At 44.7% G+C, this 72,089-nt stretch overlaps 2 protein-coding genes across 4 annotated transcripts in view; both read right to left on the bottom strand.

Moving 5' to 3' along the window:
- Positions 1–25,961, bottom strand: part of LOC139566501 (vang-like protein 1) — a 47,675-nt gene extending 21,714 nt beyond the window's left edge. Inside the window, exons 1-3 of one of the 3 annotated variants that reach the window (XM_071387781.1) lie at positions 25,760–25,961; positions 17,987–18,261; positions 5,620–5,749 (exon numbers count right to left, since the gene is read on the bottom strand). In XM_071387781.1, the coding sequence (XP_071243882.1) occupies positions 5,620–5,749; positions 17,987–18,057 (201 nt within the window). In that variant the 5' untranslated portion in view covers positions 18,058–18,261; positions 25,760–25,961. Of the gene's footprint in view, positions 1–5,619; positions 5,750–17,986; positions 18,262–25,627; positions 25,728–25,759 lie in introns of those variants that run through there. The other 2 variants (XM_071387783.1, XM_071387782.1) reach the window with 2 other exon arrangements.
- Positions 25,962–35,438: 9,477 nt separating this feature from the next.
- Positions 35,439–38,460, bottom strand: LOC139566382 (helix-loop-helix protein 2-like). Its single transcript, XM_071387507.1, has 2 exons — positions 37,819–38,460; positions 35,439–37,050 (listed from the first exon to the last, which is right to left on the bottom strand). The coding sequence occupies exon 2, from the start codon at positions 37,020–37,022 to the stop codon at positions 36,639–36,641; it is 384 nt and encodes a 127-aa protein (XP_071243608.1). The 5' UTR covers positions 37,023–37,050; positions 37,819–38,460; the 3' UTR covers positions 35,439–36,638.
- Between the last annotated feature and the right edge of the window lie 33,629 nt (positions 38,461–72,089).

The following is a 72,089-nucleotide window of genomic DNA, read 5'->3' as shown; positions in this document are numbered from 1 at the left end:
TTGTCAAACCAAAGTGTAGAAATATTAATGTCGCCAACCATTCAGTGAGTGTGTGTGTGTGTTACTTACGTGTTCATCGATGGGAATCTTTCTCCACGTACAAAGTAAGTGAAATACAGTAACACTATGCGTGACTATAAATACAAGCTATTGTCTCCAATGTTAAATCACATGTCCATAAAAAGGGCTGTGTGCTGCTGTGGTCTGTGGGGTAGATCAAACAGGGCCCTTTGCTCAGAGACGGAGCATAAGCACTCAACAGACTCCCGGGAAATGAGCGGTGTGTGGTTCTGTAAATATAGCAACGTACAGGGGGCATTCCTAGAAGCTGTTAACATTCAGCCCCAACCACAGCTGTGACAAGCAACGCAAAGCAAACAAAGCTGCCAATTACATGTGAAGACAGAGAAGGTGGGCAGTAGCAATGTTCTACACTAACATGGAGGAAATAGGTGGAACAGCCAGGAACAAGGTGGAAGTTCAGACTGCCAGAAAGAGAGTCAGTAGGGATAAATAGGAGTTCTCCAGGGGAAATGACTTCTATGTAAACTAAACACTTGTCCTCTAACCCTCCTATCACATCGTGAGATACAGCTCATTTTGAACTTCATGTAAAATGACCATAAGATTCCAGCTTTGTCATCACCGCCATCATCACAGAGCAGATGTCTCCCTCCAAAAAGACAGCCATTTTTAAATCACTTCTAAAACAGTGGTCTCACAGACAACAGCTACACCAAAAACACTGTCTCTCACTGTATTTAACACATGCATGCACACTACTTGAACACGGATGGCTTGCCAGTTGCATGCATGTCAACTCCTTGGATCCAGACCTCGAACATCCACTTAGATAGAAGGAAATGTTACAGCCCTTGGCCATCCAACAGTCCGTGGTTACTGTGTCTTACCTGGCCTGACTCTGTGCATGGCCCTGGGCTGAGAGCAGGAGTGTCCCCAGGTGGAGAGTTGGAGTCTTCCTCTTCCTTGGAGGTCTCCACCACCATCACCACCTCCACAGTCTCCATCAAAGCGAAGAGCTCATGTCGAAACGGCAAACTTTAACGTGTAACAGCGTCGCCCGGCCAGGACAGGGAGAAGCTTGGCCATAAAGATCCTAGTGCATCTCTCCACTCTGAGACAACCTCTCTGCCTCCACCGCTACCCTGCTGCAGCCTCACCACTAGATCTCCATCACGCCCCGAGAGAGATCGTACTGTATATGGGCTGTGTGTCTCTGGGTTTAATGTACAGGCTTTGAAAAGCAACACACACACACAGAGACAGAGAGAAATCACATGGGATGTCCTAATAGCAGCAAGATGGGGGGGGGGGGGGGTGAAAGGGCCAGTGGAGGATGAAGGGGGGGGGGGTCCATTAAACAAACAGCTGTGCCCCCCAGAGAGAGAGATAGCAAACAAAATACTAAACCAATTAGGCTCAGAGGGCTCCTGCCTGCCACCCCTATTATATCCCCCACCCTCCCATCTTTAAACGCTCTTTTCTATTCCTTCACTGCCCTGGGGCAACTTCTCTCATTCTCTCTCTGCTCATCTTTGCTCCAGTGAAAACCACTCTCCGTCCATTCCTTCTGAGCCACTGAGCACTACGGTGATGGTGTTACAACTTCCCAGATCCCTCGTCAGCAAAGGGCCTGACGAGGGATCTGGGCGGTTTGGGCCAACAAATGAACACACAGTGACGATGACAGTCTTTGTACGGATGAACTGTTCATAGACATTGGATTGCAGGCTTATAGCAGCCTCTATGTAGGATGACAATACAACCACACAGTCACACCAACGTTAGAAGAGCCCTAAAAAAGACGGAGACGTCCTTAAAAGAAACATAGATACTCGTCAGATTCAAGTAAAACGCAGATCTCCAAAAGGACTGGAGTGGACACAGTAACTCACTTCCTGTGTGAAGAAGCGACGTCATCAGGGTTGCACATTTTGGGGAATATTCAGAGGTGGAACATTTCAGTGGGAATTAATGGAAATATATGGGAATTAATATTAATACCATTTAAATGTAGATGTTTTTGCATTGGATATAAATACCATATCATATGGGAGACAGAAACATACACCTTTTACCTTATCATAAGTAGACATAATTGCGGATGATTAAATCCTTCCAATAGAAATAACATGTAAAAAAAAAAAATGTTATGAATTGAACTTTAATTAAATGATTTGACTCTTCACATGGGATGATTTCACTGAACAACAAAAGGGAATATTGAATGATCCCCAATGATCCATCGCATCTCCCAAAAATGTTTTCAACATATGTCTGTAAAATGATAGTCTAGAAACTAAAGCTTTGGTTGTCTTCCTCTCATGCTTCCATGTCTTCTCTCTGGACCTCCTCAATGTCCACCTCTTGAACATCAGACTCTGAGGCCTCATCTTCACTGTCAATTTCCAACCTTGCTGAGGATGGCTCGTTGTCAGGCTCAAAAAGCCTCAAATTTTCTGCCCCCCTTTGGATTCTGCCTGCAGTAAACTACAACAAAGACCGATTGGTGGCCGAAAACTAATTTTTTTTGCCACTTTAAGCCGGATTCTCATTCACTTCAATGCCGAGGTTAGGTAGTACACGATCATCACACAGACGTGAACACGTGCACTGGGGAGTACATGTGCAGCACACTGTGTAATGTGCCTTTACAAAACAGAATTAGCCTACATGACACAAACAAGCTTTGAGGTGGAGGCCTGGAATGAGTCACACACACACACACACACACACACACACACACACACACACACACACACACACACACACACACACACACACACACACACACACACACACGAGTACCATGTCTAATGGTTGGGTTCTAAGGATTCTGATTTCATTGACATCCCGTGAACTATAAATAAAGTTAGATCCACTTTCTCTTTTCAAACAGCCCTCTGTCTGTGTAAGCAGGAAAGGTGGGAGGTGGAGGGCTGTTCATTCTCAAAGAATGCTTCCTTGCTTTTACATATCATGTTTCTCCTGGGTGCCACTTCACATCATGGTGGAGCAGTGAGGAACTAGAGTGCATTCCTCAGATACACAACTCTTATACCCGAGACGAGTACTTCAGAAGTCCCCATTCCACATCTATGGTCTACCGTTACAACACTGATATAATGTATCATACGTGTATGCGAGTAGTCGAGACGAATAGGGACCGCTACTGTTCTCTCGACTGGAGAGGGTTGAGAGTCAGCGCACTAGCATAGCCTGGAGGCTGGAGCTTTGGACTGGTTCCCTCAATGGCAGCCGTTCAATATTGTAGCAAACAGCTCTGTTCAAACATCACTGCAGAATCACCTAGAGCTGCAAGCTCATAAAACTGTCAAGGCAAATGATGAGAAAATGGAGCATATTGAGACCAACGCCCTGATTCGCCGATTCAAATACTGTACCCAAACACACAATGACAAACATACTGAGTAAATACTTTATACTGTGTCACACAAGTTTTCCTGACAAGCTCAACAGCAAACAACCCGAAACACACACAGTCACACACACATGCACCCTGACACACACAGTTCTTTCTGGAAGGCTGGTTATAGCAGAGTAACAGAGGGACACAGCTACACTGAGAGGTCACAGCTTGCTGAGGGCTGGCACCCTCCTGACAAACACAGCCCCTGCATCTGGGCTCACACACCGTGTCAAAGACACCACACAGTACACACACACACAGTGTCAAAACACAGAAGATACTCACATACACAGCGCTACAGCCAACCCCCAGACACATGTGAGTATGTCTGGATACATATTTCCAGAAAATAAACCTCCAAATTCAAAAGGACAGTCCAATGCATTGTTAAAAAGTCGTGCAGCCGGCCACATATGAATGTCTGTACTAGGGATATGCACGGTTATTTGAATATTCGAATATCCGAACGGACGTTAGTATCAAATACTTGTACGAGTATTCATTTTAGCAAGCATAAAAATATTATCGGCCTATGTTAACACTGAAAAGGCTCTCTAAATGAAATTAAAATATCCATTTGATGTGACATTGTTACATACAAGGATATACCATGACATTTCAAATTATTCATTTAATAAAACAAAAATTTCAATGTAGTTTTTATGGCCCGACCCACAAAAAGACCAGTACCCATCCGGTAGCCTTCACGTATGTAGCCTGTTGTTTATGCCTTTCACTAATGCAAGATGGAATAAAATAACAGAATTAAAAGCTAGCAAAATGAAAAGTAGTAGGCTACAACGAACTACCAACAGGTAGGCTGTTGTTTTATCTGAATGGGGTTGTGGAGAAAGCGTAGCATGTGGCCTCAATTAGCCTAGCTAGCTATAGTTGGCTAGCTTAGCTAGCTTCTCTAGGCTACTCCAGTCAAGATAGATATGGGAGGCTGCTACAAATTAGCTAGACTTGGCTATAGCCGAGTTGCATTGGCTACTGCTTCTTGCTCTCCTCCCCTCCCCCCGCACAGACGTCACACACACACACCGCCTTAGCCACCTTAGTGAGTGGTAACGAGCGCAGCCCTGTACTGTGGGACGGTGAGACCGGCATGGCATAGCTTTTAACACAGCAGCTCCTCTCCATCTCTCTCTGAGGAGATTCCCAGAGAGCCTGTATTATTCTGACTGATGCCTATAGTACGCCCGTCAGCATTACCGCAGGCAGGCTGGGCCACAACATGAACACATATACTGAGTGAGTACTGCTGTACCCTAGCAAATCCTGTTGAGGCGCTTAATATATCACACACACGCACGTTCGTACATACATGAACAGTACTAAATACACACCCTGTGTCGTGCACACAAGTCTTGTTCATCCGAGTAAGGGAGTTTGCCAAGTGGGTCAGTAAGGGTTAGTGTAATGGTGAGAGACGGGCTGGTAGTGGTAGTGTTGCTCTGGGCTATACTCTACTGTAGTGAAGATAGAATTTGCACGTGGACGGCAAAATCTCTTGTCCTCCAGTCTGTGTATAAGCCATAACATCTGGATCTGTCCAACTGTCTGTCTTGCTGTTAACATCTATTTTTATATCCCTCCCTCCATCTCTTCAAGGGCCAGGCAGATCTAGCACTCAAAGCCCACTTTCAGCAGTACTTTATCAGCCAAAGCCTGAAACCCTTGAAGCCAGAGTGCCCAGTGTTGAACACCAGAGACTATGTGCACATTGATCAGCTAGCTGTACAACACAAAGGGACATAAACACACTGTGTGTAATCTGAAAGCCTCAATCAGGCCTGTGAAGTCCTCAGCTCAACCAGAAAGGCACAGGGCTTATCCGGACGGTAGATAGACTCGCTCCCATGAGTGGATTTACACATTTGTATTACAAAGAAGTTGTTTACCATAAATCCAACTACAAGCACTGATAAACAGCCACGTGAGCTGAGCTGTCCACCGGTACATACTGTATGTTCCCGTGCCTTTATGATTAAATTACCATCATAATGAGGCATCGCACAATAAATACAAAACAACATAGGAATACAGAAATGTAAAAGTTAAGGAGTTGTCATGTGAGAAAAAGGTCAAGTTCATATTTGGAGGGTTTCCAGCAATGTGGTTTTCTTCCCTGTCTGGGCAGAGTAGTTGCGGAGAGATTGGCCTACCTGGACCTCCTCCCCCAGTACAGACGAGTCTCCCAGCAGCGGTTCTGCTGGCGGTGCGTTGATGGTGACAGACTTCTCCGAGCGGCTGCCATCCTTGCTGCGTGACTTGTGGTGGTCGCGGATGCGCTCCCTGAGAAACAACGACAGGTACACCGGGTGAGTCGACGGGTACGGGGTTACCATGACAACCAGCAGACCGGAGGAGAGAATAGGAAGAAAGCATGTCGGCGTGGCAATAGCAATGGACTGCCACACACTGGATTTCCAGTAAAACCTTGTGTTATTTCTCTCTCTTTGGTTCTCATTCTCTCCCTGTTTCCTCCATAGCGTCAGCAACAACAGGGTTATAGGAGCCATCATCCCCTACGACCTTAATCCTGCTGGATTTTACTTTGAATTTCTTTAATTAGTCTTTTCTCACAGTGAACGTCTGCAGGGGCTTAGCTGAAAAAAATCTGACACACGAAAATGCTAGAACAGGCAGACGCTGTTTGAGTCAGAAAAGAGGACTAGGGGACCAGGGGAATAGAAGACTAGTGGACCAGGGGAATAGAGGACGAGTGCACCAGGGGAATAGAGGACTAGTGGAATAGAGGACTAGGGGAATAGAGGACTAGGGGAATAGAGGACTAGGGGACTAGTGGACCAGGGGAAAGGAGGACTAGTGGACCAGGGGAATAGAGGACCAGGGGACCAGGGGAATAGAGGACTAGGGGACCAGAGGAAAGGAGGATTTGTGGACCAGGGGAATAGAGGATTTGTGGACCAGGGGAATAGAGGACTAGTGGACCAGGGGAATAGAGGACTAGTGGAATAGAAGACTAGTGGACCAGGGGAATAGAAGACAATGGGAATAGAGGACTAGGGGACCAGGGGAATAGAGGACTAGTGGACAAGGGGAATAGAAGACAAGGGGACTAGGGGACCAGGTGAATAGAGGACTAGGGGACCAGGTGAATAGAGGACTAGGGGACCAGGTGAATAGAGGACTAGGGGACCAGGTGAATAGAGGACTAGGGGACCAGGTGAATAGAGGACTAGGGGACCAGGTGAATAGAGGACTAGTGGACCAGGTGAATAGAGGACTAGTGGACCAGGGGAAAGGAGGACTAGTGGACCAGGGGAAAGGAGGACTAGTGGACCAGGGGAAAGGAGGACTAGTGGACCAGGGGAAAGGAGAACTAGGGGACCAGGGGAAAGGAGAACTAGGGGACCAGGGGAAAGGAGAACTAGGGGACCAGGGGAAAGGAGAACTAGGGGACCAGGGGAAAGGAGAACTAGGGGACCAGGGGAAAGGATAACTAGTGGACCAGGGGAAAGGAGAACTAGGGGACCAGGGGAAAGGAGAACTAGGGGACCAGGGGAAAGGAGAACTAGGGGACCAGGGGAAAGGAGAACTAGGGGACCAGGGGAATAGGGGACCAGGGGAATATAGGACCATTAATATAACTTAACCCTTATTTTACCAGGTAAATTGACTGAGAACACATTCTCATTTACAGCAATGACCTGGGGAATAGTTATATGGGAGGGGGGGGGGGGGTGAATGAGCAAATAAGAAGCTGGGGATGATTAGGTGGCCATGATGGTATGAGGGCCAGATTGGGAATTTAGCCAGGACACCGGGGTTAACACCCCTACTCTTACAATAAGTGTCATGGGATCTTTAGTGACCACAGAGTCAGGACACCCGTTTAACGTCCCATCTGAAAGACGGCACCCTACATTTACATTTACATTTAAGTCATTTAGCAGACGCTCTTATCCAGAGCGACTTACAAATTGGTGCATTCACCTTATGATATCCAGTGGAACAACCACTGCACAGGGCAATGTCCACAATCACTGCCATGGGTTATTGGGATTACACATTTTTTGACAAGAGAAAATAGTGTCTCCTACTGGCCCTCCAACACCACTTCCAGCAGCATCTAGTCTCCCAACCAGGGATCGACCAGGACCAACCCTGCTTAGCTTCAAAGGCAAGACAGCAGTGGGAAACTAGGGGAGCAGAAGACTAGGGGATCGGGGACCAGGACTAGGAGAGTAGAGGACTGGGGGACCAGAAGACTAGGGGATTGGGGAGCGGGACAAGGGGAGTTGAGGACTGATGCGTCTAAAGGTGGCAAAGCATATTCCATTCCTTGCCTCCCTCATGACCCAACTGCTGCCAACTACCAACCAAACCGTTGTGAACTCTCCACTATTTCACCTCCCTTCCTCCCATGTTAACCCCCCCCCCCCCGAGGCCCATTAGCGTACCGACCCCAGCACTGACCCTCTTCACCTCCCCGCTCCCCAGATCCCTGATCTCAAATCCTGTGTGGGAGTGAGTGACAGACAGGGTTTCTCCATCCATCCACATACAGTACTACACATGGTCTGTGCCCACTGCAGCTCCGTCATGGCTCTACTACCCCAGACACTGAGGAGGCTCATCGCCCTCCCAGCCTCCACTAATCTGATCTCTAGTCAATCCCATTCTATTTCCAATTGCCCTCAGCCATGATACTGTGATGTAGCTAGATACTCATGATCTGGTCTGTTAGAGGGATAGCCATGGTACTGTATTGTATAGTAGCTAGATACTGCACCTTCTGGTCTGTTACAGAGGGGCAGTGTGAGAATAGAAGAGAGATGGAGGAGAGAAAGAGAGAGAGAGAGAAACAGGCTAGTGTGGAGATATCAGGACAGGCTCGGTCTGATCTAATTTATCGAAGAGGGATTACGGGGGAAACAAACAAGTTACAGAATGAAATTGTGTTACACGACTTTATTAAAACCTGCAGGAATTGTAAATGCTAGACAACAAGGGCTGAATTCTAACAGGAGTGCCACCCAGTGACATCTACAAACAACTTCTGGGACAACCATGATTTAAAACACACGCAAACCTCTAGTTATGATGAAGACCAAGTACAGTTCAAGATATTGCTGCCATTCTTCTTTTGACCCAAGATGTTAATTTCTTGTCCTCTGAGCTTATCTCCGTGTTAGGAATCTTTTGTGAAGACTAGGGTTGCAACGGGTCGGAAACGTTCCGGGAAATTTCCCTAATTTCTTCAGAAAATTTTCCATGGGAAGTTAAGCCCGGGAATTTTGCTTAAAGTTAGTTTACAACAGTGAAACTGTTTTTGTGGGATACACATACGGCAATTCTAGGTCTTGTGGCATATTTTGGTTAAACTATCCCCAATTCAATGGAATTGCAACCCTCTGCATGCACAGTGCATTCTTCCATCACATGTACAGCTGATTCTCAAGATCTTGCACACTAATGAGATGCTATTGAGCCCAAATTACTACACTGTCTGAGCCAAGGACTACATGCTTTCTGGTAAGTTTTGATTACAATACTGGGTGGGGTGAATATATTTTATATGACATGCATTATTTTTTGTTAACTAGTAAATGGTAGCCTACAGCAAAGTGTGTTTAAATCATTTCTAACTTGTTAACAATTTCTGCTAGTTCGTTTTGGGGTTTTAGCTTGCTTGACCCTGCTAACTGAGTGTTAATTCACCTGTTTCCATACATGTTTCATTTTAAAACATTTATCTTACAAAGAAGTTGTTTAATCTAACTGCTTAACTATTTAATTATATGGAATTGTATTTGGTTTTTTTTTACTCCTTTTTTTCTTTGCAGGAAAATGCCACGGGCACTATCTGATGTGTGGAGACATTTCACTGCAGCTAATGTAGAAGGAAAAGCTGTGTACATTTGCAAATACTGTGCCAAATCATGTGAAGAATGCAACAAAGATGCAGAATCATCTGGCAAGTGCATAAAGTTTCCTCAGCACTCACAATAAGCAACTTCTGACCAAAGTCCCTCTACTTCTATTAGAGATGAAAATAATGAATCAGAAACCTTATCAATAGCAACAGCTCATGGTTCTCCTGGAATCAGAAGTTTTTTTGACTCGATGGAGGAACGTAGTCAGAGAAATGCTGATGAATGTCTTTCTCCAGCTGTGTATGTAACTGGTTCACCTCTGATGCTCACAGGCAATGTGTATTGGAAGAGATTTCTGAATGTTCTTCGCCCAGCATACACCTCTCCAACCAGACATGCTTGATCTACTCTTTTGCTGGATGCAGAGTTCAACAGAGTTCAAGTGAAGGTCAAGCAAATCATAGAGAATGCAGACTGTATTGCAATCATCTCTGATGGGTGGTTGAATGTTTGTGGGCAAGAAATAATTAACTACATCATCTCCACCCCTCAACCAGTATTCTACAAGAGAACAGACACAAGGGACAACAGACATACCGGTCTCTACATTGCAGATGAGCTGAAGACAGTCATCAATGACCTTGGACCACAGAAGGTATTTGCACTGGGTGACAGACAATGCTGCGAACATGAAGGTTGCTTGGTCTAAAGTGGAGGAGTCCTACCCTCACATCACACCCATTGGCTGTGCTGCTCATGCATTGAATCTGCTCATGCATTGAATCTGCTCCTCAATGACATCATGGCACTGAAAACAATGGATACACTACAAGAGAGCCAAGGAAATGCTTAGGTATGTGAAGAGTCATCAAGTTATAGCAGCAATCTACCTCACCAAGCAAAGTGAGAAGAATATGAGCACCACATTGAAGCTGCCCAACAACATCCGTTGGGGTGGTGTTGTCATCATGTTTGAAAATCTCCTGGAGGGGAAGGAGTCTCTCCAAGAAATGGCCACATCACAGTCTGCCGATATGGACAGCCCCATCAAGAGGATCCTCCTGGATGATGTATTTTGGGAGAGAGTGGAAAAGCAGCCTGAAACTCCTGAAACCTATAGCGGTAGCCATTGAACAGATTGAGGGAGACAATGCCATCCAGTCTGATGTTGAGACTCTGCTTGCAGATGTAAGAGAAGAAATCCGTACCGCCCTGCCCACTTCACTGTTGCTCCAAGCAGAGGAAACTGCAGTTCTGAAATACATAAAAAAGCGTGAAGACTTCTGCCTGAAGCCCATACATGCCGCAGCATACATGTTGGACCCCAAGTATGCTGGCAAGAGATCAGCAAGGCCTGTGGTGTCATCACGACAGTGTCTCGCCACCTTGGCCTGGATGAGGGCAAGGTTCTTGGCAGGCTGGCGAAGTACACTTCCAAGTAAGGGCTTTGGGATGGAGATGCAATATGGCAGTCATGCCAACATATCTCATCAGCCACCAGGTGGAAGGGACTGTGGATCTGAGGCTCTTTCCCCTGTTGCCTCCATCATCCTCCAAATCCCACCAATATCAGGTGCCTCAGAGCGCAACGGGTCCTTGTTTGGGAACACACACACCAAAGCACGCAACAGGCTGACCAATACAAGGGTTGAACAATTAGTGGCCATCCGGGAAGATTTGAGGCTTTTTGAGCCTGACAAATAGCCATCCTCAGCAAGGTTGGAAATTGACAGTGAAGATGAGGCCTCAGAGTCTGATGTTCAAGAGGTGGACATTGAGGAGGTCCAGAGAGAAGACATGGAAGCATGAGAGGAAGACAACCAAAGCTTTAGTTTCTAGACTATCATTTTACAGACATATGTTGAAAACATTTTTGGGAGATGCGATGGATCATTCAATATTCCCTTTCTTTTGTTATTCAGTGAAATCATCCTATGTGAAGAGTCAACTCATTTAATTAAAGTTCAATTCATAACTACATTATTTATTTTGTATATATTGGAAGGATTTAATAATTTGCAATTATGTCTACTTATGATAAGGTAAAAGGTGTATGTTTCTGTCTCCATATGATATGGTAAATATTTCCAATGCAAAAGACATCTGCATTTAAATGGTATTAATATTAATTCCTATATATTCCCACGGAAAGTTTCCACCTCAGAATATTCCCCAAAATGTGCAACCCTAGTTAAGACTATAAAATGGAGGGGATTTTCTTGTATCTTTCTTTCACTGCAGGCAGTAACGTGGCCACCTCAGTCTCAGACAGAGGACCCTGGTGTGTTACAGTATGCCTTGTTTAGGAATGTTCAAATCCTTTAGAATACCTCACGTTGTCATATCAGATTCACTTTTTGGTGCGTAGCACTGTAGATATGTATTCCTTATGCATTAGGATAAATGCCACAAACAAAGTGGTTCAATAGGTGTTACTGGCACATTTTACCCAGCCGTTATGGAACATAGCGATGGATTTGGTTGTGAGAGCTCGACGCCAGGACATGAAATGCAAGCTTAAGAAAAGTGCAATGTGGATATTCAATGACATACACTATTGATCTCATAGATCCATTATTGATTGACCGAAAGCAATCAAACAGCAATCAGTTTCAACTAAATAGATGAGTCACACTTCAGAGTGCCGCTTACGCATACAGCATAGATAAAAGTGGTTGGAGGATCAATGCTGATAGGACAGCCCATCAGAATATCCTGACATTAGGCTCTTCAGGGAAGTGGTGTGATCGGCTGCTATGGAAGTAATGGACCTCTATAGAAGCCAATGTGTTGTGATAGAAGGGTGTTCACCTCTCCGTTTCCTGCCTCTATTCTGGTGTTTCCTTTTTGAACAGGACACGGTTTCACACTGAAAATGACCACAGCCAACTTCCCAACCACAAACTCAGGTAAATACCCAAAAAAGGCATTATTTAACAATTGCTTAAAAGAAAGTTCAACATTCAAAGCAAAGATAATTGGAACAAAGTGGTGCCGGATTTTTATGAAACATGTTTATTCATTGACACTGGGAAATCTGAAGTCAGTCATAGTGGATTGGCATTTTGTACCATTCATTTTCACTGGCGACTCCCAGAGAGAACATTGACATTACATTACTTCCAACACTGCATGGTCCTCCAGAAATAACAGGAGAGGCACCAAGGGCCATTCAGAACTAATACATTCAATCTAGAAGGAAGTGGAGATCGAAGTAATCCTTAAATACATGATGGATATCATTACTAGTGCTACAATTAGTCCAGCGAGGAGCATAATCATCATTCACACTGACAGTGATGATGATTAGTAACTGGAGGAGCCCTATTGGGAGATACAGTTGAAGTCGGAGGTTTACATACACCTTAGCCAAATACATTTAAACTCAGTTTTTCACAATTCCTGACATTTAATCCTAGTAAAAATTCCATGTCTTAGGTCAGTTAGGATCACCACTTTATTTTAAGAATGTGAAATGTCAGAATAATAGTTGAGAGGATGATTTATTTCAGCTTTTATTTCTTTCATCACATTCCCAGTGGGTCAGAAGTTTACATACACTCAATTAGTATTTAGTAGCATTGCCTTTAAATTGTTTAACTTGGGTCAAACGTTTTGGGTAGCCTTCCACAAGCTTCCCACAATAAGTTGGGTGAATTTTGTCCCATTCCTCCTGACAGAGCTGGTGTAACTGAGTCAGGTTTGTAGGCCTCCTTGCTCGCACACGCTTCTTCAGTTCTGCCCACAAATTCTCTATAGGGTTGAGGTCAGGGCTTTGTGATGGCCACTCCAATACCTTGACTTTGTTGTCCTTAAGCCATTTTGCCACAACTTTGGAAGTATGCGTGGGGTCATTGTCCATTTGGAAGACACATTAGCGACCAAGCTTTAACTTCCTGACTGATGTCTTGAGATGTTGCTTCAATATATCCACATAATTTTCCATCCTCATGATGCCATCTATTTTGTGAAGTGCACCAGTCCCTCCTGCAGCAAAGCACCCCCACATCATGATGCTGCCAACCCCGTGCTTCAGGGTTGGGATGATGTTCTTGCAAGCCTCCCCGTTTTTCCTCCAGACAAAACGATGGTCATTATGGCCAAACAGTTCTGTTTTTGTTTAATCATACCAGAAGACATTTCTACAAAAAGTACGATCTTTGTCCTTATGTGCAGTTGCAAATGGTAGTCTGGCTTTTTTTAATGGCGGTTTTGGAGCAGTGGCTTCTTCCTTGCTGAGCGGCCTTTCAGGTTATGTCGATATAGGACTTGTTTTACTGTGGCTATAGATACTTTTGTACCTGTTTCCTCCAGCATCTTCACAAGGTCCTTTGCTGTTGTTCTGGGATTGATTTGCACTTTTCGCACCAAAGTACGTTCATCTCTAGGAGACAGAACGCGTCTCCTTCCTGAGCGGTATGACGGCTGGGTGGTCCCATGGTGTTTATACTTGCGTACTATTGTTTGTACAGATTAACGTGGTACCTTCATGCATTTGGAAATTGCTCCCAAGGATGAACCAGACTTGTGGAGGTCTACAAAAAATTTTCTGAGGTCTTGGCTGATTTCTTTTGATTTTCCCATGATGTCAATCAAAGAGGCACTGAGTTTGAAGGTAGGCCTTTGAAATACATCCACAGGTACAGCTCCAATTAACTCAAATTATGTCAATTAGCCTATCAGAAGCTTCTAAAGCCATGACATCATTTTCTGGAATTTTCCAAGCTGTTTAAAGGCACAGTCAACTTAGTGTATGTAAAGTTCTGCCCCACTGGAATTGTGATACAGTGAATTATAAGTGAAATAATCTGTCTGTAAACAATTGTTAAAAAATTACTTGTGTCATGCACACAGTAGATGTCCTAACCGACTTGCCAAAACTATAGTTTGTTAACAAGAAATTTGTGGAGTGGTTGAAAAACTAGTTTTAAATGACTCCAACCTAAGTGTATGTTACCTTCCGACTTCAACTGTAGATGATGGTGAGGAGAGTGGGTGAGGGACCTATTACAGTACTCATTAATATGGTATGGTACTGTACTGCTGCACAGGCCAGGGTTGGGTAGAGGGGTATACTACAAAGCAGGATCAAGGAGTTAGCCTGCTAACTTGCCTAAATATTCTGGAAATAAATTATTATTAGAAAGATAAGTAGACCCCTTTTAAGCTTAACCCAACAACCAAAAAGTCATATCTAAGTTTAGCTTTATGAACAAAAAAATAACTAGTTATTTCTAGTTGTTAATCAAAGTTAGCTGGCTAACTCATTGATATTCCTTTCTTGTATACCCCTCTATCCAATACCAGGTCGTGTGAAACATAGGGGTTGTAAGTTAGATACGGGTAGGATCAGTTAAGCCGTTTACATGGGAGTCGATATAAAGATTGGATGACTCATACACTGGTGCATCTGGAGGCAGCTGCTTATGACTGGTGTGATTGTTGAAAATCAATGTAGGATGGAAGATGAAGGAGAGAGTCTCAAGCACCCTTTTTATATCTCCGCCTGCATTTCAGAAACAGACTTCAGGAAAGCAGAAAGTAGCTTGTGGGCAAATCAATGTGCATCTCTTCCTCCTCTCATCCTCCTCCTCCTGCATCATTAACACACAACGCCAGCCAGCCTCATTGCTATTCTACAGCCCTCCTCTGGTATCATTTGATTAAAAGGAATTTGACTTCCAGCGTGGCTTCCTAAAGCAGATCTGGCTTTTAGATGGAGGATGGAAGCCTGGCAAGCTAGGGCAGAGCCAAACCTGGGAGCGATTTCCACCGCAACACCCGCAGCTAAGTCTGACACTGTCTGTGCACCCCCTCTCACTGACACACAGGGCTGCGGGAAACGGGGCCAATTTACACCTCCTCCGCCAAGAGTCTGGATGAATTTGCTCGCTTTCCACATGGCTGGCCAGCCAAACCACACACCTGTGTAAAATAGGCCCCGTGTCAATGCAGAGCTCAGAGCCCGAGAAGCTAGGTACTTACTGCCAGTGTCAGCTAACAGGAGGATGACGAGAAGCCAAATACATAACCACACTCTCAGAACAATCATATTACAGAGAGAGAGAGAGAGAGAGGCCGTTTTCACTTCACTTTGAGAGTGGCCGTGCTCAATGACACTGGCAGCTCTGCTCACTCTGTGTAACTGTAATGAGGAAGGGGGGCGAACAGGCAAAGAGGTGTGGCTGATAGAAAGACAACATTAAACTAACAAATGCCATTTACTCAAGCCTAGGTCAACACAGCCAAGGTCTCTATAGCTTCATGCCTGGCCATAGAACATTCATTTGCCCATCCCTCATATTGACTGGGAGAATCCATGGCGGCAGCATTGCTCAATGACATTTCTCCACACAGTGTTGAGCCAGTGAGAGAGGCCCAGGGAGCCGTGTGTGATAGGAGCCGTGGTGAGGCCAGACTGTTGGCTAGGATTAGCTCCACTATCAGGTGACAGAGTACACACTGTATGACATGTACCAGTGTTTCCACTATAGCATTAGTCAGGCAAGGCGGGTCCCTCTTCTTGACTTGATCTGTAGCCCCATGACTAAAATAAATGTAGTTTCAGTTAGAAAGTTAAAAAGCAGCATGTGGGTAGGGGGCCTTTTCACTCCACTTGGCTTTTCCATAAGCATCACTCTAATCAGAAAGTTCCAGAAATAGGGCATCTCTCCAAAATGTGGCCTGCCTCAGAAAGGGGAACAGTTTGGGGAACCATAATACCCAAGCAGCAAAGGGATTAAAAGTTTGGCATGAGATAGTGTAATTCATTCAATTCCCTGTGTTAAAAAGAGTGTGCCGCCATATAATTGGAGTTCTACCAATCAAAAAGAGCCAATTTTCCACATGACTGACTACCACTAGTCAATGATCATTGGCACGCTCCACAGCCACAGAAGAAGAGCCCCTCTCTGGAGAAGAGAAAGAAGCCTCAGAAGTTACTGTCGTAACTCAACACCACCATTACAGCGGATGCAGAAAGGCAGGTGATCTTGGTCTGGGAGAATCGTCAGTAGGTAGCAAACTACTCTGATGTCCTTCAAAAGACCAAGCACCACTGTCTACAGAGGCACAGTGGCTTACAATGGGGACTGACTGGGTTCCCTGTGTATAAATCGCGCTAGAGACAACACTGCAAAAACAACACAAGGCAGTGACCCGGAGTCAGTGGGAGAGACGTTTAACACGGTATAGTAGCACGCAGCTTGAGCCATGGTAATATCTTGGAAATCCACCTCCTGCTGTGGACCATCAATGTTAATTCTGTAGTTTGTTTTTTAGCTTTAGTTGTGTACCAAGGCCAGACACGGGATCTCAGAGAGGCACACAGCTGTTTACATGTCTGCTTGTGTGTGTGTGTTTGTGTGTATCCGTCAAAGTCTGCCACAGATGCAATTAGACAATGGCAACCTAAAGCCTCCTCATGCATGGCACCCGTCGTAGTAAAAGGATTATACTTCAGATGAGACAGGGGGTTTTCAAAGCCACGCGTTTCTCTTTGTCTATTGAATTAGAGGCCAGCCAGTTGCCTTAGCATAGTGGGAGAGAGAGGAGCGAGTGGAAAGGAGTTTGGCAAGGAGGCCCTGTATCGCCATCACTCACTTCCTGCATCCCAAACGGCACCCTATTCCTTACATAGTGCACTACTTTTGACTAGAGCCCTGTGAGCCCTGGCCAGAAACAGTGCACTATATAGGGAATAAGGTGATCTTTAGGACACAGTCACTCTCTCCAGAGTTACAGATACAGGAAGAGAGGGAATAGGGTGATCTTTAGGACACAGTCACTCTCTCCAGAGTTACAGATACAGGAAGAGAGGTGATTGGGTGGGAAAGTTAGTGCCCCCTCCCCCACATCCAACCCCACTTTCATTTACAACAGTGTCCCCAGTTTTCATTGCCTAGCTTCAGACTACAAGGTCAAATTTCCCCCCCGGGAGAACGTGAGAGGAGCGCTGGGGCAGGGGAGCGGAGAGGCCTCTCCATCCAGTGATACGCCTGTCCCCGTCTATCCCATGGGAGTGACACCACTGGAGAGAGGGAGCGAGGGAGGAGGTCAAGTGGAGATTAACGAGGGAGGGCAGCTGCTGGCTTTTCAACACGTCCGGGGCTTGGGAGCGAGGGATCGGCGACTGACTGGAGCTGAGTGGGCGCGTGAGAGACAAGAGAGCATAGAGAAAAAGGAAATGAGCGAGAGATAGCGAGCGAGGGAGAGGTAGAGCGAGAGAGATATTAAGCACATGAGGGTTTCAGGGGGTCCCACCAGATTCAGCCATAGAGCGATCCTTTCCCCTGGGTAACAGGTCCCAGAGAGAGAGAGGGAAGGAAGAGGGAGAGAGAGAAGGATGTGCTGGCTGGATAAAGAAGGGGCTGTGTGGAACAGGAGCCCCTTGCTTGTGGCCCTCCACGTATCAGCTGAGCCATCAGTCAGGCCTCTTCAGCACCTGTCCCCCTCTCCCTTCCTGAGCCTGTCAGACACTGCTATTCCACTAATGACAGACAAATAACCCCACACTGCCCTGTGGTGGACAGATGGAGGGAGGGGAAAGAGGGGATAGAGACCGAGTGGAATGAGGGAGAGAAAGAGAGGAAACAAAGGCGAGGAAGAGAGGACAATTGATTAGAGGTTCCGTGACTGTCTATCCTTCAAACTAGAGAGGGTATGAAAGCCAAGAACTTGTTCCTCTTACCCGTGTCTGTGGGATCCCCGGGAGCGACCAGAGTAGTACGAGTACCCTGAGTAGGTGGACTCCGTGTCCATGGCGACGAGGTCCTTCCTCCCTGGCGATTGGCCAAGGGCCTCGCGGAGGTTGCTGGGCTTTGCAGCAGGCAGACGCAGTGGGAGCTTGTGGGCAGTCTTGTCCGGTGGCAGGCGGAGCTCGCTCAGGAGATTGGCAGAGGCCGCAAGCTGTCGGGGGTCAATCTTGAAAGTAACCCTGGGGGTTCCCGACTAGGAAACATCAACCTGGGGAGGAGACAGAGACAGAGAGACAGCCAGGTGTGGTCAGAGGACAGACTATGGACAGAGTTTTGGGTTGAAATGGCGATCTACTACAGCCCAGTTGATACTGAAAAGCATGGATGTGTGTTGCAGATATCTCTGCACATAGCTTCCACTTTGCCTTTTCCTCTGGAATGAACATTCCAGGAGATAAATATGAAAAAAACACAACCGCTTCATTGAAGCAGCATTTTCTACATTCCCATTACACAGAACCCAAACCGGTTGCGCGCGTGCGCCATCGTGCATACATTTATTTTGTCCCCCTACACCAAACGTGATCACGACACGCAGGTTAAAATATCAAAACAAACTCTGAACCAATGACATTAATTTGGGGACAGCTCGAAAAGCATTAAACATGTATGGCAATTTAGCTAGTTAGCTTGCACCTGCTAGCTAACGTTAATTTGTCCTATTTAGCTAGCTTGCTGTTGCTAGCTAATTTGTCCTGGGATATAAACATTGAGTTGTTATTTTACCTGAAATGCACAAGGACCTCTACTCCGACAATTAATCCACACATAAAAACGGCCAACCGAATCGTTTCTAGTCATCTCTCCTCCTTCCAGGCTTTTTCATCTTTGAACTTATATGGTGATCGCATCTAAACTTTCATAGTATTACCACGACAACCGGCAACAAAGTTCGTCTTTCAATCACCCACGTGGGTATAACCAATGAGGAGATGGCACGTGGGTACCTGCTTCTATAAACCAATGAGGAGATGGTAGAGGCAGGACTTCCAGCGCGATCTGCGTCAGAAATAGAAAGGAGTTCTATTTTAGCCCTTGGCGTCGCAGACGCTTGTTGGCGCGCGCGAGCAGTGTGGGTGCAATAATTTAATTACATGGATTTCTAAATTTTAGTTTTTCTGTGGCTATGTACTGAGCTAACATAATTGTTTGGTGTGCTTTCCCCGTAAATCGATTTTTGAAATCAGACATGTTGGCTGGATTCACAACGTGTGTAGCTTTAATTTGGTGTCTTTCATGTGTGATTTCATGAAAGATTGATTTTTATAGTATTATATTTGAATTTGGCGCGCTACATTTTTTCTGGATTTTGGCCAAGTGGGACGCTACTGTCCCACCTATCCTAGAGAAGTTAAAGAAGAATTCAATGAAAATGTAGCATTTCAGAACAGAGCTTTGACAAAGTGATAACACATGTTGTATTGTAACACTGGTGATAAATAATGTATACAGCACAGGAGGCTGGTGTCACCTTAATTGGGGAGAACAGGCTCGTGGTAATGATTGGAGCGGAATCAATGGAATGGTATCAAAAACATCAGAACGCATGGTTTCCACGTGTTTGAAGCCATTCAAATTTGCCCCATTCCAGCCATTATTATGAGCCGTCCTCCCCTCAGCAGCCTCCTGTGGTATACAGCTTCTATTGGGCCAAAATCCCTAGTGAAATCTTCAATGTAAACAAAGAGCTGAAGGAGAGAGGTTAAGGTGAACATTGTTTAATTTACAAACATATCCCAGAAACGAGCACACTCACTGGGCTGTACACTTAATGCATGCCATCTCCCATGACCCCTTGCAGCAGAGGAAGTCCACTAACTGACCCAGATCTGTTGTGAAATTAACCAGAGGGCTACAGTCACCACTCTCCGTCTCCACCACAGTCACGTCCGGCTGTCCTGACGTGTTTGGAGTTAGCAGTATGTGTGCTCATTCAAACACTTTTGGAATATCACAAGTGTAACCATTTTTCTTCCGTCCCTCTCCTAGCCCCTACCTGGGCTCGAACCAGGGACCCTCGGCACACATCAACAACTGCCTCCCATGAAGCATCGTTACCCATCGCTCCACAAAAGCCGCGGAAACAACTACTTCATAGTCTCGGTGCCAGTGACAACTGAAACGCTATTAGTGTGCACCCCGCTAACTAGCTAGCTATTTCACACCGATTACACAAGCAAAGCACACTTGTGCACACATTAACTACCGCAGCAGTCACAACGGAAGCCATGGGAAGTAGAGCGGGGCTCGAACTCTCCCTTGGGGCACTCCCTCTGTTTTCATCCTGTTGCTGCTGCTTTCAGAACCACATGTTCAAGTCTTTTAATTGGAAAGAGTTGCTCATCCAAGATACTGCCCCGTGCCATCTTATCTGCCACTTAGAAGGGAAAACTAGAGAAATACTAGAAACTAGTGGCAGTTGGGGGGAATGTAAACAATGACCCATATAGTGTGTGTGTGTCTGTGTGTGCATGCTTGCACATGGGGATTGAAAAAGCTAGTTCTATCAAACAAAGTCTAAATATTTCATTTTTAAAAACAGCAGCACTCTTGCTGACACGCTTTTAAACGTCTGAATCATCGGAGGGAATACTGAACAACATGATGACAAACCTCTCTAAAGCTGTTTTATTCTACTGAAGAGCCAGCTGCCAGCTCAGTCAGTGCCAGATAGGCAAGCAAAATAGCTCTCGTGTGAGAGACAGAAAGGCTGCTTTTAGACAGGTAGCACAATTCTGATCTTTTTTTAAACTAATTAACCAATCAGATCAGCACTGAAATATCTGATGTGATTGGTCAAAAGACCAGGCTGGACAATCCAGACTCTGGCCAGATTAAGGCAGGGCTACAGACAGACAACAGACACTCTGACCAGGGTAAGGCAAAGCTACATACGCTGTGGCTAGGATAAGGCAGAGGGCCTGGGTTGAGGACTACAGATACTGCTACAGGAGCAGACAGAGCACAGACAGAGGCCAGAGTAAATAAGGCTGGTTCTACAGAGAGTATCACAGAGGTATTTCCATCTTCTGTGCTAATCCTTTTAAGAATGAGGGATGAAACAGGGATTAACAGGGTTAAATAGATGGGGGTCAGGTCCCTGTCAGGATAGGCGTCAGAGAGAGAATACCACAACCACCTTGCCAGTCACCTCCTGCCCAACAGCCCAGCTAAACTGCTTTATGTCAACGAATTAGGCCGAAATGGGTTTCAATTGAAGATGTTGGTGACTGAAGTCGGCTTTGAGGGCTGTATTCAACAGATCTATAAGGGAAACACTAATCTGGTCCCTGGTCTTTACTTAGTGGTGCCAGTGGCCGTGCAGCACTAAAGCTGAAGCCGCTGTGCCCCCCCTACTTAGGGAAGCCGTCAGGTTATCCGCGGCAGCCGAAGCCAGCAGTGTTTGCCTGCCTCTGATTTGGTCTATGGCGGGACAAGCTGGCAGCGGCCCAGAGCCTGCCAATGAGAGCCTGCTTGTTTATCTTCCTCCATTCAGTCGCTCTTTTCCTTTTTACACTGGATAAACATCCTCTCACTATGAAGGACCACACCCTCAGAGAGCCGGGAGAGAGAGGCATGGGGACTGATCTGCAGGGTAGACACACACACACACACACACAGCCGCATGCACACAGGTGTGACTCTGAGACTCATGCTTGAGGAACCGCGGGAGTGTAAATACCCACAAATGAAACGCACAGGATGACAAACATGCGGCAGCACACCATCAGAGCAGAGAAACAAGAAAACAACCATCTAACCAGCAAGCTCATTAACAAAGAGCGTTAAGTGCCTGCTCACCAAATCCAAACCCTGACAGATCCTCAAGACCCCCCACATCCTTCTTCCTCCAGAGCAGGTTGTAGTAACAGTCTGTTGATAACAGAGCAAACAAAACGACAACAGACCAACACAGGAACGATAAGGTGAGGTCCTGTAGTTCATTCTTTGTGAAAAAAACTAACATTTGTATTGCCTTTTTCTTCTTTACGTAAAAGGTAGTTTCTTCATTCATGGTTTCCACAGCGACAGTGAGTCCACAGATTGGTTGGAATTAGAAGACCAAGCTTCCGGCTCCAAAGACGGTAATCTAATCCCACTGTATATGACAGCCTAATTTACAGATCCTTCACTACTCACAGCCTTTAATAGGAGATGGGACTCTCTCCCAAACTGGGGAAGAGACAAACTAGGCTACTGTACTTTCCCAAAAGGATAGCTTAATTCTCTCTAGTGACCGAGTCTAAGCACAAGGCTCTGCCAACTGGGGCAGGTATTCAGGAACAAAGGCTGACTGAAGCCATCTCCTGTGCTAGCCTGTGACCAGGAAGTACAGCTGTGCCGTGTGCCCAACAGAGCTCATCATCATTACCAGCCAATGATATGTCTGACCTTCATTAGTCAAAGATGGTCTCTAACCCATCTCCTCTGACAGAGTGAATAGAACAGTCGTTGCACTGGCCTGGTATTCCAGCTAGGCCATACGCATCAGAGGCAAACAGCTGTGTTGTGGTGGTGCGGATGTGAGGAACTAAGACCTTCAGCTGAGATACAGAGAGGAGCGTTCCAATCACTGGAGGACAAAATGACAACACTGACATTTGTACAAGCAGCTCCCAACGAGGCACGCCCTTCCTGCCCTGTTTTTTTCACATGAAACAATATTCATTGAGTATGCATGCACACGCATACCTGCACATACTGTACACACACACACACGTCCAATCATACTTCTCACTGTAAAATCTACTTGGACTCTATTAACTCCAAGCGTAATGAAAGACAAGCTGAACACGGGAGAGATGACGACTTATTAAGGTAACATGATTCATCTGAGACGCCGGAGGGGTGGGGGAGGGGGGGTGGGGGGGGGATTTCGACCGAGGAAAGAAACACGAGTCAGCGACTAAATGTGTTCCTCGGGAATCACATGGTGATCGAGATGCTGTCCATGGAGCAAATGAACCCATTAATTGTATCAACATTCCAGAATGTCACCCTCTCCCCCGGCCATTCATTAGTGTCAGAGATGCAGAGAAACAAATCGCCCAAATGAAACCCTATTCCCTTTATACTACACTACCTTTGACCAGGACACATACGGCTCTGGTCAAACGTAGTGGGCTATATAGGGAATACAGCATCCTATGTGCCCTGGTCAAAAGTACTACTATAAAAGGGAAGAGGGTGCCATTTTGGGACTCACAAGAGATGCAGACACCACAGGTTATTAAGGCTGAGTTCAGACAGGCGGCTCTATTCTGATCTTTTTTTCCCACTAATTGGTCTTTCGACCAATCAGATCAGCTCTGAAAAATATCTGATCTGGGCTGCCTGCCTAAACACAGCCTTAGAGCCAAAAGAGACAGCTCTCATAGTGCATGAGGAGCATAACAATTAAGCTGGGATTTCTATATATAAAATGATAAGCTCAAAAAGAGGAGAAAGCACTGCGTAATAAAAGAGCTAGATTCCAAGGTGTTGCCTGCTACTGTAATGTTGCAGCAGTGTTACCGTTTGTTGCAGCACTTTGGCATCCAAACATACTGGATTCAAATAAGATAAGATGAAGAACCCCCTTGCTGTTGTATGTACTTTGTATGTCGCACATTATCTAAGATTATGGCGAAAGATGTCCTCTTGGACTTTTTCCCAGGATGCAGCTGTCTCTCTGTACTTCTGTAGCTGAGCAGAGGCACTTGATCTGTGATTACTCCTTCAAGCAATTCCCACCTGGTTTGCAATCACATCTCTCTTGATCACCGACACAAAGACCACAATACTACACCTAAAGCTCTCACAGGGACAGTATCGCTCCCCATCCATGTTGACGATCACTCACATGAGGAGCTTTTGACAGTTATCATGTCATCAGCTTTAAAATATTCTCTTTGCAAATGTGAAAAGACACACAAACTGAAGCCATTTAGCCTACCAGAATGGAGAGCGCTACAGGAGGATGTCATGTTCAAATCCCACAAGGAAACCACCTATAATCACATTTCCCTGACATTAGGCTCGGTGTAAAGATAAAAGAGATGATAATGGCTTCAGTGAATTATTCATGGTCAGACAGGAAGATATTTACATTTTCACTAGTGAGTGTATTCTCTTGTCTGAGACAAGTCAGTCATGTTGAACAACACAAAGGGAGTTTCATTGTTCAGCATTTCCTAAGCACTACCACCAACCAACCATCCTGGTTCCTTACTGCAACTGGGGGAGGGGGAGCAAGACTGCTAGTCTGTACAATGCTCATAGCCATGGAGTTTCAATAGAGCTGTATATTGGAGTCAATTCCTTCTGAGCATCTAGAGAATTTAGGAAGGTTAGCTACATCGTATTCACACAGTCTGCAATTTATTCTTATGAAATCATCTTAAACACTGAGTAAATGAGTTGGTTTGGGTTTGTTTATTCAACACAGAGGTGTACCATCTACTGTGGTCCGTCACGGTCCGTTCAGCTTAATTACCATACCGGTCTATTATATGTTTTGGGATTTTCAGGTCTGGGTGACACTCAATGGGACCACTATGTAACATATTCCAAGTTCAGTGTAGTTTAGAACGCCCAAATGAAATGTTGGATTATTATAAAATGTATTCGTTTGAACAACATTGTCTTGAACAATGTTTCAACAAAATCCTACCTCATTGGCGAGAAGTTCTTAAAATGTCCAGATTACATTCAGAATACAAAACACTGACAGTCCATAAGGTTCAGGTAGCGCTTTACATTACATTGTTACACCTATACTACAGCCTGGCTAACACCAAGCATGTGGTGAAGGCAAATCATGTGAATACTACTCATTTATTCCGTACTCTACCTAATACAAAGTGCTAGTTTTCGGATTGGACTGTCATTTTCATACAACAGCATAATCAGACTGTAGTAGAGCTATACAGCTGTTTCTCTGCCCGACCCTACCTGTAACCCAAATGGCTGACTTCCATAGGAAACTCCCTGGTCTCTGCTAGGCCTCCTGAGCCCTGCCCAGACAGTTGGTTCGATAACTAAAATATAAAAAAAGAGCAAGCTAATGTTTAAGGATAAATGTTTATGAAATGAAACTGTCAGCACGCGAGTGAATGACATCAACGAACCATTGTGCAACATTGTTTCTGGAGACGCAACGCTGTCGCTGATGGTAACAAGATAACCAGACTGAACTACAAACGAATTCCGTCAACCGTGTGCAGAAAGTGGTTCAAAGTTAAGTCAGAAAATGTGTTTGAGACTTTTGAGTTAGGTTATTATTGAAGCAATTGAATTGAACAACAAGCGACTATTGTCATTCTATTTGTAACGCTTTAGAAAACATTAACTCCTGCTTTAGATGACTTTAAAGGGTTAACTTTACACCCTACGTTGGCTGACTGCAGTCCTTTGGGTTGAGGGAATTCTAAATCACATTTTCTCTCCACATGTAGCCTACAGCTCATGTAGCGTATTAGAAAACACAAACGGTTACTCGTAGGTTGTACTGTTGTAATACAATATAGGCCTGTCTACCTGTAAAACAAAAAACGAATTTTCACCGAAGAAAAATAAGTAGTAGTGTAGCTTACATGAAGCAGGAACAAGCCAACCAAACTCTCAATTTACATCGGGCTCAATCGCACTCATACAATACAACGAACAACTCCTCAACGTGGGATGCAGACGTTGGAATTCTGACTGTTTCGCGCACGGCTACTCACCTTCACTGGAGGTAAACCATTCCAAGAAGAGATTTCATCCAGAAATGTAAATGAAATATTTCTCCCTTCGAGCACACGGTACAGTCAGGGACCAGCCCGGGTTCAAGCCGTTGTACAGGGGGCAGCACTTACATGATGAGAGAAAGGGAAATGTGTAGTGCGACAATGGTGCGCTAGGGGGTAATGGTGATGACTGTGAACTGTCAAGTGTTTACAGTAGGCTGTACAATGCAAATATAGTAAAATTGGATAAAACTGCAGGACCAAATGACTTGGCAAAATCTTCTTTACTTGTCTGACAGGTAGACTACAGGTGTTTGCAATTAATTTCTGATTCAGAGTCCAGTTCACACCCACATTTCAAAGTTGTGTTTTGCGCTGACCAAACATATAACACCTTCAGTGAGTGTCAGAAACACCGGCAGCTAGGCTCTGTTAGGGGGACGTGTCACAAATGGCTGAAGTGGGACAAGTGACAGGAGAGTGCAAATAGCTTAGGGTTTGGTGCCATGGAAACCAGGCAAAGTAAAACAACATTCACCCTCCTGTCTCCGGTGGATGTTTTCAGTGAAGTGCACATAGTGAAGTGCACATTACATGCATTTCTTTCTTATAAGTCATATATGCACTTAGCCTTGCCTAACTGGTATTTATTAATCCGAATATGAACCTTCAAATCAAATCAAATTGTATTGGTCACATACACATGGTTAGCAGATGTTATTGTGAGTGTAGCGAAATGCTTGTGCATCTAGTCCTGACAGTGCAGCAATATCTAACAAGTAATATCAAACAATTCCACAACAGATAGCTAATACGCACAAATCTGAGTAAAGGAATGGAATAATAATATTTAAATATAATTATATGGATGAGCAATGACAGAGCAGGTTTAGGCTAAGATGCAATAGATAGTATAGAATACAGTATATACGTATGAGATGAGTAATGAAAGGCAGCAACTGTAGGCAGCAACTTCTCTGTGCTAGTGATGGCTGTTTAACAGTCTGATGGCCTTGAGATAGAAGCTGTTTTTCAGTCTCTCAGTCCCAGCTTTGATGCACCTGTACTGACCTTACCTTCTGGATGGTAGCGGGTGAACAGGCAGTGGCTCGGGTGGTTGTTGTCCTTGAGGATCTTTATGGCCTTCCTGTGACATTGGGTGGTGTAGGCGTCCTGGAGGGCAGGTAAATTGCCCCCACGTGATGCGTTGTGCAGACCTCACTACCCTCTGGAGAGCCCTGTGTTTGTGGGCGGTGCATTCACGAGGCTTATCCCATTATATAGATTCTAGAATAATGAAATGTATCCTGTAATATAAAGTGCCATCCTCTTGCTTGAGTACCATCATGGTTTATCTCATTGCAACATGAACAAAGCAGATGAGTGATTAGCATCATGTGTTATCAGTGCAGTCCATCGGACCTTAGAGAGATATAGTAGGGTGCTTGGTTCCAGTCAGTGAAAGACAACAATGAGCTCAGTGAAGCCTTAGAGCTGGCTCTTAAAGGGGAATGTAAATAATGTGGGGGTTTTTCTTCCCTCAGACCTCCAGAGCCTCTATGCTAGTCAAGGTCAGATGATGTCAATGATGTGTCAGTCTGCAAAATACCCTCAGAGCACCTCATTGGCAAGGAGTCTGCTCTGAAGACCAATCGATTCTCAACTATTTCACCTCTACCCCACCCAGGTGCGTGGAACAGGAAATACTAGGAACTGTTACAAACGGGTTTAGTGTATTATTCATTTATAATACAAATATAAATCAAATCTTACACAACAAAGCTGCTGAGCAGGGAGATGACATCATGTGATGACATGTGTATTTTGGCCTCTTCAGCCCCCTCACCCCCAAAAATATCTCCTCCCCTCAGCAGAGAATAAAGGTCATGACCGGGACATGACCCCTTGCCCCTCCTTTCTGTCCCTCCCCACTGAGGGCCATGCAAACACAGAGGCTGGGGAAAGGAGGTTTAACTGACCAAATAACTATCCATTACTAACAAGTACATAAGGTTATTCTAAGGTTCAATGAATGGTGAGGCTGATAAAAGTGGATCATCGAGGTTATTTATCTGTATGTTGATAGAAACATTAGGTGAAAACAAGAAAACATAAGACTACCAATATGCTCCTAAAACTCACTCATCACACAGTTACATCCTTTAGCAGACAGTCTTATCCAGAGCAATTTACAGGAGAAATTAGGGTTAAGTGCCTTGCTCAAGAGTACAGACAGATTTTTCACCTAGTTGGTTCTGAGATTCAAACCAGCAACCTTTCAGTTATTGGCCCAAAGCTCTTAACTACTAGGCTACCTGCCGCATATTAGTCAAGGTCGATTCCTGAGACTATATGACATGTTTGGTCAATAGCCTGGATACCTCATTATAACAGAACATTAAGTTGAGCATTGGTTTTTCTCAGATTTTAAGGTTAGTGCGCCCCGCTCTGGCCATATAAGAGTAGTACAGTTTCATTACAGTATAACGTGCAGCACTGCACAAGCTGTTTCGTTCCAAAGGAGGTGCCTTTGTGAATTGCCTTTGGGATACTGAGACCACCTTATGTTGTTGTTTTTAAAATATATTGGGGTTTGAGATAATGTTTTTGTTTTATGTTGGCAAGGATAGATAAATAACATGACCTTTAGAATAGAATAGTTTGTTTTACTTTAGTTTTATACTTTGATAATCAACACGTGAAACATTTTGTGTCATATTTTGCAATATTTTTGCATATAGTCCTACCGGCCATCTTCAACTAATTCTAAACACTGGCTAACAGCAACAAGAACAAGCTATATTGGCAATTTATTATCATTGCAAGTTTGCAAACAACATTTTCTTGATGTTCTCAAGTAAGCATTACTTCATTAAATGGGACAGCATAAGTTGACAAAAGAGACCCGTCCCCTCACCAATCAATCATTTTGAGTGAAAGCAGTTCATCTGATTAGACAGTTCTATGGATGTGCGAGACAAGCTCTCGCATTTAACTAGGCACGCGTGTGGTGTGAGTCACAGCACCCACTATCAGATTTTACTTTTATTCATGAAGGTAAGCGTCGCGTGCAGATGGTCTCTATTGAGCATGCAAGGTGGGCCCATGAGATCATTAAATTTAGTGTCCGGAAGATGGATGGATCCCTCTCCGAAGACACACAGTTTATGAGTTTAGGGATTTTGGTAAAAAGAAAAAAGAGAAATGAAGGCATGTAAAATGAAGACGAAGTGAAAAGAGATGCAGCTTATGAGACCACACACACAGACACACACACACACACACACACAGACACACACACACGAACACACATCAACAAGGATGTTATTTGGGCTGATTTGGATTCTCCAAATCATTTTTTACCTAAATGAGAGATTCTCACTGCAATTTCATTCAGTGTGTGTGACAAATTATTTGTATTTGCTTATTTTGAATTTAGTTTGCCTGCTGAACCATCAAAATGTGACAAATGGTTGTGCTCCTTTTTTATTGGTCTGGGCAGGTGTGCGGGCAAAAGCAAGAAAAATTCTATTGAGATACATCTATGAGGTTTTTTTCAGTTTTTCTAACCTCCATGTCATTTTAGATTGAACATTTCACATTTCTATTTCGAAGGCCTCAAATGCACCATCAGGACTGAAAAAGCATTATTTGTGGTCAGAAATAATCAAAGTATTGTTTATCCTTTTAAAGAGACACAACAATTGGAAAACAAATCGTAAACAAATTCAAAGCTCATGAATATGGCATATTAATGTGCCAGATTGGGACGTGTAGTTTTGTATAATGAATGCATTGCACACACACCTTATGACATGTCCACTGTACAGATGGTAGGAGCGTGAGTCTGAATGAGAGCGGGACCATCCAGGGCTGCTGACGCATTGTGAGGTCCGCGACGCCTTCAATACCCAGAGTTAATGAGAACAGACTGACTCGCCCCCCCCCCCCCCGTTTCCATTCATCTCTTCCCGTGTCTCTCCTCCTCCTCTCCTCTTCGCCTCTCTGCCCGTTTCCATCTGTTTGGAGACAAAGGGCCACGAGCCAGCTCGAGCCCTGGGACCCTGCTGGTGAAGTGCGCAGGGATAATGCGTCCCATCCCGTGGGTCGCATTTCAACACATGGACCTGCCTTTGTCCTGCTGTGTGCTGCTCGCTGCTTCAAGGACCCACACACACTTCACAACACACACCTCACATGGGGAGGACGAGAAGAGGAGAGGAGGAAGCAGGAGTGGAGGTGGAGGATGGGAGGGGGGGTGCCTTGAACATTGATAATTGTTATAATATCCAGACTGGAGAGAAAAAAGGTAAAGGATAAAAAAACGAGCAGTACAAAACCCTCAAATGCTGTTCCTCTATTCCTCACACAGGGAACATATGGCTGTTTGTTGTCATATTTTTTGTCCTTAGCAAATTCACACAAAGCTATCAAGCCCCTTAGAATGAAAGAATGTGTGTGTTGTCCTACTCCAGGCTTTAAAGGAGTCTACCTGAATGATGAACGGGAGAGGACGGCCAAATGTTGATAATGGTCATAGTCATCCCAGGCCGTCTGCACACTTCCTGACATATGGTCACTTGTAGGCCTCTGCCATTACATAATCCACGGTGAAAAGGGGGAAGCAATATGGCTCTTTCTCACACACAAACACATATGCACCGGTCACACTCGCAGTCTGTTCACTGCCCACAGCAGTTTGAGCCATGGTTGCCTGTCTGTTGGTTTCTCCCCTCTCATGAGTTTGTAAAGAATAAATTGAAGGGGGCCGATGGCGGTGCAACAGAACCTTTTGGGATGGGGAAGGGAACACAAATGGTCTTACAGTTTATGGCAAGTACAGATGGACTGTCTACTTAATAAGCTTGAACAGGAGTCTGAGGCTAAGGTTGGCCAGAATGATGCTGGTTGGTTTACTATCTGGGGAGAAGAGAATATATTCACTATGTGAAATATCTCTGTTGGGAGACTATGGCAGGCAATCTAAAACATGTATAGTATGAAATACTCTCCATTGTACAGGGCCATGCCAAATTGAACACAGTATGTTGAATTAAATCCCATTTAGAGAATGTTAATGTTGCTAAAGAAACAACCAGAGGAATTCATTCAAGTAACTGTTTAACCGTCTACCAGCAATTGAATTAGTAATTCCAAGGAAGCCTGGTTTATTTGAGGTCAAATGTAGGAGAAAGCAATTAGAGAAATGATAAAGGGCCAATGTATAAGAAGCTTTGACTGACTGACTGACAGACATACTGTATTCTAAGGTCTTCTTTCTGCATGTGTAGAGCCTTTCTGATTACAAGATGGAGAGACCTTGGACATGACAAAAAACCCTTTCCCTCACTTCTCCTCAGATAAAGAGATTCGAAGCAAGGTCCCCCTCCCTTATTACAGCAGCCACCTGAGGATAGTAAGAAGGAGGAGGAACTCTGTAAAATATGCAATAAATGTGAACAATAAATCCGAACATGACCCAATCAAAGAGGAGGATGTGAGGCATGATGGGAAGGGACCAAGCAAGCTGTTTTATTTCTGTGTCTCAAATAAAATTTTATTGGTCACATACAGATGTTAATGTGAGTGTAGCGAAAAACTTGTGCTTCTAGTTCCGACCGTGCAGTAATATCTAACAAGTAATCTAACGATTTCACAACAACTACCTTATACACACAAGTGTAAAGGAATTAATAAGAATATGTACATATAAATATATGGATGAGTGATGGCCAAATGGCATAGGCAAGATGCAGTAGATGGTATAGAGTACAGTATTTACAAATGAGATGAGTAATGTAGGGTATGTAAACATTATATAAAGTGGCATTGTTTAAAGTGACTAGTGATACATTTATTACATCCAATTTTTAATTATTAAAGTGGCTAGAGATTTGAGTCAGTGTGTTAGTGATGGCTGTTTAACAGTCTGATGGCCTTGAGATAGAAGCTGTTTTCAGTCTCTCCGTCCCAGCTTTGATGCATCTGTACTGACCTCGCCTTCTGGATGATAGTGGGGTTAACAGGCAGTGGCTCGGGTGGTTGTTGTCCTTGATGACCTTTTTGGCCTTCCTGTGACATCAGGTGGTGTAGGTGTCCTGGAGGGCAGGTAGTTTGCCCCTCGTGATGAGTTTTGCAGACCTCACTACCCTCTGGAGAGCCTTACGGTTGTGGGCGGAGCAGTTGCCGTACCAGGCGGTGATACAGCCCGACAGGATTCTCTCGATTGTGCATCTGTAAAAGTTTGTGAGTGTTTTTGGTGACAAGCCAAATTTCTTCAGCCTCCTGAGGTTGAAGAGGCGCTGTTGCGCCTTCTTCACCACGCTGTCTGTGTAGGTGGACCATTTCAGTTTGTCCGTGATGTGTACGCCGAGGAACTTAAAACTTCCCACCTTCTCTACTACTGTCCCGTCGATGTGGATAGGGGGGTGCTCCCTCTGCTGTTTCCTGAAGTCCACGATCATCTCCTTTGTTTTGTTGATGTTGAGTGTGAGGTTATTTTCCTGAAACCACACACCGAGGGCCCTCACCTCCTCCCTGTAGGCCGTCTCGTCGTTGTTGGTAATCAAGCCTACCACTGTAGTGTCGTCTGCAAACTTGATGATTGAGTTGAAGGCGTGCATGGCCACACAGTCATGGGTGAACAGGGAGTACAGGAGAGGGCTGAGAACGCACCCTTGTGGGGCCCCAGTGTTGAGGATCAGCAGGGTGGAGATGTTGTTTCCTACCCTCACCACCTGGGGGGCGGCCCGTCAGAAAGTCCAGGACCCAGTTGCACAGGGCGGGGTCGAGACCCAGGGTCTCAAGCTTAATGACGAGTTTGGAGGGTACTATGGTGTTAAATGCTGAGCTGTAGTCGATGAACAACATTCTTATGTAGGTATTCCTCTTGTCCAGATGGGTTTAGGGCAGTGTGCAGTGTGATTGCGATTGTGTCGTCTGTGGACCTATTGGGGCGGTAAGCAAATTGGAGGGTGTCAGGTAGGGTGAAGGGGGTATGATCCTTGACTAGTCTCTCAAAGCACTTCATGATGACGGAAGTGAGTGCTACGGGGCAATAGTTGTTTAGCTCAGTTACCTTAGCTTTCTTGGGAACAGGAAAAATGGTGGCCCTCTTGAAGCATGTGGGCACAGCAGACTGGGATAGGGAAGGTCCACGATCCCAGTATACACCGTGGTGCTTTATGTCACGTTGCCCATGTAAAGGGCCTTTGAGAAGATTTCAATTGCATACTCCTGGCATCCTTTCTCCTCTTTCCTCATCTCCTTCTCAAACCCATTGGAGGAGAAGGTCTTCCAGAAGGAGATGAGGAGAGAGGACGTTAGGAGGTATGGAATTGAGATCTTCCCTTTGACTTTTTGCTTGGTTCCATAAATGCCCTGAGAGAGAGAGATCATGGGTTTGATGGGCCATCAGTACACGTGACACACCTGCTCTAAACCAATTTGAAGATGCCTCCAACCATTCATGAATGAGCCTATGCAGGTTATAGATGAGTCTGCCATGGTGGCGTCGGAGCCATTTTGGCCTTCTTATGTGCTCATTTCATGTGTTGTGTATATGTTGTCTGTCTAGGGATGTTTTCACTTGTTTTGTACACTAGGGAAATTCTCACATCGGGGTTATGGTCACATGGTACAAAGGTAACCAGGAAGTGTTAACACAAGTGAGAGGAGAAAGGATAAGGTTCTTACCATCAATGCTTATGGAATACACCTCATATGTATTGGAACTCTGTAAAAGATGCAATAAATGTGAACAATAAATCAGAACATGACCCAATCAAAGATCTAGGCATGGAAATCCATTTCTATGTGGATGCATCATGAACTGCGTTCAGCCTGTGAAAGTAGCATTTTCTATAAGGAATCGCCTCTAGGCCCACAATAGCTCTCGAAAACCCAAGGGGAGTGAGTATAACAATGAGTTCTCATTTGAATGTATGGACCACAGCTGGATAAATGAACTACAATCCCGACGCTCTGTTTTAACAGAAACAGTAATAATCCTCGCTTGCAATACATAACTTTCACATCAGGGATAAATAATATTTCAAATACGCAGTTTAGAAAGTTCCACAGACCCCAGCCAAGGTAGGAAACTTCCTCCCCATTTATGCTCCATTGCAGACATTTGAAACGGAAATTGGAGGGGAGGAAGTGTGGTCTAGGTCGGCCTAGTCGGGTGCAACTTTCCTAAACTGCATACAGTAAGTGTACATTTTGTATTTGAAAATTATTTCTCGCTTATTTAAAAGTGTTGTTCCAAATGTTTCCTGAAACTGTACAGCGTGCCAGCGGTATTCGCGTTTACGACAGAGCATTTGAGAAGCGTCTGAGCGTCTGGGCATTTTCCTCACAAGGCTGAAGAGGACGTGGTTCAATGTAATGAAATAGAATTGGGGTAATGAATAAGGGCTAGGCCTACATGTAATTTCTCTGCTTTAGTTTATTGTGACTGAATAATCTTATGAAGGCAGAAAACATGTCTAATCTTAAAGGTGTTCATAATGCAAGTAAATCATATAGCATCAAAATGATGTAAGATGCCCACTGACTTGCGCAAAGTTCTCCATTCGTTTTCCCCTCGTCACGGTTAATAATATTGGCCAAAGAGATCCCCCCGCTTACCTCAACGAATTCTTCTCGTGCAAATCGCCTAAGGTTTGTTGACATACATATTTTATGTTCATATCACATATATTTATTTATCTACTTTGGTATGTTAATTTAATCGTTTGTTTATTAAATATTATTTTATTTAAAAAACACCATGTGCAAATGTTGCGCCTGATCTAACCTTGGCCTACATTATTAGACCACAAGCCTTAGCAGAATTGATGGCAATACATCAGAAATAAATAAAAAGATTTGGATCTTTGCTCATATTTGGCAATATTACATGGATGTGCTTGCCCGCTCATAAATTTCCATCTCTCCTCCATCCCCTCTCCCTCTCTGTTTCCCACGGGAGGTGCCAGACGGCCAGTAATTTGGTTGTCTTGGCTCGTCTGGAGTAACACCTGCCCCCTCTCTGGGGAGAGCGCCTTTCAGCCAGGAGCTAGCGAGGAGCAGCACAGAATACATGCACAGGAGAGAAAAAATCACATATAGGCTATATACTCTCATTGCTTGCTTGACCAGTGCCTAAATCGTGTGTGTGTGTGTGTGTGTGTGTGTGTGTGTGTGTGTGTGTGTGTGTGTGTGTGTGTGTGTGTGTGTGTGTGTGTGTGTGTGTGTGTGTGTGTGTGTGTGTGTGTGTGTGTGTGTGTGTGTGTGTTTAAACAGTTTCAAACCAGCGGGACATAGGCTATAGCTCACACTGACGTCATTTAATAATACTCTATATGCCTATCATTCGAATTTGGGGGGGGGAAATGAAAGACATAGAGGCCTGTCAATCAAGGCCATTTCGGAAGTGTAATAGGCTAGGCTACCGTCGTGCTTTTCCTCCAGGACGACAGCTGCTGTTTAAATATTGAAATCATTTTTATCAAGGCCATTGCACTGTTCATTTCATTCATATTACTCCAATCATTATGCAAGGGATTTTACCCCCTGAGCGACTGGCAGACTAATTTCAACATTGTGTGACTATTTTTGGAAAGGAGATTCCCAAGTAATTATTCCCAGTTTTAGTCTCAATTAAATTACAATTAAAACAGAAAAGCCTCAATAGCATGTATTTCTTTCCTTTTTTTAATCAAAAAACACCACCGGAAAATATAAAAAATGCGTTCATTAAAAACCAGCTGTCACAATAACTCTACTACAAAATATCTACATAAAGCAACAAGTACACAACCCTGAAGAGACAAAAAATCTTTGGATAGAAGATATGTTTTTCTTCGCTATAAAATTACTTATTGTGTTTTTTGAGATACAAAGCAGAGACAGATATATAAATAAACACCTCTAGCTTTTAACGAAATAAAAACATTTAATAGAAATCAGACTAATTTGAAATGATTTTTGGTCACAGCAAAAGAGGTTTGCCTCTGAATTGTAAAGTGATATCAACACAAACGATGTCATTCAATTATATTTTTGCTTTATATATCCGGTTAGTCGAATTGAAATTGTGTGGATGTTTTTCTTTAGTAGGCTAATTCGTTTTCAGTGTATTGTTAAGTTTTGATTAACTTCCTTCCCCTTTACACTTAAGGGAACTAAACGAAGTTTGACGTTTTATGAGTTTACTTAACCCAACATGATTAAGTGCTTATCGTTTAGCCTGATAGACAATAGACATGACGTGAATAAAAGTACATTACACGTAACGTACTAATTCAATAAAAAAAACGACGTATAATACAAAAACAGAAAGTGCCATTTGAAGAGCAACAACTTCATTTTCGAAGTTCAACATCACAGCCTAAAATATACATGTATACAATGATACAAACAATGGACATTTACATAAAAGACGTTAGTCTATTATAAACATAAATAAATAAGATAACCTTAATATTAACACATTTAAATAAATAATTCCATAAACTTAAATAACAATGATAAAGGTCACAATTGTATGCGTCATAAGTGGCACTAATGCATTTGAACTTGTTCTCCTTAATGGGAACATCAACTATGCTATGTCTATAAAGCAGCTATATCATTCCGTTTACATCCATTCTTTCGTTCATCTGGGTTACCCAGCCTCACCAAAACGCAATATCAAACAGGCATTTTCTTCAAAATCATGGATAAGTAGGCTGTAGGATGCAGACTCCTTCTCTCCCCCATTTTTTTGTACTTTCTGGCAACTTTCATGTATCCCCGATTTCACCAGTGACATGTCACCCATATTTCTTTCTGGTTCCTCCATTCTCCTTGTCCAATTCTCCCATTTGAAAATGTATCTCACTAATTTCAACTAGACATCCAGAACGTGATTGAGATAGGAGATATAGCATATTGCAAGTCTAAGGATCTCGATTTTGGAAAGTTTCTTGTCAGGGGGAAGGGTTGGCAGCAACTTTCTCAGTTCAGCGAAGGCCACATTGAACGCTTCCACGCGGATCCTCTCGCGCGTGGCGTGGGCCGAGCGGTACTTGGCCGTCGCACGTCTCCTCCGTCTCTTCTCCTCCCTGCTGAGGGTCGGTTGGGCCAGCGACCTCGTCTTCCCCTCCCCCTCCATTGGTTCGTCGGACAGGCACCCGACCTTGAGGTCGTTGAGCACCGACTCTGCGTCGGATTGTCCCCATCCGAGGTCGGAATCAGCTTGGTCTGGACTCAGCATCATTTTCAGTCTTTTCATATGTTTTTCAGTTCGTATCCAAAAAGAGCTGAAGAGAGAGATATTATTGATTAATTTAGTATAATGTTGTGAACACAATAATACTTTTTCGTTACCATTGGGGTTCAATATTGTGATTGGGAGTAGTTTTTGCATGGCTGTCTTGTTATGACCTGTCACAGGGGGTAGATGATAGGCAGACCATAATCATAAAATAAATAATTTTAGATCAAGTGCCGAATACTTAGAAATGTGGTAGTCTTAATGGAAATTGCAAAAGCAACAGACAGTGATGGGAATACTGTAAATTATAATAGGTTTTTGTACTTCTATTTTCCCCAATGCATAATTTATTCTTCAATGATTTTTGTTATAGAGCATTAAATATTAAATCTAGGCCATTTTCTTTTCACTTAGGTGTCAGTTCTTATGATTTGTTTTGCAGCAAACATTGCATTTTTCAGAATATTAAAGCAAATTATGGTAAATATTGAGAGAAACCATGCTATTAAAATTAACATATTCCATATTCAAAGTCGTCCATCTGTCACAGTGAGATGAACACATCTGATTGGCTCGAGCAGTATGACTTGACAGCACGGAACAACAACGAAAGAAGGCTAAAATTGTTGACATCTGCTGGACATTGAATCCGGCCACACAAAATGTTGTTGTTTCAACAATGCAAGGGAAAAATACGAGTTGTGTACTTTGTTGTAAATATGTAATACAGACCTAATAAAGAAACGGTCAATACCTCATATGTATTTTTTTATTTGTCATTTTTCTTAGGCCTACTCGTTAATTGGACACTTACCTTGACAAACAGTTGAGAGACACAACTGTCTGATGATTCTTGATAGCTGTTGGAGTAAACTCCAACTCCAAATTAACTCTGTGCTTCCCTTAGTTTTTTTTCACAAACCATTTTATTTAGTCCAATTCATGACAGGAATTATAGGCTACTGTTGACAGCCTTAAGAAATGAATTGCTGTTTACTTTTGGAGATTTTGAACAGTCGAATCAACCATAAAATGTTGTTTATCTCAGAACCATCTAATTTCAAGTTGAGGTATATCACTTCGTTGGGAAGATGATAGTATAGATGATAGTATAGTTAACGATTATGTGATAAATATTTCTGAAGATAAAAAAAATATTGTGCCTTGTGAACACCCAGCTGGGAAACAATAGATTGTTGTGTCGATAAGATCTCGCTGAAAGTGCAGATGTTTGTCCGTTCTTGTTGATGGAGATGACCGTGATAAGAAAGGCCCCCGTGCACCGTGTGCCAGTAGTCAGTGCATTGAAAAGCCGAAAGATAATCCCGTCCTTTCCACTTCTGTGTTTTCCGAACGTTCTCGGGTCCAGCACGCGGCTTCTATGAGAGATAAGATCCAAACCATCCCAACTAATAAAGGCTTACTTGAGAAACGGAGGGATGGAATATATTTGAGGAATGGTATTGTCTAACACCGCCCACTCCCTCTCACCTCCCTCTCTCTACTCACGCCCCTCAGCCCTCCAGTCGTCCCTCTGGGGTTAGCGGGCAAAGAAGAACCAGAGATGAGTACGATAATGGATAATAAGGACTTTAAACATTTAGATTTTTTTCCTGATTAATTCAAATTCTGATCTATACAATAAAAATAAAATCGGAATATTTTTAATTAAATGTTAAGCAAATCAACGGAAAATAACTATTTTATTGAAACAACCAGTAAGGTTGGTTCATATTATAAAAGGTGATTTATTGGGCCAGTTATGTCACTTCGAGATTGAAACAAAGTATTAGTCTATTAGGCCTTAAATAATTATAATACATTGAGGTTGAAACAGGTTAAGAAAACGTGACGTTCAGAGCAAGAGGTTCTACATTAGAAGTCTAACATGAATTAATACAATAAAATACATACACTGCATTTTGCCGATTTGTTGCCATTTGGTCCATATTCCCAACTCGGTTTTTATTTCGACAACTCAAGTCCGATTTCTCACCACAAGTTCGATTTCTCACCTCTATTCCAATCATAGACATAGAATCCATATTCTAACATCGCCCCTCTGTTGTCAGCAGATGGAACGGTCTACAGTTTCCCTTCAACATCAGACGGCAGCATATTAACATACTAGATCTACAGCATATTAACATACTAGATCTACAGCGTATCCTTCTCTTTCTCTTCTGTTTTGGTTCTGGTTAAATGTATTTTGACATGATTATTATAGAAAAGAAAGCGATGGTCAAACACAGTTGTCAAACAATCAATGTTATAAGAGGATGACTGCCTGTCAGAAGAAAAAAAACGATGACCACCTGCAAAATCAACACAAGTGAAGTCCCACTATAGAAGTGATCAGTACACTGTCACAGTGAAGACGACGCCACATCACCTCTTGTGTCAATAGGATCAGAAGGATGGAAGAGCTGATACAACAGATAACAGTTATCAGTGAGTGGACGTCATACAAGATGGAGGGGCTGATACAACAGATAACAGTTATCAGTGAGTGGACGTCATACAGGATGGAGGGGCTGATACAACAGATAACAGTTATCAGTGAGTGGACATCATACAGGATGGAGGGGCTGATACAACAGATAACAGTTATCAGTGAGTGGACGTCATACAGGATGGAAGAGCTGATACAACAGATAACAGTTATCAGTGAGTGGACGTCATACAGGATGGAGGGGCTGATACAACAGATAACAGTTATCAGTGAGTGGACATCATACAGGATGGAGGGGCTGATACAACAGATAACAGTTATCAGTGAGTGGACGTCATACAGGATGGATGGGCTGATACAACAGATAACAGTTATCAGTGAGTGGACATCATACAGGATGGAGGGGCTGATACAACAGATAACAGTTATCAGTGAGTGGACATCATACAGGATGGAGGGGCTGATACAACAGATAACAGTTATCAGTGAGTGGACGTCATACAGGATGGAGGGGCTGATACAACAGATAACAGTTATCAGTGAGTGGACGTCATACAGGATGGAGGGGCTGATACAACAGATAACAGTTATCAGTGAGTGGACGTCATACAGGATGGAGGGGCTGATACAACAGATAACAGTTATCAGTGAGTGGACGTCATACAGGATGGAGGGGCTGATACAACAGATAACAGTTATCAGTGAGTGGACGTCATACAGGATGGAAGAGCTGATACAACAGATAACAGTTATCAGTGAGTGGACGTCATACAGGATGGAGGGGCTGATACAACAGATAACAGTTATCAGTGAGTGGACGTCATACAGGATGGAAGCGCTGATACAACAGATAACAGTTATCAGTGAGTGGACGTCATACAGGATGGAGGGGCTGATATAACAGATAACAGTTATCAGTGAGTGGACGTCATACAGGATGGAGGGGCTGATACAACAGATAACAGTTATCAGTGAGTGGACGTCATACAGGATGGATGGGCTGATACAACAGATAACAGTTATCAGTGAGTGGACGTCATACAGGATGGAAGAGCTGATACAACAGATAACAGTTATCAGTGAGTGGACGTCATACAGGATGGAAGAGCTGATACAACAGATAACAGTTATCAGTGAGTGGACGTCATACAGGATGGAGGAGCTGATACAACAGATAACAGTTATCAGTGAGTGGACGTCATACAGGATGGAGGGGCTGATACAACAGATAACAGTTATCAGTGAGTGGACGTCATACAGGATGGAGGGGCTGATATAACAGATAACAGTTATCAGTGAGTGGACGTCATACAGGATGGAGGGGCTGATACAACAGATAACAGTTATCAGTGAGTGGACGTCATACAAGATGGAGGGGCTGATACAACAGATAACAGTTATCAGTGAGTGGACGTCATACAGGATGGAGGGGCTGATACAACAGATAACAGTTATCAGTGAGTGGACGTCATACAGGATGGCGGGGCTGATACAACAGATAACAGTTATCAGTGAGTGGACGTCATACAGGATGGAGGGGCTGATACAACAGATAACAGTTATCAGTGAGTGGACGTCATACAGGATGGAGGGGCTGATACAACAGATAACAGTTATCAGTGAGTGGACGTCATACAGGATGGAGGGGCTGATACAACAGATAACAGTTATCAGTGAGTGGACGTCATACAGGATGGAGGGGCTGATACAACAGATAACAGTTATCAGTGAGTGGACGTCATACAGGATGGAGGGGCTGATACAACAGATAACAGTTATCAGTGAGTGGACATCATACAGGATGGAGGAGCTGATACAACAGATAACAGTTATCAGTGAGTGGACATCATACAAGATGGAGGGGCTGATACAACAGATAACAGTTATCAGTGAGTGGACATCATACAAGATGGAGGGGCTGATACAACAGATAACAGTTATCAGTGAGTGGACATCATACAGGATGGAGGGGCTGATACAACAGATAACAGTTATCAGTGAGTGGACGTCATACAGGATGGAGAGGCTGATACAACAGATAACAGTTATCAGTGAGTGGACGTCATACAGGATGGAGGGGCTGATACAACAGATAACAGTTATCAGTGAGTGGACGTCATACAGGATGGAGGGGCTGATACAACAGATAACAGTTATCAGTGAGTGGACGTCATACAGGATGGAGGGGCTGATACAACAGATAACAGTTATCAGTGAGTGGACGTCATACAGGATGGAGGGGCTGATACAACAGATAACAGTTATCAGTGAGTGGACGTCGTACAGGATGGAGGGGCTGATACAACAGATAACAGTTATCAGTGAGTGGACGTCATACAGGATGGAGGGGCTGATACAACAGATAACAGTTATCAGTGAGTGGACGTCATACAGGATGGAGGGGCTGATACAACAGATAACAGTTATCAGTGAGTGGACGTCATACAGGATGGAAGAGCTGATACAACAGATAACAGTTATCAGTGAGTGGACGTCATACAGGATGGAGGGGCTGATATAACAGATAACAGTTATCAGTGAGTGGACGTCATACAGGATGGAGGGGCTGATACAACAGATAACAGTTATCAGTGAGTGGACGTCATACAGGATGGATGGGCTGATACAACAGATAACAGTTATCAGTGAGTGGACGTCATACAGGATGGAAGAGCTGATACAACAGATAACAGTTATCAGTGAGTGGACGTCATACAGGATGGAAGAGCTGATACAACAGATAACAGTTATCAGTGAGTGGACGTCATACAGGATGGAGGAGCTGATACAACAGATAACAGTTATCAGTGAGTGGACGTCATACAGGATGGAGGGGCTGATACAACAGATAACAGTTATCAGTGAGTGGACGTCATACAGGATGGAGGGGCTGATATAACAGATAACAGTTATCAGTGAGTGGACGTCATACAGGATGGAGGGGCTGATACAACAGATAACAGTTATCAGTGAGTGGACGTCATACAAGATGGAGGGGCTGATACAACAGATAACAGTTATCAGTGAGTGGACGTCATACAGGATGGAGGGGCTGATACAACAGATAACAGTTATCAGTGAGTGGACGTCATACAGGATGGAGGGGCTGATACAACAGATAACAGTTATCAGTGAGTGGACGTCATACAGGATGGAGGGGCTGATACAACAGATAACAGTTATCAGTGAGTGGACGTCATACAGGATGGAGGGGCTGATACAACAGATAACAGTTATCAGTGAGTGGACGTCATACAGGATGGAGGGGCTGATACAACAGATAACAGTTATCAGTGAGTGGACGTCATACAGGATGGAGGGGCTGATACAACAGATAACAGTTATCAGTGAGTGGACGTCATACAGGATGGAGGGGCTGATACAACAGATAACAGTTATCAGTGAGTGGACATCATACAGGATGGAGGAGCTGATACAACAGATAACAGTTATCAGTGAGTGGACGTCATACAGGATGGAGGGGCTGATACAACAGATAACAGTTATCAGTGAGTGGACGTCATACAGGATGGAGGGGCTGATACAACAGATAACAGTTATCAGTGAGTGGACGTCATACAGGATGGAGGGGCTGATACAACAGATAACAGTTATCAGTGAGTGGACGTCATACAGGATGGAGGGGCTGATACAACAGATAACAGTTATCAGTGAGTGGACGTCATACAGGATGGAGGGGCTGATACAACAGATAACAGTTATCAGTGAGTGGACGTCATACAGGATGGAGGGGCTGATACAACAGATAACAGTTATCAGTGAGTGGACATCATACAGGATGGAGGAGCTGATACAACAGATAACAGTTATCAGTGAGTGGACATCATACAAGATGGAGGGGCTGATACAACAGATAACAGTTATCAGTGAGTGGACATCATACAAGATGGAGGGGCTGATACAACAGATAACAGTTATCAGTGAGTGGACATCATACAGGATGGAGGGGCTGATACAACAGATAACAGTTATCAGTGAGTGGACGTCATACAGGATGGAGAGGCTGATACAACAGATAACAGTTATCAGTGAGTGGACGTCATACAGGATGGAGGGGCTGATACAACAGATAACAGTTATCAGTGAGTGGACGTCATACAGGATGGAGGGGCTGATACAACAGATAACAGTTATCAGTGAGTGGACGTCATACAGGATGGAGGGGCTGATACAACAGATAACAGTTATCAGTGAGTGGACGTCATACAGGATGGAGGGGCTGATACAACAGATAACAGTTATCAGTGAGTGGACGTCGTACAGGATGGAGGGGCTGATACAACAGATAACAGTTATCAGTGAGTGGACGTCATACAGGATGGAGGGGCTGATACAACAGATAACAGTTATCAGTGAGTGGACGTCATACAGGATGGAGGGGCTGATACAACAGATAACAGTTATCAGTGAGTGGACGTCATACAGGATGGAGGGGCTGATACAACAGATAACAGTTATCAGTGAGTGGACGTCATACAGGATGGAGGGGCTGATACAACAGATAACAGTTATCAGTGAGTGGACGTCATACAGGATGGAGGGGCTGATACAACAGATAACAGTTATCAGTGAGTGGACGTCATACAAGATGGAGGGGCTGATACAACAGATAACAGTTATCAGTGAGTGGACGTCATACAGGATGGAGGGGCTGATACAACAGATAACAGTTATCAGTGAGTGGACATCATACAAGATGGAGGGGCTGATACAACAGATAACAGTTATCAGTGAGTGGACGTCATACAAGATGGAGGGGCTGATACAACAGATAACAGTTATCAGTGAGTGGACGTCATACAAGATGGAGGGGCTGATACAACAGATAACAGTTATCAGTGAGTGGACATCATACAAGATGGAGGGGCTGATACAACAGATAACAGTTATCAGTGAGTGGACGTCATACAGGATGGAGGGGCTGATACAACAGATAACAGTTATCAGTGAGTGGACATCATACAAGATGGAGGGGCTGATACAACAGATAACAGTTATCAGTGAGTGGACGTCATACAGGATGGAGGGGCTGATACAACAGATAACAGTTATCAGTGAGTGGACGTCAAACAGGATGGAGGGGCTGATACAACAGATAACAGTTATCAGTGAGTGGACGTCATACAGGATGGAGGGGCTGATACAACAGATAACAGTTATCAGTGAGTGGACGTCATACAGGATGGAGGGGCTGATACAACAGATAACAGTTATCAGTGAGTGGACGTCATACAAGATGGAGGGGCTGATACAACAGATAACAGTTATCAGTGAGTGGACGTCATACAGGATGGAGGGGCTGATACAACAGATAACAGTTATCAGTGAGTGGACATCATACAGGATGGAGGGGCTGATACAACAGATAACAGTTATCAGTGAGTGGACGTCATACAAGATGGAGGGGCTGATACAACAGATAACAGTTATCAGTGAGTGGACGTCATACAGGATGGAGGGGCTGATACAACAGATAACAGTTATCAGTGAGTGGACATCATACAGGATGGAGGGGCTGATACAACAGATAACAGTTATCAGTGAGTGGACGTCATACAAGATGGAGGGGCTGATACAACAGATAACAGTTATCAGTGAGTGGACGTCATACAGGATGGAGAGGCTGATACAACAGATAACAGTTATCAGTGAGTGGACGTCATACAGGATGGAGGGGCTGATACAACAGATAACAGTTATCAGTGAGTGGACGTCATACAGGATGGAGGGGCTGATACAACAGATAACAGTTATCAGTGAGTGGACGTCATACAGGATGGAGGGGCTGATACAACAGATAACAGTTATCAGTGAGTGGACGTCATACAGGATGGAGGGGCTGATACAACAGATAACAGTTATCAGTGAGTGGACGTCGTACAGGATGGAGGGGCTGATACAACAGATAACAGTTATCAGTGAGTGGACGTCATACAGGATGGAGGGGCTGATACAACAGATAACAGTTATCAGTGAGTGGACGTCATACAGGATGGGGGGGCTGATACAACAGATAACAGTTATCAGTGAGTGGACGTCATACAGGATGGAGGGGCTGATACAACAGATAACAGTTATCAGTGAGTGGACGTCATACAGGATGGATGGGCTGATACAACAGATAACAGTTATCAGTGAGTGGACGTCATACAGGATGGAGGGGCTGATACAACAGATAACAGTTATCAGTGAGTGGACGTCATACAAGATGGAGGGGCTGATACAACAGATAACAGTTATCAGTGAGTGGACGTCATACAGGATGGAGGGGCTGATACAACAGATAACAGTTATCAGTGAGTGGACGTCATACAGGATGGAGGGGCTGATACAACAGATAACAGTTATCAGTGAGTGGACGTCATACAAGATGGAGGGGCTGATACAACAGATAACAGTTATCAGTGAGTGGACGTCATACAAGATGGAGGGGCTGATACAACAGATAACAGTTATCAGTGAGTGGACGTCATACAAGATGGAGGGGCTGATACAACAGATAACAGTTATCAGTGAGTGGACATCATACAAGATGGAGGGGCTGATACAACAGATAACAGTTATCAGTGAGTGGACGTCATACAGGATGGAGGGGCTGATACAACAGATAACAGTTATCAGTGAGTGGACATCATACAAGATGGAGGGGCTGATACAACAGATAACAGTTATCAGTGAGTGGACGTCATACAGGATGGAGGGGCTGATACAACAGATAACAGTTATCAGTGAGTGGACGTCAAACAGGATGGAGGGGCTGATACAACAGATAACAGTTATCAGTGAGTGGACGTCATACAGGATGGAGGGGCTGATACAACAGATAACAGTTATCAGTGAGTGGACATCATACAGGATGGAGGGGCTGATACAACAGATAACAGTTATCAGTGAGTGGACGTCATACAAGATGGAGGGGCTGATACAACAGATAACAGTTATCAGTGAGTGGACGTCATACAGAATGGAGGGGCTGATACAACAGATAACAGTTATCAGTGAGTGGACGTCATACAGGATGGAGGGGCTGATACAACAGATAACAGTTATCAGTGAGTGGACGTCATACAGGATGGAGGGGCTGATACAACAGATAACAGTTATCAGTGAGTGGACGTCATACAAGATGGAGGGGCTGATACAACAGATAACAGTTATCAGTGAGTGGACGTCAAACAGGATGGAGGGGCTGATACAATAGATAACAGTTATCAGTGAGTGGACGTCATACAAGATGGAGGGGCTGATACAACAGATAACAGTTATCAGTGAGTGGACGTCATACAGGATGGAGGGGCTGATACAACAGATAACAGTTATCAGTGAGTGGACGTCGTACAGGATGGAGGGGCTGATACAACAGATAACAGTTATCAGTGAGTGGACGTCGTACAGGATGGAGGGGCTGATACAACAGATAACAGTTATCAGTGAGTGGACGTCATACAGGATGGAGGGGCTGATACAACAGATAACAGTTATCAGTGAGTGGACGTCATACAGGATGGAGGGGCTGATACAACAGATAACAGTTATCAGTGAGTGGACGTCATACAAGATGGAGGGGCTGATACAACAGATAACAGTTATCAGTGAGTGGACGTCGTACAGGATGGAGGGGCTGATACAACAGATAACAGTTATCAGTGAGTGGACGTCGTTCAGGATGGAGGGGCTGATACAACAGATAACAGTTATCAGTGAGTGGACTTCGTACAGCATGGAGGGGCTGATACAACAGATAACAGTTATCAGTGAGTGGACATCGTACAGGATGGAGGGGCTGATACAACAGATAACAGTTATCAGTGAGTGGACGTCATACAGGATGGAGGGGCTGATACAACAGATAACAGTTATCAGTGAGTGGACGTCATACAGGATGGAGGGGCTGATACAACAGATAACAGTTATCAGTGAGTGGACGTCATACAGGATGGAGGGGCTGATACAACAGATAACAGTTATCAGTGAGTGGACGTCATACAGGATGGAGGGGCTGATACAACAGATAACAGTTATCAGTGAGTGGACGTCATACAAGATGGAGGGGCTGATACAACAGATAACAGTTATCAGTGAGTGGACGTCGTACAGGATGGAGGGGCTGATACAACAGATAACAGTTATCAGTGAGTGGACGTCGTACAGGATGGAGGGGCTGATACAACAGATAACAGTTATCAGTGAGTGGACGTCGTACAGGATGGAGGGGCTGATACAACAGATAACAGTTATCAGTGAGTGGACGTCGTACAGGATGGAGGGGCTGATACAACAGATAACAGTTATCAGTGAGTGGATGTCATACAGGATGGAGGGGCTGATACAACAGATAACAGTTATCAGTGAGTGGACGTCATAAAGGATGGAGGGGCTGATACAACAGATAACAGTTATCAGTGAGTGGACGTCATACAGGATGGAGGGGCTGATACAACAGATAACAGTTATCAGTGAGTGGACGTCATACAGGATGGAGGGGCTGATACAACAGATAACAGTTATCAGTGAGTGGACATCATACAAGATGGAGGGGCTGATACAACAGATAACAGTTATCAGTGAGTGGACGTCATACAGGATGGAGGGGCTGATACAACAGATAACAGTTATCAGTGAGTGGACGTCATACAGGATGGAGGGGCTGATACAACAGATAACAGTTATCAGTGAGTGGACGTCATACAGGATGGAGGAGCTGATACAACATATAACAGTTATCAGTGAGTGGACATCATACAGGATGGAGGGGCTGATACAACAGATAACAGTTATCAGTGAGTGGACGTCATACAGGATGGAGGGGCTGATACAACAGATAACAGTTATCAGTGAGTGGACGTCATACAGGATGGAGGGGCTGATACAACAGATAACAGTTATCAGTGAGTGGACGTCATACAGGATGGAGGGGCTGATACAACAGATAACAGTTATCAGTGAGTGGACGTCATACAAGATGGAGGGGCTGATACAACAGATAACAGTTATCAGTGAGTGGACGTCGTACAGGATGGAGGGGCTGATACAACAGATAACAGTTATCAGTGAGTGGACGTCATACAAGATGGAGGGGCTGATACAACAGATAACAGTTATCAGTGAGTGGACGTCGTACAGGATGGAGGGGCTGATACAACAGATAACAGTTATCAGTGAGTGGACGTCGCACAGGATGGAGGGGCTGATACAACAGATAACAGTTATCAGTGAGTGGACGTCATACAGGATGGAGGGGCTGATACAACAGATAACAGTTATCAGTGAGTGGACGTCATACAGGATGGAGGGGCTGATACAACAGATAACAGTTATCAGTGAGTGGACGTCATACAGGATGGAGGGGCTGATACAACAGATAACAGTTATCAGTGAGTGGACGTCATACAGGATGGAGGGGCTGATACAACAGATAACAGTTATCAGTGAGTGGACGTCATACAGGATGGAGGGGCTGATACAACAGATAACAGTTATCAGTGAGTGGACGTCATACAGGATGGAGGGGCTGATACAACAGATAACAGTTATCAGTGAGTGGACGTCATACAGGATGGAGGGGCTGATACAACAGATAACAGTTATCAGTGAGTGGATGTCATACAAGATGGAGGGGCTGATACAACAGATAACAGTTATCAGTGAGTGGACGTCATACAGGATGGAGGGGCTGATACAACAGATAACAGTTATCAGTGAGTGGACGTCATAGAGGATGGAGGGGCTGATACAACAGATATCAGTTATCAGTGAGTGGACGTCATACAGGATGGAGGAGCTGATACAACATATAACAGTTATCAGTGAGTGGACGTCATACAGGATGGAGGGGCTGATACAACAGATAACAGTTATCAGTGAGTGGACGTCATACAGGATGGAGGGGCTGATACAACAGATAACAGTTATCAGTGAGTGGACGTCATACAGGATGGAGGGGCTGATACAACAGATAACAGTTATCAGTGAGTGGACGTCATACAGGATGGAGGGGCTGATACAACAGATAACAGTTATCAGTGAGTGGACGTCATACAAGATGGAGGGGCTGATACAACAGATAACAGTTATCAGTGAGTGGACGTCATACAGGATGGAGGGGCTGATACAACAGATAACAGTTATCAGTGAGTGGACATCATACAAGATGGAGGGGCTGATACAACAGATAACAGTTATCAGTGAGTGGACGTCATACAGGATGGAGGGGCTGATACAACAGATAACAGTTATCAGTGAGTGGACATCGTACAAGATGGATTGGCTGATACAACAGATAACAGTTATCAGTGAGTGGACGTCATACAGGATGGAGGGGCTGATACAACAGATAACAGTTATCAGTGAGTGGACGTCATACAAGATGGAGGGGCTGATACAACAGATAACAGTTATCAGTGAGTGGACGTCAAACAGGATGGAGGGGCTGATACAACAGATAACAGTTATCAGTGAGTGGACGTCATACAAGATGGAGGGGCTGATACAACAGATAACAGTTATCAGTGAGTGGACGTCGTACAGGATGGAGGGGCTGATACAACAGATAACAGTTATCAGTGAGTGGACGTCGTACAGGATGGAGGGGCTGATACAACAGATAACAGTTATCAGTGAGTGGACGTCATACAGGATGGAGGGGCTGATACAACAGATAACAGTTATCAGTGAGTGGACGTCATACAGGATGGAGGGGCTGATACAACAGATAACAGTTATCAGTGAGTGGACGTCATACAAGATGGAGGGGCTGATACAACAGATAACAGTTATCAGTGAGTGGACTTCGTACAGGATGGAGGGGCTGATACAACAGATAACAGTTATCAGTGAGTGGACGTCGTACAGGATGGAGGGGCTGATACAACAGATAACAGTTATCAGTGAGTGGACGTCATACAGGATGGAGGGGCTGATACAACAGATAACAGTTATCAGTGAGTGGACGTCATACAGGATGGAGGGGCTGATACAACAGATAACAGTTATCAGTGAGTGGACGTCATACAGGATGGAGGGGCTGATACAACAGATAACAGTTATCAGTGAGTGGACGTCATACAGGATGGAGGGGCTGATACAACAGATAACAGTTATCAGTGAGTGGACGTCATACAGGATGGAGGGGCTGATACAACAGATAACAGTTATCAGTGAGTGGACGTCGTACAGGATGGAGGGGCTGATACAACAGATAACAGTTATCAGTGAGTGGACGTCGTACAGGATGGAGGGGCTGATACAACAGATAACAGTTATCAGTGAGTGGACGTCATACAGGATGGAGGGGCTGATACAACAGATAACAGTTATCAGTGAGTGGACGTCATACAGGATGGAGGGGCTGATACAACAGATAACAGTTATCAGTGAGTGGACGTCATACAGGATGGAGGGGCTGATACAACAGATAACAGTTATCAGTGAGTGGACGTCATACAGGATGGAGGGGCTAATACAACAGATAACAGTTATCAGTCAGTGGACGTCATACAGGATGGAGGGGCTGATACAACAGATAACAGTTATCAGTGAGTGGACGTCATACAAGATGGAGGGGCTGATACAACAGATAACAGTTATCAGTGAGTGGACGTCATACAGGATGGAGGGGCTGATACAACAGATAACAGTTATCAGTGAGTGGACATCATACAAGATGGAGGGGCTGATACAACAGATAACAGTTATCAGTGAGTGGACGTCATACAAGATATAGGGGCTGATACAACAGATAACAGTTATCAGTGAGTGGACGTCATACAAGATGGAGGGGCTGATACAACAGATAACAGTTATCAGTGAGTGGACGTCATACAGGATGGAGGGGCTGATACAACAGATAACAGTTATCAGTGAGTGGACGTCATACAGGATGGAGGGGCTGATACAACAGATAACAGTTATCAGTGAGTGGACGTCATACAGGATGGAGGGGCTGATACAACAGATAACAGTTATCAGTGAGTGGACGTCATACAAGATGGAGGGGCTGATACAACAGATAACAGTTATCAGTGAGTGGACGTCATACAGGATGGAGGGGCTGATACAACAGATAACAGTTATCAGTGAGTGGACGTCGTACAGGATGGAGGGGCTGATACAACAGATAACAGTTATCAGTGAGTGGACGTCATACAGGATGGAGGGGCTGATACAACAGATAACAGTTATCAGTGAGTGGACGTCGTACAGGATGGAGGGGCTGATACAACAGATAACAGTTATCAGTGAGTGGACGTCATACAGGATGGAGGGGCTGATACAACAGATAACAGTTATCAGTGAGTGGACGTCATACAGGATGGAGGGGCTGATACAACAGATAACAGTTATCAGTGAGTGGACGTCATACAGGATGGAGGGGCTGATACAACAGATAACAGTTATCAGTGAGTGGACGTCATACAGGATGGAGGGGCTAATACAACAGATAACAGTTATCAGTCAGTGGACGTCATACAGGATGGAGGGGCTGATACAACAGATAACAGTTATCAGTGAGTGGACGTCATACAAGATGGAGGGGCTGATACAACAGATAACAGTTATCAGTGAGTGGACGTCATACAGGATGGAGGGGCTGATACAACAGATAACAGTTATCAGTGAGTGGACATCATACAAGATGGAGGGGCTGATACAACAGATAACAGTTATCAGTGAGTGGACGTCGTACAGGATGGAGGGGCTGATACAACAGATAACAGTTATCAGTGAGTGGACGTCATACAGGATGGAGGGGCTGATACAACAGATAACAGTTATCAGTGAGTGGACGTCATACAGGATGGAGGGGCTGATACAACAGATAACAGTTATCAGTGAGTGGACGTCATACAGGATGGAGGGGCTGATACAACAGATAACAGTTATCAGTGAGTGGACGTCATACAGGATGGAGGGGCTAATACAACAGATAACAGTTATCAGTCAGTGGACGTCATACAGGATGGAGGGGCTGATACAACAGATAACAGTTATCAGTGAGTGGACGTCATACAAGATGGAGGGGCTGATACAACAGATAACAGTTATCAGTGAGTGGACGTCATACAGGATGGAGGGGCTGATACAACAGATAACAGTTATCAGTGAGTGGACATCATACAAGATGGAGGGGCTGATACAACAGATAACAGTTATCAGTGAGTGGACGTCATACAAGATATAGGGGCTGATACAACAGATAACAGTTATCAGTGAGTGGACGTCATACAAGATGGAGGGGCTGATACAACAGATAACAGTTATCAGTGAGTGGACGTCATACAGGATGGAGGGGCTGATACAACAGATAACAGTTATCAGTGAGTGGACGTCATACAGGATGGAGGGGCTGATACAACAGATAACAGTTATCAGTGAGTGGACGTCATACAGGATGGAGGGGCTGATACAACAGATAACAGTTATCAGTGAGTGGACGTCATACAGGATGGAGGGGCTGATACAACAGATAACAGTTATCAGTGAGTGGACGTCGTACAGGATGGAGGGGCTGATACAACAGATAACAGTTATCAGTGAGTGGACGTCATACAGGATGGAGGGGCTGATACAACAGATAACAGTTATCAGTGAGTGGACGTCATACAGGATGGAGGGGCTGATACAACAGATAACAGTTATCAGTGAGTGGACGTCATACAGGATGGAGGGGCTGATACAACAGATAACAGTTATCAGTGAGTGGACGTCATACAAGATGGAGGGGCTGATACAACAGATAACAGTTATCAGTGAGTGGACGTCATACAGGATGGAGGGGCTGATACAACAGATAACAGTTATCAGTGAGTGGACATCATACAAGATGGAGGGGCTGATACAACAGATAACAGTTATCAGTGAGTGGACGTCATACAGGATGGAGGGGCTGATACAACAGATAACAGTTATCAGTGAGTGGACGTCGTACAAGATGGATTGGCTGATACAACAGATAACAGTTATCAGTGAGTGGACGTCATACAGGATGGAGGGGCTGATACAACAGATAACAGTTATCAGTGAGTGGACGTCATACAAGATGGAGGGGCTGATACAACAGATAACAGTTATCAGTGAGTGGACGTCATACAAGATGGAGGGGCTGATACAACAGATAACAGTTATCAGTGAGTGGACGTCAAACAGGATGGAGGGGCTGATACAACAGATAACAGTTATCAGTGAGTGGACGTCATACAAGATGGAGGGGCTGATACAACAGATAACAGTTATCAGTGAGTGGACGTCATACAGGATGGAGGGGCTGATACAACAGATAACAGTTATCAGTGAGTGGACGTCGTACAGGATGGAGGGGCTGATACAACAGATAACAGTTATCAGTGAGTGGACGTCGTACAGGATGGAGGGGCTGATACAACAGATAACAGTTATCAGTGAGTGGACGTCATACAGGATGGAGGGGCTGATACAACAGATAACAGTTATCAGTGAGTGGACGTCATACAGGATGGAGGGGCTGATACAACAGATAACAGTTATCAGTGAGTGGACGTCAAACAGGATGGAGGGGCTGATACAACAGATAACAGTTATCAGTGAGTGGACTTCGTACAGGATGGAGGGGCTGATACAACAGATAACAGTTATCAGTGAGTGGACGTCGTACAGGATGGAGGGGCTGATACAACAGATAACAGTTATCAGTGAGTGGACGTCATACAGGATGGAGGGGCTGATACAACAGATAACAGTTATCAGTGAGTGGACGTCATACAGGATGGAGGGGCTGATACAACAGATAACAGTTATCAGTGAGTGGACGTCATACAGGATGGAGGGGCTGATACAACAGATAACAGTTATCAGTGAGTGGACGTCATACAGGATGGAGGGGCTGATACAACAGATAACAGTTATCAGTGAGTGGACGTCATACAGGATGGAGGGGCTGATACAACAGATAACAGTTATCAGTGAGTGGACGTCGTACAGGATGGAGGGGCTGATACAACAGATAACAGTTATCAGTGAGTGGACGTCGTACAGGATGGAGGGGCTGATACAACAGATAACAGTTATCAGTGAGTGGACGTCATACAGGATGGAGGGGCTGATACAACAGATAACAGTTATCAGTGAGTGGACGTCATACAGGATGGAGGGGCTGATACAACAGATAACAGTTATCAGTGAGTGGACGTCATACAGGATGGAGGGGCTGATACAACAGATAACAGTTATCAGTGAGTGGACGTCATACAGGATGGAGGGGCTGATACAACAGATAACAGTTATCAGTGAGTGGACGTCATACAGGATGGAGGGGCTGATACAACAGATAACAGTTATCAGTGAGTGGACGTCATACAAGATGGAGGGGCTGATACAACAGATAACAGTTATCAGTGAGTGGACGTCATACAGGATGGAGGGGCTGATACAACAGATAACAGTTATCAGTGAGTGGACATCATACAAGATGGAGGGGCTGATACAACAGATAACAGTTATCAGTGAGTGGACGTCATACAAGATATAGGGGCTGATACAACAGATAACAGTTATCAGTGAGTGGACGTCATACAAGATGGAGGGGCTGATACAACAGATAACAGTTATCAGTGAGTGGACGTCATACAGGATGGAGGGGCTGATACAACAGATAACAGTTATCAGTGAGTGGACGTCATACAGGATGGAGGGGCTGATACAACAGATAACAGTTATCAGTGAGTGGACGTCATACAGGATGGAGGGGCTGATACAACAGATAACAGTTATCAGTGAGTGGACGTCATACAAGATGGAGGGGCTGATACAACAGATAACAGTTATCAGTGAGTGGACGTCATACAGGATGGAGGGGCTGATACAACAGATAACAGTTATCAGTGAGTGGACGTCGTACAGGATGGAGGGGCTGATACAACAGATAACAGTTATCAGTGAGTGGACGTCATACAGGATGGAGGGGCTGATACAACAGATAACAGTTATCAGTGAGTGGACGTCATACAGGATGGAGGGGCTGATACAACAGATAACAGTTATCAGTGAGTGGACGTCATACAGGATGGAGGGGCTGATACAACAGATAACAGTTATCAGTGAGTGGACGTCATACAAGATGGAGGGGCTGATACAACAGATAACAGTTATCAGTGAGTGGACGTCATACAGGATGGAGGGGCTGATACAACAGATAACAGTTATCAGTGAGTGGACATCATACAAGATGGAGGGGCTGATACAACAGATAACAGTTATCAGTGAGTGGACGTCATACAGGATGGAGGGGCTGATACAACAGATAACAGTTATCAGTGAGTGGACGTCGTACAAGATGGATTGGCTGATACAACAGATAACAGTTATCAGTGAGTGGACGTCATACAGGATGGAGGGGCTGATACAACAGATAACAGTTATCAGTGAGTGGACGTCATACAAGATGGAGGGGCTGATACAACAGATAACAGTTATCAGTGAGTGGACGTCATACAAGATGGAGGGGCTGATACAACAGATAACAGTTATCAGTGAGTGGACGTCAAACAGGATGGAGGGGCTGATACAACAGATAACAGTTATCAGTGAGTGGACGTCATACAAGATGGAGGGGCTGATACAACAGATAACAGTTATCAGTGAGTGGACGTCATACAGGATGGAGGGGCTGATACAACAGATAACAGTTATCAGTGAGTGGACGTCGTACAGGATGGAGGGGCTGATACAACAGATAACAGTTATCAGTGAGTGGACGTCGTACAGGATGGAGGGGCTGATACAACAGATAACAGTTATCAGTGAGTGGACGTCATACAGGATGGAGGGGCTGATACAACAGATAACAGTTATCAGTGAGTGGACGTCATACAGGATGGAGGGGCTGATACAACAGATAACAGTTATCAGTGAGTGGACGTCATACAAGATGGAGGGGCTGATACAACAGATAACAGTTATCAGTGAGTGGACGTCGTACAGGATGGAGGGGCTGATACAACAGATAACAGTTATCAGTGAGTGGACGTCGTACAGGATGGAGGGGCTGATACAACAGATAACAGTTATCAGTGAGTGGACTTCGTACAGCATGGAGGGGCTGATACAACAGATAACAGTTATCAGTGAGTGGACGTCGTACAGGATGGAGGGGCTGATACAACAGATAACAGTTATCAGTGAGTGGACGTCATACAGGATGGAGGGGCTGATACAACAGATAACAGTTATCAGTGAGTGGACGTCATACAGGATGGAGGGGCTGATACAACAGATAACAGTTATCAGTGAGTGGACGTCATACAGGATGGAGGGGCTGATACAACAGATAACAGTTATCAGTGAGTGGACGTCATACAGGATGGAGGGGCTGATACAACAGATAACAGTTATCAGTGAGTGGACGTCATACAAGATGGAGGGGCTGATACAACAGATAACAGTTATCAGTGAGTGGACGTCGTACAGGATGGAGGGGCTGATACAACAGATAACAGTTATCAGTGAGTGGACGTCGTACAGGATGGAGGGGCTGATACAACAGATAACAGTTATCAGTGAGTGGACGTCATACAGGATGGAGGGGCTGATACAACAGATAACAGTTATCAGTGAGTGGACGTCATACAGGATGGAGGGGCTGATACAACAGATAACAGTTATCAGTGAGTGGACGTCATACAGGATGGAGGGGCTGATACAACAGATAACAGTTATCAGTGAGTGGACGTCATACAGGATGGAGGGGCTGATACAACAGATAACAGTTATCAGTGAGTGGACGTCGTACAGGATGGAGGGGCTGATACAACAGATAACAGTTATCAGTGAGTGGACGTCATACAGGATGGAGGGGCTGATACAACAGATAACAGTTATCAGTGAGTGGATATCATACAAGATGGAGGGGCTGATACAACAGATAACAGTTATCAGTGAGTGGACGTCATACAGGATGGAGGGGCTGATACAACAGATAACAGTTATCAGTGAGTGGACGTCATACAGGATGGAGGGGCTGATACAACAGATAACAGTTATCAGTGAGTGGACGTCATACAGGATGGAGGGGCTGATACAACAGATAACAGTTATCAGTGAGTGGATATCATACAAGATGGAGGGGCTGATACAACAGATAACAGTTATCAGTGAGTGGACGTCATACAGGATGGAGGGGCTGATACAACAGATAACAGTTATCAGTGAGTGGACGTCATACAGGATGGAGGGGCTGATACAACAGATAACAGTTATCAGTGAGTGGACGTCATACAGGATGGAGGAGCTGATACAACATATAACAGTTATCAGTGAGTGGACATCATACAGGATGGAGGGGCTGATACAACAGATAACAGTTATCAGTGAGTGGACGTCATACAGGATGGAGGGGCTGATACAACAGATAACAGTTATCAGTGAGTGGACGTCATACAGGATGGAGGGGCTGATACAACAGATAACAGTTATCAGTGAGTGGACGTCATACAGGATGGAGGGGCTGATACAACAGATAACAGTTATCAGTGAGTGGACGTCATACAAGATGGAGGGGCTGATACAACAGATAACAGTTATCAGTGAGTGGACGTCGTACAGGATGGAGGGGCTGATACAACAGATAACAGTTATCAGTGAGTGGACGTCATACAAGATGGAGGGGCTGATACAACAGATAACAGTTATCAGTGAGTGGACGTCGTACAGGATGGAGGGGCTGATACAACAGATAACAGTTATCAGTGAGTGGACGTCGTACAGGATGGAGGGGCTGATACAACAGATAACAGTTATCAGTGAGTGGACGTCGTACAGGATGGAGGGGCTGATACAACAGATAACAGTTATCAGTGAGTGGACGTCATACAGGATGGAGGGGCTGATACAACAGATAACAGTTATCAGTGAGTGGACGTCATACAGGATGGAGGGGCTGATACAACAGATAACAGTTATCAGTGAGTGGACGTCATACAAGATGGAGGGGCTGATACAACAGATAACAGTTATCAGTGAGTGGACTTCGTACAGGATGGAGGGGCTGATACAACAGATAACAGTTATCAGTGAGTGGACGTCGTACAGGATGGAGGGGCTGATACAACAGATAACAGTTATCAGTGAGTGGACGTCATACAGGATGGAGGGGCTGATACAACAGATAACAGTTATCAGTGAGTGGACGTCATACAGGATGGAGGGGCTGATACAACAGATAACAGTTATCAGTGAGTGGACGTCATACAGGATGGAGGGGCTGATACAACAGATAACAGTTATCAGTGAGTGGACGTCATACAGGATGGAGGGGCTGATACAACAGATAACAGTTATCAGTGAGTGGACGTCATACAGGATGGAGGGGCTGATACAACAGATAACAGTTATCAGTGAGTGGACGTCATACAGGATGGAGGGGCTGATACAACAGATAACAGTTATCAGTGAGTGGACGTCATACAGGATGGAGGGGCTGATACAACAGATAACAGTTATCAGTGAGTGGACGTCGTACAGGATGGAGGGGCTGATACAACAGATAACAGTTATCAGTGAGTGGACGTCATACAGGATGGAGGGGCTGATACAACAGATAACAGTTATCAGTGAGTGGACGTCATACAGGATGGAGGGGCTGATACAACAGATAACAGTTATCAGTGAGTGGACGTCATACAGGATGGAGGGGCTGATACAACAGATAACAGTTATCAGTGAGTGGACGTCGTACAGGATGGAGGGGCTGATACAACAGATAACAGTTATCAGTGAGTGGACGTCATACAGGATGGAGGGGCTGATACAACAGATAACAGTTATCAGTGAGTGGACGTCATACAAGATGGAGGGGCTGATACAACAGATAACAGTTATCAGTGAGTGGACGTCATACAGGATGGAGGGGCTGATACAACAGATAACAGTTATCAGTGAGTGGACATCATACAAGATGGAGGGGCTGATACAACAGATAACAGTTATCAGTGAGTGGACGTCATACAAGATATAGGGGCTGATACAACAGATAACAGTTATCAGTGAGTGGACGTCATACAAGATGGAGGGGCTGATACAACAGATAACAGTTATCAGTGAGTGGACGTCATACAGGATGGAGGGGCTGATACAACAGATAACAGTTATCAGTGAGTGGACGTCATACAGGATGGAGGGGCTGATACAACAGATAACAGTTATCAGTGAGTGGACGTCATACAGGATGGAGGGGCTGATACAACAGATAACAGTTATCAGTGAGTGGACGTCATACAAGATGGAGGGGCTGATACAACAGATAACAGTTATCAGTGAGTGGACGTCATACAGGATGGAGGGGCTGATACAACAGATAACAGTTATCAGTGAGTGGACGTCGTACAGGATGGAGGGGCTGATACAACAGATAACAGTTATCAGTGAGTGGACGTCATACAGGATGGAGGGGCTGATACAACAGATAACAGTTATCAGTGAGTGGACGTCATACAGGATGGAGGGGCTGATACAACAGATAACAGTTATCAGTGAGTGGACGTCATACAGGACGGAGGGGCTGATACAACAGATAACAGTTATCAGTGAGTGGACGTCATACAAGACGGAGGGGCTGATACAACAGATAACAGTTATCAGTGAGTGGACGTCATACAGGATGGAGGGGCTGATACAACAGATAACAGTTATCAGTGAGTGGACGTCATACAAGATGGAGGGGCTGATACAACAGATAACAGTTATCAGTGAGTGGACGTCATACAGGATGGAGGGGCTGATACAACAGATAACAGTTATCAGTGAGTGGACGTCATACAGGATGGAGGGGCTGATACAACAGATAACAGTTATCAGTGAGTGGACGTCATACAGGATGGAGGGGCTGATACAACAGATAACAGTTATCAGTGAGTGGACGTCATACAGGATGGAGGGGCTGATACAACAGATAACAGTTATCAGTGAGTGGACGTCATACAGGATGGAGGGGCTGATACAACAGATAACAGTTATCAGTGAGTGGATATCATACAAGATGGAGGGGCTGATACAACAGATAACAGTTATCAGTGAGTGGACGTCATACAGGATGGAGGGGCTGATACAACAGATAACAGTTATCAGTGAGTGGACGTCATACAGGATGGAGGGGCTGATACAACAGATAACAGTTATCAGTGAGTGGACGTCATACAGGATGGAGGGGCTGATACAACAGATAACAGTTATCAGTGAGTGGACGTCATACAGGATGGAGGAGCTGATACAACATATAACAGTTATCAGTGAGTGGACATCATACAGGATGGAGGGGCTGATACAACAGATAACAGTTATCAGTGAGTGGACGTCATACAGGATGGAGGGGCTGATACAACAGATAACAGTTATCAGTGAGTGGACGTCATACAGGATGGAGGGGCTGATACAACAGATAACAGTTATCAGTGAGTGGACGTCATACAGGATGGAGGGGCTGATACAACAGATAACAGTTATCAGTGAGTGGACGTCATACAAGATGGAGGGGCTGATACAACAGATAACAGTTATCAGTGAGTGGACGTCGTACAGGATGGAGGGGCTGATACAACAGATAACAGTTATCAGTGAGTGGACGTCATACAAGATGGAGGGGCTGATACAACAGATAACAGTTATCAGTGAGTGGACGTCGTACAGGATGGAGGGGCTGATACAACAGATAACAGTTATCAGTGAGTGGACGTCGTACAGGATGGAGGGGCTGATACAACAGATAACAGTTATCAGTGAGTGGACGTCATACAGGATGGAGGGGCTGATACAACAGATAACAGTTATCAGTGAGTGGACGTCGTACAGGATGGAGGGGCTGATACAACAGATAACAGTTATCAGTGAGTGGACGTCATACAGGATGGAGGGGCTGATACAACAGATAACAGTTATCAGTGAGTGGACGTCATACAGGATGGAGGGGCTGATACAACAGATAACAGTTATCAGTGAGTGGACGTCATACAAGATGGAGGGGCTGATACAACAGATAACAGTTATCAGTGAGTGGACTTCGTACAGGATGGAGGGGCTGATACAACAGATAACAGTTATCAGTGAGTGGACGTCGTACAGGATGGAGGGGCTGATACAACAGATAACAGTTATCAGTGAGTGGACGTCATACAGGATGGAGGGGCTGATACAACAGATAACAGTTATCAGTGAGTGGACGTCATACAGGATGGAGGGGCTGATACAACAGATAACAGTTATCAGTGAGTGGACGTCATACAGGATGGAGGGGCTGATACAACAGATAACAGTTATCAGTGAGTGGACGTCATACAGGATGGAGGGGCTGATACAACAGATAACAGTTATCAGTGAGTGGACGTCATACAGGATGGAGGGGCTGATACAACAGATAACAGTTATCAGTGAGTGGACGTCATACAGGATGGAGGGGCTGATACAACAGATAACAGTTATCAGTGAGTGGACGTCATACAGGATGGAGGGGCTGATACAACAGATAACAGTTATCAGTGAGTGGACGTCATACAAGATGGAGGGGCTGATACAACAGATAACAGTTATCAGTGAGTGGACGTCATACAGGATGGAGGGGCTGATACAACAGATAACAGTTATCAGTGAGTGGACATCATACAAGATGGAGGGGCTGATACAACAGATAACAGTTATCAGTGAGTGGACGTCATACAAGATATAGGGGCTGATACAACAGATAACAGTTATCAGTGAGTGGACGTCGTACAGGATGGAGGGGCTGATACAACAGATAACAGTTATCAGTGAGTGGACGTCATACAGGATGGAGGGGCTGATACAACAGATAACAGTTATCAGTGAGTGGACGTCATACAGGATGGAGGGGCTGATACAACAGATAACAGTTATCAGTGAGTGGACGTCATACAAGATGGAGGGGCTGATACAACAGATAACAGTTATCAGTGAGTGGACTTCGTACAGGATGGAGGGGCTGATACAACAGATAACAGTTATCAGTGAGTGGACGTCGTACAGGATGGAGGGGCTGATACAACAGATAACAGTTATCAGTGAGTGGACGTCATACAGGATGGAGGGGCTGATACAACAGATAACAGTTATCAGTGAGTGGACGTCATACAGGATGGAGGGGCTGATACAACAGATAACAGTTATCAGTGAGTGGACGTCATACAGGATGGAGGGGCTGATACAACAGATAACAGTTATCAGTGAGTGGACGTCATACAGGATGGAGGGGCTGATACAACAGATAACAGTTATCAGTGAGTGGACGTCATACAGGATGGAGGGGCTGATACAACAGATAACAGTTATCAGTGAGTGGACGTCATACAGGATGGAGGGGCTGATACAACAGATAACAGTTATCAGTGAGTGGACGTCATACAGGATGGAGGGGCTGATACAACAGATAACAGTTATCAGTGAGTGGACGTCATACAAGATGGAGGGGCTGATACAACAGATAACAGTTATCAGTGAGTGGACGTCATACAGGATGGAGGGGCTGATACAACAGATAACAGTTATCAGTGAGTGGACATCATACAAGATGGAGGGGCTGATACAACAGATAACAGTTATCAGTGAGTGGACGTCATACAAGATATAGGGGCTGATACAACAGATAACAGTTATCAGTGAGTGGACGTCATACAAGATGGAGGGGCTGATACAACAGATAACAGTTATCAGTGAGTGGACGTCATACAGGATGGAGGGGCTGATACAACAGATAACAGTTATCAGTGAGTGGACGTCATACAGGATGGAGGGGCTGATACAACAGATAACAGTTATCAGTGAGTGGACGTCATACAGGATGGAGGGGCTGATACAACAGATAACAGTTATCAGTGAGTGGACGTCATACAAGATGGAGGGGCTGATACAACAGATAACAGTTATCAGTGAGTGGACGTCGTACAGGATGGAGGGGCTGATACAACAGATAACAGTTATCAGTGAGTGGACGTCATACAAGATGGAGGGGCTGATACAACAGATAACAGTTATCAGTGAGTGGACGTCGTACAGGATGGAGGGGCTGATACAACAGATAACAGTTATCAGTGAGTGGACGTCGTACAGGATGGAGGGGCTGATACAACAGATAACAGTTATCAGTGAGTGGACGTCATACAGGATGGAGGGGCTGATACAACAGATAACAGTTATCAGTGAGTGGACGTCGTACAGGATGGAGGGGCTGATACAACAGATAACAGTTATCAGTGAGTGGACGTCATACAGGATGGAGGGGCTGATACAACAGATAACAGTTATCAGTGAGTGGACGTCATACAGGATGGAGGGGCTGATACAACAGATAACAGTTATCAGTGAGTGGACGTCATACAAGATGGAGGGGCTGATACAACAGATAACAGTTATCAGTGAGTGGACTTCGTACAGGATGGAGGGGCTGATACAACAGATAACAGTTATCAGTGAGTGGACGTCGTACAGGATGGAGGGGCTGATACAACAGATAACAGTTATCAGTGAGTGGACGTCATACAGGATGGAGGGGCTGATACAACAGATAACAGTTATCAGTGAGTGGACGTCATACAGGATGGAGGGGCTGATACAACAGATAACAGTTATCAGTGAGTGGACGTCATACAGGATGGAGGGGCTGATACAACAGATAACAGTTATCAGTGAGTGGACGTCATACAGGATGGAGGGGCTGATACAACAGATAACAGTTATCAGTGAGTGGACGTCATACAGGATGGAGGGGCTGATACAACAGATAACAGTTATCAGTGAGTGGACGTCATACAGGATGGAGGGGCTGATACAACAGATAACAGTTATCAGTGAGTGGACGTCGTACAGGATGGAGGGGCTGATACAACAGATAACAGTTATCAGTGAGTGGACGTCATACAGGATGGAGGGGCTGATACAACAGATAACAGTTATCAGTGAGTGGACGTCATACAGGATGGAGGGGCTGATACAACAGATAACAGTTATCAGTGAGTGGACGTCATACAGGATGGAGGGGCTGATACAACAGATAACAGTTATCAGTGAGTGGACGTCATACAGGATGGAGGGGCTGATACAACAGATAACAGTTATCAGTGAGTGGACGTCATAAAGGATGGAGGGGCTGATACAACAGATAACAGTTATCAGTGAGTGGACGTCATACAAGATGGAGGGGCTGATACAACAGATAACAGTTATCAGTGAGTGGACGTCATACAGGATGGAGGGGCTGATACAACAGATAACAGTTATCAGTGAGTGGACATCATACAAGATGGAGGGGCTGATACAACAGATAACAGTTATCAGTGAGTGGACGTCATACAAGATATAGGGGCTGATACAACAGATAACAGTTATCAGTGAGTGGACGTCATACAAGATGGAGGGGCTGATACAACAGATAACAGTTATCAGTGAGTGGACGTCATACAGGATGGAGGGGCTGATACAACAGATAACAGTTATCAGTGAGTGGACGTCATACAGGATGGAGGGGCTGATACAACAGATAACAGTTATCAGTGAGTGGACGTCATACAGGATGGAGGGGCTGATACAACAGATAACAGTTATCAGTGAGTGGACGTCATACAAGATGGAGGGGCTGATACAACAGATAACAGTTATCAGTGAGTGGACGTCATACAGGATGGAGGGGCTGATACAACAGATAACAGTTATCAGTGAGTGGACGTCGTACAGGATGGAGGGGCTGATACAACAGATAACAGTTATCAGTGAGTGGACGTCATACAGGATGGAGGGGCTGATACAACAGATAACAGTTATCAGTGAGTGGACGTCGTACAGGATGGAGGGGCTGATACAACAGATAACAGTTATCAGTGAGTGGACGTCATACAGGATGGAGGGGCTGATACAACAGATAACAGTTATCAGTGAGTGGACGTCATACAGGATGGAGGGGCTGATACAACAGATAACAGTTATCAGTGAGTGGACGTCATACAAGATGGAGGGGCTGATACAACAGATAACAGTTATCAGTGAGTGGACTTCGTACAGGATGGAGGGGCTGATACAACAGATAACAGTTATCAGTGAGTGGACGTCGTACAGGATGGAGGGGCTGATACAACAGATAACAGTTATCAGTGAGTGGACGTCATACAGGATGGAGGGGCTGATACAACAGATAACAGTTATCAGTGAGTGGACGTCATACAGGATGGAGGGGCTGATACAACAGATAACAGTTATCAGTGAGTGGACGTCATACAGGATGGAGGGGCTGATACAACAGATAACAGTTATCAGTGAGTGGACGTCGTACAGGATGGAGGGGCTGATACAACAGATAACAGTTATCAGTGAGTGGACGTCGTACAGGATGGAGGGGCTGATACAACAGATAACAGTTATCAGTGAGTGGACGTCGTACAGGATGGAGGGGCTGATACAACAGATAACAGTTATCAGTGAGTGGACGTCATACAGGATGGAGGGGCTGATACAACAGATAACAGTTATCAGTGAGTGGACGTCATACAGGATGGAGGGGCTGATACAACAGATAACAGTTATCAGTGAGTGGACGTCATACAGGATGGAGGGGCTGATACAACAGATAACAGTTATCAGTGAGTGGACGTCATACAGGATGGAGGGGCTGATACAACAGATAACAGTTATCAGTGAGTGGACGTCATACAGGATGGAGGGGCTGATACAACAGATAACAGTTATCAGTGAGTGGACGTCATACAGGATGGAGGGGCTGATACAACAGATAACAGTTATCAGTGAGTGGACGTCGTACAGGATGGAGGGGCTGATACAACAGATAACAGTTATCAGTGAGTGGACGTCATACAGGATGGAGGGGCTGATACAACAGATAACAGTTATCAGTGAGTGGACGTCATACAGGATGGAGGGGCTGATACAACAGATAACAGTTATCAGTGAGTGGACGTCGTACAAGATGGAGGGGCTGATACAACAGATAACAGTTATCAGTGAGTGGACTTCGTACAGGATGGAGGGGCTGATACAACAGATAACAGTTATCAGTGAGTGGACGTCGTACAGGATGGAGGGGCTGATACAACAGATAACAGTTATCAGTGAGTGGACGTCATACAGGATGGAGGGGCTGATACAACAGATAACAGTTATCAGTGAGTGGACGTCATACAGGATGGAGGGGCTGATACAACAGATAACAGTTATCAGTGAGTGGACGTCATACAGGATGGAGGGGCTGATACAACAGATAACAGTTATCAGTGAGTGGACGTCATACAGGATGGAGGGGCTGATACAACAGATAACAGTTATCAGTGAGTGGACGTCATACAAGATATAGGGGCTGATACAACAGATAACAGTTATCAGTGAGTGGACGTCATACAAGATGGAGGGGCTGATACAACAGATAACAGTTATCAGTGAGTGGACGTCATACAGGATGGAGGGGCTGATACAACAGATAACAGTTATCAGTGAGTGGACGTCATACAGGATGGAGGGGCTGATACAACAGATAACAGTTATCAGTGAGTGGACGTCATACAGGATGGAGGGGCTGATACAACAGATAACAGTTATCAGTGAGTGGACGTCATACAAGATGGAGGGGCTGATACAACAGATAACAGTTATCAGTGAGTGGACGTCATACAGGATGGAGGGGCTGATACAACAGATAACAGTTATCAGTGAGTGGACGTCGTACAGGATGGAGGGGCTGATACAACAGATAACAGTTATCAGTGAGTGGACGTCATACAGGATGGAGGGGCTGATACAACAGATAACAGTTATCAGTGAGTGGACGTCATACAGGATGGAGGGGCTGATACAACAGATAACAGTTATCAGTGAGTGGACGTCATACAAGATGGAGGGGCTGATACAACAGATAACAGTTATCAGTGAGTGGACGTCATACAGGATGGAGGGGCTGATACAACAGATAACAGTTATCAGTGAGTGGACATCATACAAGATGGAGGGGCTGATACAACAGATAACAGTTATCAATGAGTGGACGTCATACAGGATGGAGGGGCTGATACAACAGATAACAGTTATCAGTGAGTGGACGTCGTACAAGATGGATTGGCTGATACAACAGATAACAGTTATCAGTGAGTGGACGTCATACAGGATGGAGGGGCTGATACAACAGATAACAGTTATCAGTGAGTGGACGTCATACAAGATGGAGGGGCTGATACAACAGATAACAGTTATCAGTGAGTGGACGTCATACAAGATGGAGGGGCTGATACAACAGATAACAGTTATCAGTGAGTGGACGTCAAACAGGATGGAGGGGCTGATACAACAGATAACAGTTATCAGTGAGTGGACGTCATACAAGATGGAGGGGCTGATACAACAGATAACAGTTATCAGTGAGTGGACGTCATACAGGATGGAGGGGCTGATACAACAGATAACAGTTATCAGTGAGTGGACGTCGTACAGGATGGAGGGGCTGATACAACAGATAACAGTTATCAGTGAGTGGACGTCGTACAGGATGGAGGGGCTGATACAACAGATAACAGTTATCAGTGAGTGGACGTCATACAGGATGGAGGGGCTGATACAACAGATAACAGTTATCAGTGAGTGGACGTCATACAGGATGGAGGGGCTGATACAACAGATAACAGTTATCAGTGAGTGGACGTCATACAAGATGGAGGGGCTGATACAACAGATAACAGTTATCAGTGAGTGGACGTCGTACAGGATGGAGGGGCTGATACAACAGATAACAGTTATCAGTGAGTGGACGTCGTACAGGATGGAGGGGCTGATACAACAGATAACAGTTATCAGTGAGTGGACTTCGTACAGCATGGAGGGGCTGATACAACAGATAACAGTTATCAGTGAGTGGACGTCGTACAGGATGGAGGGGCTGATACAACAGATAACAGTTATCAGTGAGTGGACGTCATACAGGATGGAGGGGCTGATACAACAGATAACAGTTATCAGTGAGTGGACGTCATACAGGATGGAGGGGCTGATACAACAGATAACAGTTATCAGTGAGTGGACGTCATACAGGATGGAGGGGCTGATACAACAGATAACAGTTATCAGTGAGTGGACGTCATACAGGATGGAGGGGCTGATACAACAGATAACAGTTATCAGTGAGTGGACGTCATACAAGATGGAGGGGCTGATACAACAGATAACAGTTATCAGTGAGTGGACGTCGTACAGGATGGAGGGGCTGATACAACAGATAACAGTTATCAGTGAGTGGACGTCGTACAGGATGGAGGGGCTGATACAACAGATAACAGTTATCAGTGAGTGGACGTCATACAGGATGGAGGGGCTGATACAACAGATAACAGTTATCAGTGAGTGGACGTCATACAGGATGGAGGGGCTGATACAACAGATAACAGTTATCAGTGAGTGGACGTCATACAGGATGGAGGGGCTGATACAACAGATAACAGTTATCAGTGAGTGGACGTCATACAGGATGGAGGGGCTGATACAACAGATAACAGTTATCAGTGAGTGGACGTCATACAGGATGGAGGGGCTGATACAACAGATAACAGTTATCAGTGAGTGGACGTCATACAGGATGGAGGGGCTGATACAACAGATAACAGTTATCAGTGAGTGGATATCATACAAGATGGAGGGGCTGATACAACAGATAACAGTTATCAGTGAGTGGACGTCATACAGGATGGAGGGGCTGATACAACAGATAACAGTTATCAGTGAGTGGACGTCATACAGGATGGAGGGGCTGATACAACAGATAACAGTTATCAGTGAGTGGACGTCATACAGGATGGAGGAGCTGATACAACATATAACAGTTATCAGTGAGTGGACATCATACAGGATGGAGGGGCTGATACAACAGATAACAGTTATCAGTGAGTGGACGTCATACAGGATGGAGGGGCTGATACAACAGATAACAGTTATCAGTGAGTGGACGTCATACAGGATGGAGGGGCTGATACAACAGATAACAGTTATCAGTGAGTGGACGTCATACAGGATGGAGGGGCTGATACAACAGATAACAGTTATCAGTGAGTGGACGTCATACAAGATGGAGGGGCTGATACAACAGATAACAGTTATCAGTGAGTGGACGTCGTACAGGATGGAGGGGCTGATACAACAGATAACAGTTATCAGTGAGTGGACGTCATACAAGATGGAGGGGCTGATACAACAGATAACAGTTATCAGTGAGTGGACGTCGTACAGGATGGAGGGGCTGATACAACAGATAACAGTTATCAGTGAGTGGACGTCGTACAGGATGGAGGGGCTGATACAACAGATAACAGTTATCAGTGAGTGGACGTCGTACAGGATGGAGGGGCTGATACAACAGATAACAGTTATCAGTGAGTGGACGTCATACAGGATGGAGGGGCTGATACAACAGATAACAGTTATCAGTGAGTGGACGTCATACAGGATGGAGGGGCTGATACAACAGATAACAGTTATCAGTGAGTGGACGTCATACAGGATGGAGGGGCTGATACAACAGATAACAGTTATCAGTGAGTGGACGTCATACAGGATGGAGGGGCTGATACAACAGATAACAGTTATCAGTGAGTGGACGTCATACAGGATGGAGGGGCTGATACAACAGATAACAGTTATCAGTGAGTGGACGTCATACAGGATGGAGGGGCTGATACAACAGATAACAGTTATCAGTGAGTGGATGTCATACAAGATGGAGGGGCTGATACAACAGATAACAGTTATCAGTGAGTGGACGTCATACAGGATGGAGGGGCTGATACAACAGATAACAGTTATCAGTGAGTGGACGTCATAGAGGATGGAGGGGCTGATACAACAGATAACAGTTATCAGTGAGTGGACGTCATACAGGATGGAGGAGCTGATACAACATATAACAGTTATCAGTGAGTGGACGTCATACAGGATGGAGGGGCTGATACAACAGATAACAGTTATCAGTGAGTGGACGTCATACAGGATGGAGGGGCTGATACAACAGATAACAGTTATCAGTGAGTGGACGTCATACAGGATGGAGGGGCTGATACAACAGATAACAGTTATCAGTGAGTGGACGTCATACAAGATGGAGGGGCTGATACAACAGATAACAGTTATCAGTGAGTGGACGTCATACAGGATGGAGGGGCTGATACAACAGATAACAGTTATCAGTGAGTGGACATCATACAAGATGGAGGGGCTGATACAACAGATAACAGTTATCAGTGAGTGGACCTCATACAGGATGGAGGGGCTGATACAACAGATAACAGTTATCAGTGAGTGGACATCGTACAAGATGGATTGGCTGATACAACAGATAACAGTTATCAGTGAGTGGACGTCATACAGGATGGAGGGGCTGATACAACAGATAACAGTTATCAGTGAGTGGACGTCATACAAGATGGAGGGGCTGATACAACAGATAACAGTTATCAGTGAGTGGACGTCATACAGGATGGAGGGGCTGATACAACAGATAACAGTTATCAGTGAGTGGACGTCGTACAGGATGGAGGGGCTGATACAACAGATAACAGTTATCAGTGAGTGGACGTCGTACAGGATGGAGGGGCTGATACAACAGATAACAGTTATCAGTGAGTGGACGTCGTACAGGATGGAGGGGCTGATACAACAGATAACAGTTATCAGTGAGTGGACGTCATACAGGATGGAGGGGCTGATACAACAGATAACAGTTATCAGTGAGTGGACTTCGTACAGGATGGAGGGGCTGATACAACAGATAACAGTTATCAGTGAGTGGACGTCGTACAGGATGGAGGGGCTGATACAACAGATAACAGTTATCAGTGAGTGGACGTCATACAGGATGGAGGGGCTGATACAACAGATAACAGTTATCAGTGAGTGGACGTCATACAGGATGGAGGGGCTGATACAACAGATAACAGTTATCAGTGAGTGGACGTCATACAGGATGGAGGGGCTGATACAACAGATAACAGTTATCAGTGAGTGGACGTCATACAGGATGGAGGGGCTGATACAACAGATAACAGTTATCAGTGAGTGGACGTCATACAGGATGGAGGGGCTGATACAACAGATAACAGTTATCAGTGAGTGGACGTCATACAGGATGGAGGGGCTGATACAACAGATAACAGTTATCAGTGAGTGGATATCATACAAGATGGAGGGGCTGATACAACAGATAACAGTTATCAGTGAGTGGACGTCATACAGGATGGAGGGGCTGATACAACAGATAACAGTTATCAGTGAGTGGACGTCATACAGGATGGAGGGGCTGATACAACAGATAACAGTTATCAGTGAGTGGACGTCATACAGGATGGAGGAGCTGATACAACATATAACAGTTATCAGTGAGTGGACATCATACAGGATGGAGGGGCTGATACAACAGATAACAGTTATCAGTGAGTGGACGTCATACAGGATGGAGGGGCTGATACAACAGATAACAGTTATCAGTGAGTGGACGTCATACAGGATGGAGGGGCTGATACAACAGATAACAGTTATCAGTGAGTGGACGTCATACAGGATGGAGGGGCTGATACAACAGATAACAGTTATCAGTGAGTGGACGTCATACA

This window comes from Salvelinus alpinus, chromosome 38, assembly GCF_045679555.1.
Source record: "Salvelinus alpinus chromosome 38, SLU_Salpinus.1, whole genome shotgun sequence".
In the NCBI taxonomy this organism is placed as follows: Eukaryota; Metazoa; Chordata; class Actinopteri; order Salmoniformes; family Salmonidae; genus Salvelinus; species Salvelinus alpinus.
The sequence above is the reverse complement of the archived record's forward strand: the minus strand, read 5'-3'. Positions and strand labels throughout refer to the sequence as shown.

Bases quoted from the DNA above. Each gene is read 5' to 3' on its own strand.
- LOC139566382 (XM_071387507.1), bottom strand. From the start codon at position 37,022: ATGAAAAGACTGAAAATGATGCTGAGTCCAGACCAAGCTGATTCCGAC.